This window comes from Zonotrichia leucophrys, chromosome 12 (assembly GCF_028769735.1).
Source record: "Zonotrichia leucophrys gambelii isolate GWCS_2022_RI chromosome 12, RI_Zleu_2.0, whole genome shotgun sequence".
Taxonomy (NCBI): Eukaryota; Metazoa; Chordata; class Aves; order Passeriformes; family Passerellidae; genus Zonotrichia; species Zonotrichia leucophrys.
In genome coordinates, this window is record NC_088182.1 from 19,852,894 (window position 1) to 19,923,738 (window position 70,845).

The following is a 70,845-nucleotide window of genomic DNA, read 5'->3' on the forward strand; positions in this document are numbered from 1 at the left end:
TGTGCCAGCAGGATAATGTGTCAGGCTTCCCTGCTGCTGTGAGTGCCAGAACCCCCTGATGCATGGTGTGAGAGAAGCAGCCCACAGCAGGCCCCAAAGGGACCTGGCACATCTCACCTGACCAAGAACATGCCACCTTAGGTGATGCAGCTTGGAAAGACTGTTAGAAATAATCCATAAGTGTAAAATGCCCCAAAATGCAGGATTAATGTAAAGCAGAATGCTAAAAATAAAAGTTGTTTGATACATGTTAGGTTGGTTAGGTTTGCAGCTAAGCTTTGTCTAAAGGTGGAGAAATTAAACAGATCGATTTCTAAGTTTATTGTAATCTTTACGTCTTTCAGACTTAATTTTGAAAGAAATGCAGAAGCATTGCCTTACATTTTGTAGAATTAAAACAGGTGTGTAACACCCATCCAGGTTTTCAACGTACTTTGAACATTTTCAGTACATCACAGAGCCATCACCTTCAGACACTGAATGTGGGGCTTCATTAACTCCTGGGGTCACTGTCCCACTGAAGGTGCAGAGTTGGTGCTGTGCAGTTCAGCTCCAGGCCAGGGTGCCTTCCCCCCTGAGGAATGGGAATTCACAGGCATTCTGCTCAGTTGCTGAGGAATGGGATACAGGAGCAGGGAGCTGAAAGCAGTGTCAGCTTCCCTGCTGAACACCAGCTTTGCCAGAACTGATTGAAAAGGGTGTGATGGGGGCCAGTGCTCTGGAAAGGTTTGACTGGCCCAGAGCTGCTGTTCTGATTTATTTCTGCTTTGGGCATCAGGACCAAGTACTTGTGTCCACACTGAAGTTTATTTTCTGGTGGATGTGTAAGTTAGCAAAAGCACATAATGGGATTTATACCAGTTACACATGAGATTTTAAGGTTGATTCACCCAAATTTGTCATTGCTGTTTGTATAAAGGATTTTGTAGTAAGGCACTGAGGGGGCTGGAAAGTAATTTGATTTTGTGTGTGTCCAAGGAATCACGTCATCCCTTTGTGTGAGCGCACGGGATCACGCGCTGTGCGCTTGGCAAGGACACCAGGGGCATGAGGGTGCTCTTGTTCTGTGCAGCCTTTGTTTGCAGAGTGGGCTGGAAGCTGCAGCCTGCAACTGGCATCAAGTACTAGTGAAATGTATTGAATGTTTTAAAAATGCTTTTCTCTAAACATTGTCAGCTGTTGTATAGATACCTGCACAAACAGTTGTTTTCCTTTCCAGCCCTGTCCTTGATACGAAGGGAATTCTGAGTCACACATCTGTCTGGCAAGTGTTTTCATTTCAGTATTCAAAGATGATGTTGTGAGCTGTGTTAATGTGGAAATTGGCTTAAAAGTTACATCAGAGGCAGTTGTAGAAACTCATCTGATGGGAAAACATGTATTTTCAGTCGTCTTTTGGTAAGGCAGTTTAACAACTAAATGTCAGGACAGAGGCCATAATCTTACTGAGTTTTGTTTCTAGTAAAAGAATTCCTGTGCACAAGGCTTAATGTAATTTAAGACTAGCAGAAAAAGCTCCAAGCAGCACTTTGGGCAATGCATGATTTATTTTTTTTTAGCTATTGGTCACTATGTAAATCTATGTAATAATATTTTTCAATCAGGATTATAAATATTAGGGCCTCATCCTCATCTGTATCAATCAGTCACATAGCTGTGGTCCTAGATTGCATTATTTTTAAGTTGTAAAGAGGAAGAAATGTGTGTCTGCTTACAGTGTTGCTGAGAGCCTTTTCTTCTGATTTCAGGTGAGAAGTGACACCTGTGGAACACCACTGGTAATTCAACAGAAGTTTAATGACTGTAGTTGCTATGCCTGCTACAGCTTGCTTACTCGAGACCAGGCAATTGGTAAAATTTTGAAATTAGGAAACCTTATTTTTGAAATAACTTCCTCCTTGACTAGGGAGAGCAAGGGGAAAGCTCTTTCTTTGGTGAGTATAAGTGCTGTCTGCAGCTAGCCTGACTTGTCTTGACCGAAGCAGCAATCCTGCCCCAGCTCTGAAGATGCCTGCACTGTGGGATGAGGTAGTAGGTTGTATAGTTTTAGGGTCATACCCACCACTGGGAGATAACTATACAATCTACTGTCTTTCCTAAAGCAGCAGATAATCAACAATGGAAGCTTCTCACTTCTAAGCTCAATGTCAGACTTGGCTGAACTTCTGTACTTGCAGTGCTTATGACAGGACAAAATACTTGTGTAATAGCTGTGGGAATTGTTTAGATTTTTCTAGTTCTTGGAAAAGCTAGGTTTTGTTCTGCATTAATTTTTCTGCCCTAATGAGTAAAAAGTGAAGAATAGATTATTCCTGTATGTGTATGGTGGGGTAATCAAATACAGATTTCTCGTGTTCCAGTTGTTGGGGTGTTGTATCAAACATCCTTCAGAATGAAACTGAGATTGGCTGCTGAGCTCTTGCTGAAGTCTGTGCTTCTCTGTCAGAGTGAGGTAGTAGATTGTATAGTTGTAGGGTAGTTATTTTACCCTGTTCAGGAGATAACTATACAATCTATTGCCTTCCCTGAGGAGTAAAACAAACTGCACTCCCTTGCAGCCAGTCCTGGGCTAAAAGCACTCCTGCAGTGAAAGCAGATGAATGAATTCAGGGTTGGAAAGCAGCCGTGCCAGAATCTGCAGGACTGACAGTCAGTGTGAATGGTGCAACCCCCACAGGATATCCTTGACTTAGCATAACTTTGCTCCCAAGGTGAGTGGCACAGTGATGGCTGGGGATGGAAAGTGCCCATGCTCTAGGTAGAGGGTGGAACACTGCACAGAGGGAAGTTACTGCAAGCCACTTAAGAGAACATAAAATACAGGGAGCTCAAGCTTGTGCATTGTGACTTAAACTCTTCCATAATGCATTGAAATTCTGTGATTCCCAACTGCTTGGTAGAAGTTGGAGGGAAGACTTAAAATTACCCTTTATTAATAAGTCTGCATGTTTTTCTGCAGCTTTCCCAAATCTAATGCAAAATTTATGTGTTGGCCCATTTTGGCCATAACTGACGTCTCACCTTTCTGGGGTGGTGGGAAGCTGTGGAGTCTGAGCATCCAAGAGCCAGAACTTTCCTCTGAGGTGGTAGTGTTTCTGTAAAAAGACTTTTAAAGTTGATTGCATTCTCTTTCCTCTTGGTGTACCCAGTCTGTAACTGGTTCTGTGCTAGCATGCCCTGCAAGCAGCTTGCTGTAGTTAACAAAAACCCCCAGAGAAATAAATGCTCTTTGGGGTGGGAAGTTCAGCTTAGGCAGAGTGAAAACGGGGCATTGGTGAGTGTTGCAGGCAGTGAGCAGTGTGTGTCAGTGTGACAGTGTCCCCTCGGAGTGTGTGCCCAGCCAGGGCAGAAGAGCAGAGCAGCTGGGGAGCTAAAGCCCTGCAGAGAGTGAAGAACTGCACAGAGGAAGCGTGGGGCTCCTAGGAAGAGGTAGTAGGTTGCATAGTTTTAGGGCAGGGATTTTGCTCACAAGGAGGTAACTATACAACCTGCTGCCTTTCTTAGGGCTTTGTTATAACACCAGGACCTTTTGGGCTCCAGCCTGCAAACCTCTGCAGCTTTGGGACGTGGAGAGAAAGCACAAGGTATTTCTGAGCGTGCTGAGGCTTAATGAAAATGATGTCTTGGCAGATTTGGTCCCCAGTGGAAGTGCAGGAATGCTGGCTGGAATGCAGCATGGTGACATTGGAGCTGCAGGTGCCACTCTGGGGACACTGGGCTGGGGTGAGTAAGAGGCTGTGTGGGAAGGCAGCTCCTTCCAGAGTAAGCTGGAGGTCCTGAGGTTAGGGTGGAGGTGCTGTGAGCTTCTGAACATCAAGGTACTGGTACAGTGTGCTCACAGGGAGCTGAAATACACCTTCCTTTGGTGTGGTGCATTTCAAATGGAAAAACTCCAGTTTTCCTTCCCCAAAAGTGTCAGATTGCAGCTGCCCTGAAAGCTGGTGCTTTCTCACCAGGCATGGGCACTCGGGGTGAAACAAGCTCTCAGTGGTGCCTTATTGACAGTGCTGCAGGAGGGAAGTTTCCAGTTAAAAATGGTGGTGTGGTTTCTCATGGAATTGTTAAAAGTCAGTCCTTGCTTTTTGATGTAATTGCAGTGCACCACAGCAATAGTTCTGGTAGGGCTCTGGCTGGGCACTGTTGTGTGGCATACTGTGGTGTCAGTTCTGAGCACCTTGCAGCATTAATGTGCTGGGCTTGCACCAGCCACTATTTAAATTGCAAATAAGATGCAGTCCTAGCTTATAAATATGTTGAATATTGCTTATGTTGAACATTTGGTGTGAATTTAACTGTACTTTCTTGATTTAGTTAATTAAAATATAGCATTTTGTGCAACTGATGGTGAATTGCCTTTACTTTCTCCTAAATGATGATGTAATTTTAGAAGAAGAAACAGTGCCCACATTGAAATAAACTCAAGGCCATGTTTGGTCTTCACTATAATTCCCAAGCTAATTATATGTTAATTATCCTAGTATTAACTTTTGTTAAAAATCTTTGGTACAAGACTTTACTGCTGCATGTGCGGGAACTCTGCTGATTCCAGACCTTGTTTCTGACCACATGTTTAAATTGCTGCATAAAAATCTTGACTAGTCCTAACATAATTGCAGCTGGTAAGGTATCTACAGGTAAGGCTCAGGCAGAGAAACACCAGTAAGTTTGATTTTGGCAATACCAAATGCCTTAAAAGCTTTGATATACCTAACATTTTACAGATATAAGTGGTATGCTTACAAAAGCTTTGAGTCATCTGCTCCCCACTGCAGCTGCTGGTTCAGCAGTCTTATCTCACCAGGTAATGTCTCACCTTGATGTGTCTGTGGGTTCCACCCAGTGGGCTCAGGGCTGGTTTGCCTTTCCCGTGTGTGTATTTCAAGGGATGAGGATGAGGTGACAGCATGCCAGAGCCCTTGTAGTACAGGCAGTGGTGAAAGAATGCTCAGCAAGCAGTGCAGGAAGGGCTGCAGCAGCAGTGGGAACTCGCTTACCACCCATAGTGCAGTGATTGTGTGTGGTGGTCTTGGAAACATTCCAGTATTGCTCCAAAAATAGAATGCACAGCCCCAGCCCAGGTCCACATCCCAGGAGGGTGATTTGTGTGCTGTGCTCTTCCATGCAGAAAGGTGTGCTCTGAATTCTTCCTGCAGTGTGAAACCTGAGACCTGCTGGGCTTTTTCTGGGGGAGAAACCACTGCTGAACATCCCTGTGCCTGCAGAGGGACTGTGGGTGCTTGTGCCATGGTCATGGTAGGGGAACTTGATGCATTAAAATTCAATCCTTTTGTTGAGAACTTGGGGTGTGGCAGCTCAGAGTTTCCCATGTAGGAGGGATGTGGAGCTGCTGGAGAGGGTCCAGAGGAGTCCCTGGAGCTGCTCCCAGGGCTGGATCCCTCTGCTCTGGAGCCAGGCTGGGAGATCTGGGAATGTTCACCTGGACAGGAGCAGCTCCAGGGAGAGCTCAGAGCCCCTGGCAGGGCCTGAAAGGGCTCCAGGAGAGCTGGAGAGGGACTGGGGACAAGGGATGGAGGGACAGGACACAGGGAATGGCTCCCACTGCCAGAGGGCAGGCATGGATGGGATAGTAGATACTGGCAGTGCTGGGTTAATGGTTGGATTCTATCAAAGGGCCTTTTCCTACCTGAAAGATTCTGTGACATCCTTATGCCTTGCTCTGTCCCTGGGTAAGCAGCAAGTGGGGCTTTCACAGGTGCAGACAGGTTTTTGCTTTACAAGACAAATGATGAAATAGCTGATCTATATGCAAAGGGAAAATAAAAACCATTGAAAGAGAGGAAGAAAAGTCTCAGCAGCTGAGATTATCGCTTTCACCTGAGCCTCCCAAAAGAACAGACATCCCTCAATTCTAGAGCCATCACAGCATGGTGTGGCCTTCAGCCCCCAAGCTGAAGCTGTGAATTTAATGTCATAGTTCTGTAAAGATGAGTCCTGGCAGGAGCTACTGGAGGCATCAGATGTCAGTGTGTGTGTTGTTGCAACACGAGAAATCAGATTTGTTCTTATTTTTTCTATTGGTTGTAGTGGAATTGGATTTTTAGGCTGGTTTGTTTCAGACACTTGAAACCACTCCAGTGAAGAGGCATTGGAAAATCAGACACTGTTCTCTTCCAGCCTGTTGCATTAAAACAATCTTCAAAATAAAGCTATTACAAGCCACATAATGCTACTGAGGACTGTATTTTTGGCAACTGAAATGGTCCTTTCTGAAATAGGAGAATGTTTCTGAAAAAATACTCCTTTGACATTAAAACTCTATACAGATGATGTTGAGCTGGTTAGTCAAACCCAGCACAGCATAAAAACAGGGAAAGGATCAAGTCATGGAAGTCCCAGGTCTATGAGAGAGTTTGCTGCTCCCTGTGTGCCTCACCTCATGTGTTACACAGCCTTTAGTACACTCCCAGCAACTCTGTGTGAATGAAGGGAAAGGAGCAGCCAGTGGTCCGTCCCAGTGTCCCCAGTGCTGTCACACATTGACCTTAATCTCAGCTGGAATTGCCTCTGCAGTAGCTCCCTGGAATGAGGAGGGATAGGGAAGAAAAGGAGAGGTGTAATTTGAATTTCCCAGCTCCCAGTGTGCTGCTGAAGCCCTCGGTCCTGTACAAAACACTGAAGGGCTTATGCTGAAAGAGCAGCCAGAGCCTTCCCTCCGTGTCTGTGCAGAGAGCAAGGCTAAGGCTGTTCTCAGAGCCTGATGGAATTAACTCCTGGTGGGTTCTTCATCAGCTGCCCAGCACTACTCCAGCTGCCTCTGTGCTGCAAGGAAAGGATGCACAGCCACCACTGCAGCTCTCCCTCAGCTTGGAGCAAACCTCATCAGAGCAGTGGAGAAACCTCCAGGTCAGTGACAGTGGAACAGGAGGCCTGAGAGTGACCGAGGAGTGTGAAATGAGCAGAGCAGAGTGTCTGAGGGCTGCAAAGGCAGGAAATAGGGTTCTGTTCAAAGGCTGGTACCAGTCCCAGCTGACTGTCACACAGAGGTGCAGGGAAACGTGCAGAGCTGGAGTGGGGCAGTGCCAGGGAGCAGCTCTGCTCATCTGGCCTTTGACAGGAACAAACGTGTTTGAACCTGGGTTCAGCTGAGCAAGGGAAATCCTTCATCTCAGGGCAGGATTTCATTTTGAACTCAGAATAATTCAGAGAAACTTGAATATCCCCAGCTGGAAAGGACCCCTGTGGATTATTGAGTCCTGCTCCTGGGCCTGCACAGGAGACCCCAAGAACCCTACCCTGTGCCTGAGGGTGTTGTCCAAACACTTGATTGAAATAAAGCATACAATTAACTCATTACATTAATTAACATATTAAGAGAAGACTTAGCTAAGATACTAATTATTAAGTATTCTTAATTATATTAACATACTATAAATTAAAATATTTTAAAATAAAATTATTAGAATAATTTTTAGCTTCTAATAGGTTATTAGGTATTGTTCTTGTTTTTTTTTTTTTTTTTAATCTACTCAGAGCTAGGAAAGGCTTCTTGTTGGCTGAGTGGGCAGCAGAAGGTGTGCATGTGGGAAATGCACTGGGCACTTGTCCAGGGGCGCTGGGCCAGCCTGGACCACTCAGGGCAGAGGCTGCTGGCCCTTGCTGGGGCACTGGTGGCAAACAGAATGCTTTGAGGAGCTTGGCCATGTCTGCTTAGCCCAGCCATGAAGAGAGAGATGCTATTAGCACACTGAGGGATACAGGAGTTAATTAATACCATATCACAGAATCCCAGAAATGTTTGGGTTGGAAAGGACCTTAAAGCTCATCTTGTTCCGCCCCTGCCATGGGCAGGGACACCTGCCATAAACCAGGCTGTTTGTTTATTCATTGTGAAGTGAATTAGACCACATGAAAATTTCTAAAGCATTTAAAGTATATTTCTGAGGTGCATGATAGAGTTTTTACTCTTTTAATACCTGTTTTCTGTTTCACATTTCAACCCTGGCAAAACCTGTGTTCCCACTGGATTGCTATGACTCAGTGACATTCCATTGTGTTGCAGAAAATCTGAAATGGAGCCAAGAAATTCCAATATTACCTTCTTAAAGAAAGAATACCCACTAAATTGCTTGTCCTTCAAATCCCATTCAGTGACCACAGTGTTGTATTTCAAGCAGGGCCAATACAGGAGTTTTCCTTTAAACTGCACTTAAAATGTAGGAACTAAACATCACAGAATATCCTGAGTTGGAAGGTAACCAGGAGGATCATTGAGCTCAGCTGCAGGCCCTGCCCAGGACAGCCCAGGAACCCTCCCCAGCTCCCCTCTGTGCTCCTGTGAAGCTCAGAGCCTGTGTCTGGGGAGGATGCAGCCTGGCATCCCTTCACTGCCCATTCCTGTCACTGCTGGCTCCCACAGGGATATCCCAGGGATCTTCAGGCTCCACTGAGCTGCAGCTCTGACAGCAGCCAAATCTGAGCTGCTCTGGAACTCTGGTTATTGATTTAGGGTCACTGGTGGGGAGTGCAAGTGCTCAGGAATTATCCTCCAGAAATCCAAGTCAGAAGTGCTGATCGGTGAATTCAATACTGAGCAGGGTGTTTCACTCAGTGGAGAGCAGCACTGAGCTGATCACTGTGCTGTCCCTCTCCAATCCAAACACTGCTCTCTCCATCAAAATTAGCAGTGGAAAATAGTCCAATGCTGCTCTTAGATTTACAACAAATTCTGTGACTGGATGACAGCAAAACATCTCCTGTGCACCTCTGCTCTGGAGCCAGGCTGGGAGATCTGGGAATGTTCACCCGGACAGGAGCAGCTCCAGGGAGAGCTCAGAGCCCCTGGCAGGGCCTGAAAGGGCTCCAGGAGAGCTGGAGAGGGACTGGGGACAAGGGATGGAGGGACAGGACACAGGGAATGTGCCAGAGGGCAGTCATGGATGGGATATTGGGAGGGAATTCCTCTCTGAGGGTGGTGAGGCCCTGGCACAGGTTTGCACGCTCATTTTTGAGCACCAAACACGTTCATTGTCAGATAAGGCACGAGAAGTGTTTTCCCTGCAATAAAATAAAACACAACATGAAATGGAGCTGGAAGGTGCCCACAGGCTCTCTTGGAAGGGTTTGAAGCTGTGCAGCTCTCCCAGGAGAGCAGCCCGTGCCCTTTGGCCAGGGAAGCTGTGAGCTGTGCTTGTGACTGCCTGAGGGAGGGTTCCTGTGGCACTGCTGCCTCTCAGGTGACAAGGGAGGGTTCCTGTGACACTGCTGCCTCACAGGTGATCAGGGAGGGTTCCTGTGGCACTGCTGCCTTACTGATCAACAGCTCTGTGTTACTGCAGCTCCCACTGACACGTTGGCACTGTTAAGGTAACAGGCTGCTGTGCAGATAATGCCCCAAACTGTTTTGTTGAGCTGGCTCATGCTCTGGGAAGATGGCAAAGGCACTTTAAAGGTGAAGTAATTTCTTGCCTACTGTGGATGACCTAATGAGACACAGTCATGAGATAAGGGTTTGCGTCACCATCTTTTATGTAAATTCTTTTTTAGGGCTGGTGAGGGAGTGTTACACTTGGCCACTTCATAAAGGAAAACAAACAGATGGAGCTCTATTTTTAGTCTTCTGAGATTATAACTCACAAATGCCATTTTTCCAGAGGTGATTCGTTGAGTTTCCACATTTCTGGTTATGGTGGGCAAAGCTTTTAACATGGATTTGCCCATTAAATTCATGTGACAGTACCATAGAAAGCTTTGGAAGTGTTGTTTTGATGTTTAACAGGAAGTACACAGGTGGCTTCCTCTAAGATGCATCTTTGGGAGCTTCATCAAAACTCAATAATTTCAACCTTGCAGTTTGGAAACTGTTACCTACAAATGAAGCAAGTAACCAAACCAAGCTCTGTATTCTCTCCTGCCTAAAGCATGGTGAATATAACCCTCTCTCATATTTTTAGATTATTCACTGGCCACATTTAGTGTATGTATTATGTAGTTTGAGTATTTTTCTTGTACAATAATAAAATCCCAAGCAAATCTTTATAAGGTGTACCTGTACAACATTGGTGTTTTAGCACTGTTTACCCAAATGAAAGAGATTTTTATACTTTAGGCACTGGGAAGCAGCCTTCCCTGCCCAGGTAGCTGCTCTCAGAAGTGTTGCTTCAGAACTCTTGTGCCAGGAAAAGAAAATTTTAAAAAATAGCATTTTTAGACATGGTGAATTCAAAGCATATAACAGTCAAGGGAGCAGCAGCAGATTGAATCTGCTGTTCCACTACAGTTCTCTGAGCTGTCGATGTTACACATCCAAAGCAACTGTAAATGTAAGTGTGGGCTGCTGGGAGAGTTTTCAAAACAAATCAGTGTGGTCACAGTTCATGTTAACTTCTTCAAAGTAAAGCCACTAGAATATTCCATTTTCTGGTTTTTCTCATGAAACAGGTCATAACTATGTAGCATGCAGGGAGGGGTTGTGAGACTACCATCATATATTAAATCAGTTTGGTGTTAAAAACAGTTACAGCAGGCAGGAGCATCCCCAGGAGCTGCTCCTGGCCCATGGAGAGCCCATGAGCTGCCTCTGGGGCTGCAGGAGAGCTGCTCACACTCTGCTCCCAGGCTGCTCTGGCTGCTGGCTGTGTAGTTTGTCAGCTCTGGGTGTGCTCAATGCCCAAAGTGACCTCCTGTGTCTGGGATGGGCGTTGTGCTCCACCTGTGTGGGACAGGGTCCCAGCAGAGCTGAGCCTGTGCTGCCCTGGGGGCTCCAAACACTGTCAGTCCACCAGGTGAAGGTGCTCAATCCAATCCAATCCAATCCAATCCAATCCAATCCAATCCAGCCTGGGCTTTTTCTGGCTCCCTGTGTCAGTGCTCCCTCTTTCATGCTGTGTCACCCCATCAGGGAGAGCCAAACAAGCTGAGAGCTGTGAGCCCTCCAGTGCAAACACCAAAGTGGGGGAAAAGTTCCCAAACAAACCCAAACCAAGCTTCTGGCCCAGCTTTTGGTGCCATTTCTGGGCTCCATGCTGTCTCTGTGTGCTGAGGTGGAGCCCAGGGCACGTGCCTGCTCCGAGCGGGGTGGGGAGCACAGGATGTACGGACAGACAGACCCGGACAGACAGAGCCAGGCAGGCAGGCTGGCAGGAGAGCAGAGCCCGGCTCTCCCAGGAGCTAATCCTGCCCGCTGGGCACATTCCCTTCCCCGTGGCCTCTGGGCCATGAAGGGATCATGCTGAAGCCTGCCCAGGTTATGTTTTTCATGCTCAGTAAAATTTGGGTGCCAAAAACTTTCAGGATTCTCCCTCCCCTGTCCTCCATGAGTTATGCTTCCTTGAAAAACCACAGCCCTCTCTAAGTACCTTAGAAATGCACCATAAGCACTAAGCCAACACGGGATGATAATAAATGAGGCCAAATTACATGCCAGGATGTGCTGGTGATAATGTTTTCCACTGAAGACAGGAGCGGGGAAACTTTCCAGCACAACAACAGAGGCCCTGTCCCCACCCCACAGGGGTGACCTTTACCTGAGCACCCCAAACCTGCCCGTGTGGCCGTGTCCCCACAGGTGACACCGGGGCAGTGCTGAGCGTGGCCAGCCCTGGCTGCCCTTTAAATCCATCTTGGCTTGTTTGCATGCCCAAGAGGAAATCACATGTGTGGCACGAGCCTGACCCAGAAATATTGCAGGGAGCAGGATATTTTGTGCGAATAAGGAAGGGCAGGGTCTGCAAGATGAATCACCAAAACAATAATTATCCTGAGGAAAAGCCTTGGAGGGTGGATTAGCCATGATAACTGCCCTTCCAAGGTAACAACAATGCGAACCGTCAGCTCTTCTCAGTGCGAGGGACACGGAACGCTATGGCACAAAGCTTAAAAATAAAAATGATGGGAGTTCATGAGAAGAGATTGCCCAAGGAGGCATCCTTCACTTCCCAACTGCTCTGACTTCAGCCTCTGATTGTTATACAATCTGCCACAAGAATTGCTCCAAAAATTATTTTTAGCACACCAGCAGCTTTCAGTGAAAATAAATAAAGGTCCAGACAGTTGCTATAAAGACAGGAAATAAACTTTAGAAACTCTTTAACTTTTGGCTAAGCAGGGCAACTGAATTACACAGTTCCTGAGCATGCATGATTGTCTCAGATAAGATGACCTCTGATAGTTTTCTCTTTTCTTTCTCATCAGCCCAGTTACAGCATTGTGGTCAGTGCTTTGTGCCTGGACACAGCACACCTGGAGGCAGCACCAGGGCCGGCAATCCCGGGGTGCTGCAGTCTCAGCCCACCCCTCTGGTGCGTGTTTGCCATGGCTGTGCCATGGGCTGGCACAGAGCTCCTGTGGGTGGCACCGTGCCCGCTCCCAGCCCTGCAGGGTTTGGCCACAGCACATTCCCAGAGCAGGGTCCTCTCCTGGCCAGCCCACCCTGCATGGCACGGGCACAGGGCAGGAGAGCTCTTCTTGCCCGGCTCTTGCACTGCTGCCAGGAGCTCCAGGCGCCCCAAGGATGAGCAGAGCCATGAGGGGATGGGGCCTGGGCCCGCAGAGCTGGGCAGGGGCAGCAGCACCTCGGGCCCTGCAGAGCCCAGCGTGGGCAGTGCCCCTGCCAGGCTGCCCACTGGGTGCTGCCCATCACACCTCTGCCCTGGAGCACAGCCAGGGAAGGCCCAGCTCTGGCCCCCAACAATCTCCTGGTTCTTGTGACTGAGCCAGCCTTGTGCCCAGCCTGGGCTGAACGCTCCCAGCTCCCACGCTGGCAGTGGGACAGGTGGTGGGAGGTGACAACATTTTGCTGCCTTTCAGTTTTACACCCAGTTATCTCCCTCAAGTGTGCTCTGAGCAACAGAGGTGCCACAGCCTTGGCTGTGCTCCTCCCCACCTGCCCACAAGGCTGGAGAAAGTGCTGGCATTCCCCTGGGAACGCTGCCTGGCACGGGGGATTCCTGGGGGAAAATCCCTCCTGGGGCCCTCAGGCTGTGCCCTGAGCTGGGCAGGAGAGTTGTGTGCAGTGCCAGCCGCTGGGGCGAGCGAGGCAGAGCTGGCACAGGGAGGGCAGCGGGGCAGGGGCAGAGCACAGAGTGGCTGTCCTGGGAGCAGCGGCACCGCCTGCCCTGGGCACGATGTGCTGGCAGCCGCTTTCCAAGGAAAGGCTCCTCCTGCTCCTCTCCCACACGGCTGAACCCCTGCCAGCAGCCGGGAAAGTGAAACCACAGCACGGCCACAGAGCAGCTGGAGAAGGCACTTCCCCGGTGCTGCTCCTTTCCAGGTGCTGCTCCCTCCCAAGTGCTGCTTCTTCCCAGGGGCTGCTCCTTCCCGGGGTCTGCTCCTTCCCAAGGACTGCTCTGTCCCAGAGGCTGTTCCCTCCCAGGTACTGATCCTTCCCGGGTACTGCTCCTTCCCATGTGCTGCTCCTTCCCGGGTGGTGCTCCTCTGCTCCTTCCCAGGTGCTCACAGTGACCACAGTGTCCTTGTGCCCTTTGCAACCTCTGCAGGAACTTTATTAACAACAAGAAAATGAATAAAATAATTTCCCTGCTCCAGTGGGACGTGTATTCCTTTCCATCTCGCAGCTCCTGAGTTATTAGAAGGAGTAAGTAGAACCATCTACTTCAGTTCACCATTACTGAGCCTGTTACAGCTTTATGTGCCTCTGCCAGTTCCACTGCATCCTGAGCTGTGCTGCCAGCACTCTGGTTTCTCCCCACCAGCTTGGCCTGAATGTCTCTGCCCTGGCCTGAGTGCTGGCTGGAGATGGGTTCCTCAGCCCTCAAAGGGTGGCCTGGGGCAGGATAAGGTCAAACCACTGAAACATCCTCCTACTGCTTGATTTGCGTGCTTAGCTGTGCACGGAGTTCCCGTCTGATCACACTAACATCCATCCCTTCTGGTTTTACTTTAAGGTTTAACAAAATTATTTTCATTTTTTTATGCCCCCAAAACGTAAAAAACCCCACCTTCAGCCACAGCCCTCCAGCTCGGACTCAGTCCTGCCTCCCTCAGTGACAGAACGGGAGTGAAACACCTTATCAATTTGGACAGATCAGTTTCCTTTATGGTGGAGTTGTTTTCAGCCTGCTCTGATGTGTAATACAGAAGGCAAAGATATAAATGATCAACTGGAAGCTTGAATTAATTTTTCCTTGTGTCTAAATTAGGAGAGTGAGTAATTGCAGCAGTAATCGCGGGCAGAGCCTGTTTATCAATGCCAGTGAATAATTGGCTATCAAACAATAGTGCACTTTGCCTTTGAAAATTCACAACCCCGCAGCAGGAAGCACACGGCCGGGCTGTGCTCGCCTGCTGATTGATGAGAGGAGTGGCAGCATTACAAACGCGCTTTGGGGAAAAGCTTCTGACGTGTCTCCCCCAAAGCATCCCTCTGCCTCAGGATTATCCTTGCTGCAAGGTTAACTCACGGCAGCCTCACATTACAGCATCTGAAGTCACAGGGCCAAAATAGCAGCAGCCTAATTCTGCAATCAATCACTGCTGTACCTGGGAGCCCCAGGCTGGAGCTGCTCCTGTTGTGTGGTTCGGTACCCGCGGCTTTGACCTCACCCTGTGCCTCCAGCTCGGGCACTCTTATCTTCCTTGGCCCTCCCATTTTCCGTGCCAAGCCCATCCTCTCCCCGCCGTGCTCCTCATCCCTTCCTCTGCCGCCTCTGGGTCGTGTCCCTGCCCTGCTGTCCCACCCTCTGCCAGCCCTGCAGTGCCACCACCCCTCCTGTTCCCTGTCCTCCAGCCCTTCATGTGCTCCATGGGCTCCTCTGGCTCCCGGGACCTCACCTGTGCTCTCCTCCTGTTCAGCACCTTCCTTTCCCTGAGCTCTTTGGCTCAGGAGCAGGCATGGTTTGGCGATTCCTGCCAGCCCCTTCCTTTCTCTGAGCCCTCTGGCATGGTTTGGGGATTCCTCCTGTTCCTGCTGATCCTGAGCCCTGCTCTTGCTCAGCCTCTCTCCATCCCTCTCCATGCTCCATCCAAGGCTCTTCCTTCTCCTCCCAGATTCCCACACACGCTCTTGATGCTCTCAGTTTCTGGAGTGTCAGCCCACCCAGTTCCTCACATTGGCATCTCCTCGCTCCCTCAGCTGAGCTCAGCTCCTGTGTCACTCTCTCAGGCCCCTGAAATGGTTAATCTGCAATATTCTGCTCTCAGCACCGCTCATCCTCACCTCTGCTGAGCAAATTGTGATGTGCAGTGTGTTCTGCTCACTGCTCATCCAGATAATTCAATTAGTTTTCCTCTCCTCCTCTGTTTGCAGACCTCTCCTCCCTGTCCTTTTCTCAAATTGAAAATTGCTCATTTGCTTTCAAGCTTCATTTCAGTCCAGTCTATCCTGTTCTCCCAGACTCTGGCCTACTGACTGAATTTCACTTCTTTTTATCTCCCTGGAGCTTTTAAAACAGCAGAAAATTCATTCTCTCTACCTCTGTACCATTACCTTTCCAACTATGCAGCTGTGAGATCCAGCTGAATCTGAAGAAATGTATCTGCAACTCCATCTGATGCAATTCCTCACTTGTGGCTCTCTCCTGGCTGCCTGTTCTCCCAGGAAATATGAGCTGACTGTTTTTCTCATGTCTCCAGGAGGACACTGCTCTGTTCTCCCTTCCAACAGCATCTCCCTGACACCTCACTGTCTTTCATCCTTCCTTCATCCCTTTTCATTCTAATTACGTTTAGCTGTTCTCATTTAACCTTGAATTCTGCGGTTTCCCCTTCACTTGCATACTTTAGCATCTCTTGTCTTTAAGATGAATCAAATGTATTGAAAAGCCCTTGATTCCTCTCTTGTGCTGCCACACCCTGCTCCATCCCAGAGCCCAGGGCTGCTCCGAACCTCTGTTTGGGAATGTGGGTCTGCATGGCTGAACACCCAGCCTGTGGCACCACACATGTGCAATGAGGGGGCACCAGGTGTGAGTGTCTCTGGGCCTGCATTGAAGGCACCTGAGACAGTAATTCCTCTTCAGACTCAAGTGTTTATTATTTCTTATCAGTAAAACAGTCTCACTACTGTGAGTTCGGCAGCTTTTCATTAGAAGGCACAAAATGGCCAACAAGCTCTTGTTACAAGGTCTTTTAAGACTAAACTATCCAATTAAGAACTGACACCTGGATTATTTTCCCTTTAACCCAATAACTGATCCCAAAGAGCCCACAATGGGGACTTTTCTGCCCAATTACAAAATGCCACCCAAACCCAAGGAGAAGGAGGAAGAAGAAGCATGGAGAAGAAACCCAGGACAGCTCCCTGTGCCCTCCATCTTGCTTCCATCCACAACACACTAAAAATCCCAAAACCTCAATTTCTCACCAAGTGACACACCCACACTGCTCTTTATAATCTATTTCACACTTTTGTGGGTTCCATTCTATCTTGCAGTCTGGGAAACTTTCTCCATGAATGAAGGTGAGAGTCAGAGCTTCCCTGGGGGTCAGGGCATCCCAGAGCAGACACTGAAATGTTCCCATTGTCCTGGGTTTGCACATGGGAGTGTCTGCACCGGCAACCCCTCCAAAACCAGGAATCAGCCCAGGCAAGTGCTTCCCATGAAGGCACTTTTAACAAATTGGTTAATGCTGTTTACATCCTTTAAAACGAAATGTTGAATGCAAGATTGTTTTGCCCTTCATCTGGACATAAATTTTATCTCTGCACAGGTGGATAGGGAAATGTTCCCAGCTTTGCAAGGAGATAAAGATTATCAATAAGAGCCCTGATATCTGCAATACAAACCACTTTCATAGGGTTCACAGAATTGCCCCAAAGCTCTCCTATTAGCAAACTGTTTGGACAAACTTGACTGGAAAACAAAACCCAGTTCAGTACTTTTCCCTTTTTATTTTTTTTTAACCAGCAGTGCTATTTTAAGATGAATTTTATGGTTCCAGTTTAGGCACTGGCCAAAACGGAAGGGAAAAAAATGACAATATTTCATAAAGTTTACGTGCTTTGCTCGTGACTCTCTCACACCATGATATCACCATGGCCTCGTGCATTTCTATTGACATTTGACATCAGCCTTGTAAAAGTGCATCCCAAATCTTTGAATAGATGTAAAAGGGAAGTTTTGTTTTGGAAAGAGACAGGGTTTGAGTTCTGTCATTTTAATTATAGTTATATAGAGATATTAATCTAGTCACAGTTTCAAAATGTCTCCTTCTGATTGTCAGATTTGTAAATATGCTTCAGCCCAAGGTCAGATTTCGTCACCACACAAAGTGGACCTGTGTCTTTTTGTGCCCTCCTCCCCATCATTCCACTTTCTCCACCCTTTCTCTCCTTCCTGCCATGAACATGAGTTTGCTTCCCCTCCTCTCCACATGATTTCCTCATGCTATTTGTTACCCCTTCCACACAGGGCTCTGGGACTCCTCCCTGCCATGGCCAGGGAATGGACACCACCCTTGTTGTGCAGGCCGGTCCCCACCCAGCCACACGTGCTGGGCACAACACCCGGGCAGCCAGGAGATCTCAGGGGGCTGCAGTGCCCAGTGCCCAGTGTTCCTGCAGTGCCCAGTGCCCAGCTGTGCAGTGCCCAGTGTCCCTGCAGTGCCCAGCTCTGCAGTGCCCAGTGTCCCTGCAGTGTCCAGTGTCCCTGCAGTGCCCAGCTCTGCAGTGCCCAGTGCCCAGGACAGCTCTGCCTCCTCCTCCCGCTGTCCCCGTGCTGGAGCAGCTGCCAGGGCTCAGCTTTTCCCAGCTTTTCCCATGGCCAGTCCCTGGTTCCCAGCAGGTTTTGTCTCCAGAAGGCTCCTGCAGGAGTTCAGGGCTGGGCACAGCAGCAGGGATGCCATCCACAGCCAGCTCTGCACTGCCCAGTGCCCAATGCTCCTGCAGTGCCCAGCTCTGCAGTGCCCAGTGCCCAGCTCTGCAGTGCCCAGCTCTGCAGTGCCCAGTGCCCAATGCTCCTGCAGTGCCCAGTGTTCCTGCAGTGCCCAGTGCCCAGCTCTGCAGTGCCCAGTGCTCCTGCAGGAGTTCAGGGCTGGGCACAGCTGGCACAGCAGCAGGGACCCCATCCACAGCCAGCTCTGCAGCCCAGCTCCCTTCCCTGCACACCTGCTCCTGTGCTCCACCTCCCTGCAGCCCTGGGGACACCCTGGTGGCATTGGAAACCCCTGACAGCATCCACAGCTCTTACCCTGCCTGCAAGGCTGTGCCATGTTTTCTGGATCAGACCCACGGTGTTCAGGACCTTTCTTTGGCAATGGACAGTCTGCTCTGACAGTTCATCTCTTCACCCTTGTGTCCATCAATAAAAATGTAAAGGAAATGTCATGTCTTAAAAAAAAAAAAAAAAAAAGAAAAAGCAAAAATAGTGTTTGTCTAAGTGCATGTTGTGAAAATGAAGGAATATTGTTTTTGTGCAAATTCCAGATATTCCCCAGTGTGTTTGCAACAAGTAGCACATTATGGGGTGGAATCAGGAAAATCTCCCAAAGCAGCTGTGCAGGAAATGAATGATTAAAAAAGGTCTGGACGAGCCTCATCCCTGTGAACAAATAGCTGTGCTTATGCCTGTCAGGGAATAAAGGGTGAACAAAAAGAAAGAAATGAGCCCCAGCGGATCTGGCAGTCACTGAGTGACGTGCAGTGGGCACCTGGTGACACTTGCACGTTGCTTGAGGGAGCAGACAGTGAAGACCAAATGAGTGGCAAAAAGTTTATTTCTCCAGTTCTGCTACTGATGTTGAGCATTCCTGTGGGAGAGAATTTTCTTCCCAAGCATTAATGATTAGCTCCTTGCCTGGTGTGTGCAGCAAGGCAGGGTCCAAACTCCAGTGGTACCAGGGGAGGGGGACACAGCCTGCAGGGCAGCAGGGCAAATCCCAATCCCAATGACAATTCCAATCCCAGTTTGGGATTCCAGCCCAGCCCAGAGTGAGCCTGGAGGTGCCCCAGGAGCCAGGGAAAGCAGGAGGTGCAGGCACAGCTGCTCAGAGGCAGCCCAGGGACAGAGAGAGGGACTGGCAGAGCAGCACAGCAACAACCTCCACGTTCTCCTGTGGGTCTGGCCACTGGTTTTAGAATGGATGCTCATGGCTTCATGCAGACATCCTCAGCTCTCAGACAGAACCATGGGATCCTTTCTGAGAAACCAGGCTGGATGGAGTTCAGCAGCTCAGGCGTGGAGCAGCTTCACAAGCCATTACTTTGGTTTGGATGTAAAGTATTCCTTTGTTGGTACTTGGATTAAAAAGTGTGGGAATCTATAAGATCAGAGAGTTTTAGGAACCATGTAATGAGACTGATGCTGAAAAATAAATAGCTCAAGACGCTTTTCACAGTAGCCCCGTCCTGCTTGTGTTTGTATATAAATTGCCAGCACACAAAAAATCTGAGCAAACTCAAACTCAGGGAAACTCTGGACTCACAGACCATGTTTGCAGGAGCTTCTGAGGCCATGTCCAGCTCCAAAAGCCACAAGGTATGTTGGAGGCTGTGGCAGAGGAAATTACCTGCCTTTGTGAATGCTATTTATTTATTTATTTTATTTTTTGTTCCATCCGCTTTTAGGATGCAGGAGATTCTTAGTACAGGGAGAGTTGGTATATTAACCTCACATTTCTGCTACTGAAAGAACTCTCTGGTCTGGCTTCTGCAGATGTTTTGACAACAAAACAGTGCAGCTATGATTAGCCTGATAAAAGGGAGTCAGAGTTGGAGTATTGATGGTATGTCCATCTAGGATCTAGTTACAAAATGGGCTTTTAACCACATTTTCCCTTGCGAATTCCTGTTATCAAAGGCCATCTTAAAAGAAAAAAAAAAAAAAGAGAAAAAGAAAAAGACAGGCAACCTTTCTTTTTCATTTTAGATGGGGATGTTTCTTGTATTTCTTTATGCTTATGAAAAATGAGCCATTAATAACCCTGCCCAGAAGGACACACAGAGCAGTGTGTGCTGTGCAGGTCTCCTCACCCAGAGCAGCCCTGAGAGCTCCTGGACCCGGCTGTGGCTTCATGAGGGAGCTCAGCACTCCCAAAGGATTGCATCCACACCAATGGACTTTCCAAGCTTTTCTTTCTTTTTTTTTTTTTTTTTTTTGGATCTAATTTATTTTGAGAATACATTTTCAGAGCTGATTAGCTGCTGTACTAAATCACTGCACTGTCTAACCCCAAAAAGCTGCCCTGACAAACAATTAACAATAGAAACACCATTGTGGCAACAAGTGATGGATGGCTCCAGGGTGCAGCTTGGGCCCAGGCTTTGTTCAGAAGAACGTTGCTGCTGCTAAATAAAGACACGGCCAGTAAAAGGTGAGAGCAGAGAGATTGTATCTGGAATAAAACTATTTGCCCTGCTTGGGTGTGTTTCCCAGAGCACTGAGCATCTCGGGAGAGCCCCATGGCTCTGGGCATGGTCACAAACTGCCAGGGCACCAGGGAGTCAGGGAATGGTTTGGGTGGGAAGGGACCTTAATGATCACCGTGTTCCACCCCCGGCATGGCAGGGACAGCTCCCACTGTCCCAGGTGCTGCCAGCCCTGTCCCACCAGCCTTGGGCACAGCCAGGGATGCAGGGGCAGCCACAGCTGCTCTGGGCACCTGTGCCAGGGCCTGCCCACCCTCACAGGGAGGAATTTCTGCCCAATATCCCATCTAACGCTGGGCTGCCCTTCTTCAGCTTAAACCCCTGCCCTGTCACCCCCAGCCCTCGTGGAAAGGCCCCTCCAGCCTCCCGCTTGGTCACTGGAGGAGCAGGAGAGCCAAACCTCCTCCTGCCACCAGCTCTGGGATTTCTCTTAAATCCCTTCAAGAGCATGGGTTTGAATTAATTTCTCTTGCCACAGGCAATTTCCGATTCCTACTGCTCTGTCATTAATCTCTAATTGTGATTCTAAGTTTTGTGTTAATTTACCAACTTGCCTGTAACTTATTGCTCTAAAGAGAAGTAGAATTAGTTATCACAATGCCTCATATTGATTTTTATTATGCAGATATTAGAATCTATTTATTAGAAGTAATAAATATGAAGACACAGTGTAAAAAAGGGAGCTGGATATGCAGACCCTGTAATGGTAGATAAGGATTAGTTACTACAGACCACTCAAAAGACATTGTGGTTGAGAGGATGATTTAAGGTCTACAGCATTTTAAAAATTATGAAAAAGCTTGAGAAACTTTGCCAAACAAGCCAAACTACCTCCTGTAATCTGCACAGGAATGTTATTTTATGTATGCTTCAAATGCATCTAGGTCACAACTTTTTTAGAAATAAACAGAGTAAAAGAAAGTCATTGATTAGTCCAGTAGGTTATTTTCTCAGGAAAGTTTGCCATTCTCCACTTTTCCTGAGCCCCAAGAAAACAGTTTGCTCATCCTTGACCTGTCCCATAGCAGTGTGCTGTGTTAAACACTGAGGTTGAATTATACTGATCATCATCAGCTTCCACATCAGAAATGAAGAAAAAAAATCAGAAAAATGAAGCATAAAAAGCTGTGGATGTGTTTGCTGGAGGAGCCTGCTGTGGGCAGGGCAGGTCTGGGATTCCCAAAGCTCTGGCTGTGGCTCACTGTGAGATTCCCAAAGCTCTGGCTGTGGCTCACCTGCCCCTGTCGCCCCCTGCTCGTGGCACCGGGGCGAGCGCAGCTCTCTCTGGCAGCGCCCGCAGCTGGGTGATGTTCCCTGCTGCCGACGAGGGGAGGGGGCACGGCCTTTCTGCTGCCTTCCAATGGCACTTCGATCTGCTGGGGGTTTCCCCACCCAAAGAGGACCTGCTCCAAGCCTTGAATTTGCTCTCATCAACACCTGCTGCCCCCTACTCACCCCTGTAGGCTCTGGCCCATCCCCTGTCCCTGGTGCTGGGTGCGCTCCAGGGCTGGGAGCCTTTATTACATCGGAGGCTGCAAAAGCCTTGGAGCAGCTGCTCCCACCGGCCCAAATGCCCTGGAGGTGCTGAGAGCTGCCCGCTGCTGCCCGCTTTGCCCTGTTCCCCCTTTCCCCTCCCTCCTTTCCCCTTTTTCCCTTTTCCCTTTCCCCCTCTCCCCTTTTCCTCCCTCCCCTCTCCTCTGCCTGCGCCTGCAGTTCCGGCTGTGCCCGCCAGGTGCCGCTCTGACAATGGGGTTGCGGCGGGCGCTGCCCGCGGGCTCGGGGCTCCCTCGCACCCGAACCGAACCGAACCGAACCCCGAATCCCCGCGCCCCACACTCTGCACCCCCCGAGCCCTGCACTCCCCGAACCCCGCACCTCTGCACTCCCACTCCGCACGCCCGCATGTCGCTCCGTGCCCCGTCCCGGGCCGCCCGCAGGCTCCGGTGGGAAGCGCGGCCCGGCTGCACGGAGAGGCTGCGGGCGCCAAGGTGCTGGGAATCATCCGCCGCACCGGGGAGCGCGGAGCCATGGAGAGCTGGACTGGGACACTCCTTCCGTGCCCCGGACAGCCGGTTGGGCAGGGACGGACCGGCCCGAGCCCCAGCCCCGGCTGCGCCCCGCTCGGGGTGGCTCGGGAGAGCGGGGGGTCCGTGCGGCCGCTGCCCCAGAGAGGGGCTCCAGCCCGGCTCCTCCGAGGGACGCTGAGGAATCCTGTCATCGTGTTTCTGTCATCAGAAAAACATTATCAGCAGAACAATTCCCGCACCACACCCCTGTTATCATTTAGGTAACCTCCCTGTTAGAAATATTTTAAGTGGATAATAAAATAGTCACCATATCCGTGTAAATTCCCGCAACGAGGAGCCGGGATCCTCTTCCCGGCCGGGCCGGCGCCCCCGCCCGCGGCAGGCGGGCGGCTCCGCGGAGCTCCCGGGCGGCCGCAGCCCCCGGGCCGCCCCCAGCGCGGGCTCGGACCGCGGGCACGGACGTGCGCCCATGGCCACGGGGACCGAGCCGTGCCCTGTCACTGAAGGATCGGCACAAAGCCGGCGGGAGGTCACTGCGGGCACACGGGGCTCCCTCCCGGCCCCCCCGGTGCGGGCGGGGCTGCGCTCCGGGGATGCTGCAGCCGCCCGGGGCTCACCTCGGCGCGGGGACCGGGAGGCTGCGGGACAGCCCGCGACGCGCGGGAGGCAGACCGGGGGGAGGAGCGTCGGGACAAACGCATAAAACCGGCCCCAGGTGCTCGGCGGCCCCGGCGAGCGGGCGGCGAGCGCGGAGTCAAAGCAGCGGCCCCGCAGCCGGCGCGGAGCAGCGCGGGGTGCGGGCCCCCGATGCCGCCCGGCGGGCCGGGGCCAGCCCCGGGGGCGTCCCCCGGTGACACCCCCCGGAGCCCCCGCCGCGTTCCCCCGGGCCGTGCCCGCGGCAGGAGGATCGCGCTGAGCCTGCCCGCAGGCAGGTGATCCGTCTGCCGCTCCTGTTCCCCTCCTGCCCACCTCCCCGCCTCGCTTCCCCCCCGGCTGGACAACTCCCTCCTTGGAGAACACGCCCAAGTAGCTGAAAAAGAGAGAAAGAGAGGAAAAAAAAAAGGGGGGGGTTGTTGTGTGAAGAAGAGAGAGAGCCAATTCACACCGAAGGTGGGCACGCGGCTCGCAGCACCCCGCAGCCCGTCCGGCCCCGCGCTCCCGGACAGCGCCCGCAGCGGGGCCATGCCCAGGGCCGCCGGCCGGGGCTCGGCGCGGAGCCGCGGGCGCTGCGGGGCGCGGAGGGGGCTGCCCCGCTCGGCCGGGCGGCCGTGAGCGCCAGCGACGGAGCGGCCCCGGCCCCGAGCGCGCCGGGCATCGTTTCGCGTGTTGGTCTGAGCCACGGCAAGCAAAGAATATGAACAGGAAAACAAGGCGCTGGATCTTCCACATCTTCCTGAGCCTGGGGATTGTGTATATCAAGATTGGGTAAGTAACTTTTTTTTTTTTCTTTTCCTTATAACAATCGCGCTCTCTTTCGCGCTCAGTCCAACCTGCCCAGACCTGTTACTATTTAACTCGAGAAGTCTCAAAAAAAAAAAAAAAAAGTGATGATGGTGGAGATCACGATTATTTCTCAAAGGACAGGTAAAGCGCACCTCGGAGCGACCCTCCAGGGGGGCGATGTGCGGGGCTGCGAGGGGCTGGGTCCCTGCCGGGAAGGGACGCCGGGGCGATTCCCGGGCAGCCGGCCCTGCCCCAGCCCGGTGCGGGGCGCTCCCTGGCCGGTACCTGCCCGCGCTCCCGCACGGACATCCCTCGGCCGCTCCGCCCGGGGGCACAACACCGCCGGCCCGGGAGGGGCGCAGGGAGGGCGGCGGCGCTCCGGACCCGCAGCATCCCCGGCCAGGTGCGCTGCGTGCGGGAGGAGGCGGCCCCGGGGCAGGGAGCGTGGCTTGTCCCCCTCCCTTCCTTCCCTCCCTCCCTCTCTCCTTCTCTCCCTCTCTCCTCCAACTGCTCGGCAGGTTTGGGAAAACCCTCCCAGCCCGCTGCCAGTGCCCGGCCCGGGCACACAATGCCGCTGCCCGCGCTTTAATTCTGGCAGGAGGAAGTTTGCTCCTGGTTTGGCAGGAGCCGCGCTCTGACCATCTGTGACCCGGCTCGGAGAGAGGGACGGGTAGAGAGAGGGCAGCGCGGGCAAAGGCGGGGGCTCCCCGGGGCACGGGGAGGCAGCGGTGCCGCTCTGTCCCCGGACCCGCCTGCCCTCAGCCTCCGCCGCCGTCTTGTCGTTGCAGGGGCTTCTCCTCTGTGGTGGCCCTGGGAGCCAGCATCATCTGCAACAAGATCCCGGGGCTCGCCCCCCGGCAGCGGGCGATCTGCCAGAGCAGGCCCGACGCGATCATTGTCATCGGGGAAGGGTCCCAGATGGGCATCAACGAGTGCCAGTTCCAGTTCCGCAACGGGCGCTGGAACTGCTCGGCCCTGGGCGAGCGGACGGTCTTCGGCAAGGAGCTCAAAGTGGGTACGTGCTCTGGGCTCTGCCCCGCCCGCCCGAGGGCACGGGATGGTGGCACGGGCACCGGGGGTGGCACCGCGGGCACTGCGGGCACTGTGCGCACCTGGGCGCTCTGCTGGCACTGCCGACCTGCTCCCTCCCGGCAGGGCACCTGCCTGTGCTTCACTCCCGTGTGTGCCCGCTCCCACCTGGGCGCTATTTCACAGCCCTGCTCTCAGAAATCATCTCCAAAAAGCTTCCCGTGTGTGCACAGGACCCAATTCACGTTCTCAGGGATGGCAGAAAAGGGGACTGGCTCTTGCTGAAGGCAGCAGTGAGAGCCAGGGTGCTGAGCAGAGCTGGAACTGCACCTGTGGGCTGCAGGCACCCCCAGGGACACTGGGCTGATGTGGGATCCAGGCACAGCCATCAGTCTCGCTGTGAGAGATCCCCAGCACACAGAATCCTTGCACAGCAGCTGTGCCCCTGTGCCACGAGGAAGAGTGGGTGTGTTCTGCTTTGGGATGTCAGGGCATTCACAAAAGCTGCTCCAGTCAACTGACAGAAGATCTCATTTTCCATGTTTTCAGTTATTGCAGCAGCACAAAATATATGCAAATTCTGAACTAAAGCAGCTTTAATAATAACTAATGTAAATACCTGAAGAAATGGAGCTGAGATTAAAACTCTCATGCCCTCATTCTGCAAAACATTGTAGTGAAATTTACCCAACGTTTCTTTGATTCCACTTAAAATGCAAAGACCAAGGAATGTGTTTTCTAAATACAGGTTAGGCTTTTTTAGAGACAGCATTGAAAGCTCACAGCACTGCATTCCACGCCCAGAAGGATCTGTGGTTTCCAGTCTCTTCCCCGTGTAAAATGAAGTTGCAAAAACCCAGAAACCCCATCAAGCAATACTTAGCATGGTAGGAAATGTGGATGTTTCATGAGGAGAGCAGGCAGCCCAGAGAAAGGGGCCAGGGCAGCCCTGGATGGGCTGGCCCCAGGCACTGCTCAGGCCCAGGGCAGGATCTGTGCCAGGCCCTCACTGCTGGCACTGCCATGGAACACTGAGGTGCAGCCTTGCCATGGTGCTCTGGAGCCCCTGAGAGCACTGGGTGTGTGTTTTACCACAGCAGGGCACACTGGCAGGTGTTCTAGGTAAGGAAAGAGCAGGAAGACAGGAACTTCTCTCAGTTTGGAAACCCTGCCTTTGAAAACCTTTGATAATCAGAGTGGCTCAGGTAGACAAGGGAAAAAGCTCTCTGCACAACACTGGGGAAATCTGAAAATGGAGCATTTATCCAGGTTAGCTCATGTTTCTATTCCTTGAGCTGAGCCCTTCCTGTCAGCGATGCAGGCGAGTGTTTGCCACTTCCGTCAGTGAAGAGTCCATTTGGATGGCTGGCAGATTTGGGTTCTTTTAGTCCAAAAGTAACATTTCCTTAAACAGAAAATGTGAGAAGGAGTTTTCTTCTCCCAGAAATTAGAAAATTGCGGAGTTGTTGTGGTCTGTTGTGTAAACATGCTCTCAGTTCCTTCCCTCCCTCCGAAAATTGAATTATTTAGCTAGCGGGTTATATTTAGGTCCTTTTAAAGAAAGTCAATATCAAAGGAAGTAGACTTTGATCTGGCTTTGAGGTGATAACTCTTAATATGTTCTATCTATCCATTATGAGGCTAAGATGGATAGGGCAAATTCTTCCTTGGTTTCAGAACACAGTCAAGAGTTGAATGGCATCCAAATTACAAAACTCCATAAAAATCATTTAAAGAATAACAAACCCCTCAAATTTAAACAGGTTACACATGTTATTTTTAAAGTAGACTTTGGTAAAAATCACAGGGGGTTGAAATCCAAAGGTGATTTTTTCTTTTGCACAGACATTCCTGTGGTCTCAAGGATAAAACTACTTAGGCTCTCAAACACCACAAGATATTTATAACTGTTCCTGTTCAGGTGGTCTCCTTGTTCTTCTGCTTCTTCCCTTCAGCAGGTATAGAAACTCTGGACATCTGACACAGCTCATCTTTCTATGGCTATGGGGAAAAGGCATCTCTTGCTCTTTCCCAAGGATCTCTGCCAGGATGTGTTCCAGGTTAAATAATATTTTCCTTGGTTAAAAAGGGTGCAATCTATGTGCTGTAAAGCCATAAGTCAAATTTGGTGCCCACAAACAGGAGATCAGGTCTGAGTGCCTTACCCTGAATTCTATGAATGTTGTGCAAATATACTGCAATTATTTAAATTCTCTTATTGCCACTCGAGGCAATTCCCTCCTGACCCTGCTGTTGTGTAGCTAAGGGTCATGGCACACTCTTCTGTGTTTCTCTTTTCCAATCTTTAAAATGGCAACAGGAATATTAACCTTATTGAAACACTTGGAATTCTCTAGAAGGAAAGCATCAAACAATATTTCCCTGTTCAACCTGTAGCATGTGAGTATTTTTAAAAATTCACATACAACCCATCATCCAGTGAAGTGATAGTTTATTTGTGGAGTTTATCTGTAGAGGTACAGTGAGAACCCTTTGAATTCATCCTAGAGCATTTTTGTGCTCACGGGCTTGAGTTTCCCACTGGTGGCAGTGAGCTCCCACCAGTGCCCAGCGCTGACTCCATTTCCTGGGTCATTTTATCTGCTTTGCCCTTGCAAAGAGAGGTGTTCTGTGTCCCCTCCCGACACCCTGTGGATGTGACCCCGTGCCAGCTGGGGACAGCAGTGCCAGGACACGCAGAGAAGTCACAAAGTGCCACCAGACTGCTCTGCTGCGGTCCCAGAGGGAGCAATGGAGCCCAGACCAACACAGGGATGATTTTTCTAGACCATTCCACAGACACCTTATTAATAATGTAGAGTGGCAGAGAGAATTTCTAAAATAACCATGGAGATGATGCAACGCTGCATTATGGACACACTTAAAACCAAATATATTTGCCACAGTGGTCAGCAGTTCTGTTCCTGAGGACGGCCACAATCAAAACCAACGTTTTTAAAGCAGGATAGGCCAAAACCCTCCTGCCTGTCTGTCTTCAGGTGAAACGTGGTTCAAGCCTGAGGATCTGAGATGCCTTTGATGGAGTCTGAAAATCAGATTTGGGCTCTGCTGGATCACGGGAAGAGTGAGAGCTGTGGCCAAGGCTTTCTTTCCATCAGGTGCCTCAGGGGCTCGTTCTGCAGGGTGTAACCTTGTGAGCAGGTGGCCAGCAGTGACTCTGCTGCTGTCCCAAAGGACTGCCTTGGGACACAACCACATTTCATGGGATCTGGAGGACACCACCACATTGGCATCAGAGGGGGAAAAAATCCCGTCTCCTTTTGCCACAAGTGAGCAGCACTGGCACTGTTGAACAAGAAAGTGAAGTGGTACAAAGCAGAGGGACATGGCCAAGTGGAGACCCCTCAGGACGGAGCTGAGAGAAGAGAGGCACAAGAGCCCTGCAAAGGCTTCAAGGACCCAGCAGGGGCAGGATGGAGGGAGCCCTGAGGTGTGAGTGGTGGTCTGCAAGGAGAATTTCATCAAAACCTTTCAGCCAGCTCTTCATCGTGGCCTTACTAAAATGCATCAATTCCTCGCTCTCTTCTACCCTGGAAAATGCTTCAGTGAAATCCCATTGATACTTCTCCCCCCTGACATTACTCTTGGGAATAAGGAATGCTGAAATGAGAAGAAGTGTCCCCACAGACAGGCTGGTCCCACAGCTGATGAGCAGAGCAGGGGCTCAGCCCAGCACGCTGTGCCGATGCCTTTGGCTCAGGGATCACCCCGGGCTGCCCTGAGGCACACCCTAAACCAGGAGAGCCTGCTGCCTTTCCTCTGTCCACTGCACTGCACTGAATTAGCACTCATTCATTTGCCAGGTGCTGAAATCAACTTTTCTTCTATGGCTTCAAACAACGTAAGGGAAGAGGGACATTCCCACTCCTGCCTATTGAAGCAAATGGCAACTGTACTACAAGGCAAAGCCTTCCCTAACCTGTTCAGAGCTGGCAGATCTCCTGCTGGTATGGAAGAGAGAAGAAGACCTAGGAACATTTTCCTCTCCAGCTGGGTAGATTTAGCACAAAATTTTAACAGGAAAGTTATGAGTAAATCTTCATATTGTCACTGTGTTATAGACAAACACATGTGAAAACATCCCAGTACAGGTGTGCTGAAGAACAGATTTAATCTTCAGTCATTTCAGGGAGCAGTTTGATTTTAAACACTGCTGTAGTCTCTCATGCCAGGTTTTAAAGTCTGATAGTTTGAATTCCAGAATAACAGACCAAGTGAGCAACCACTGGTGGAATCCCAGAATCCCAGAACCTCCTGGGCTGGAAGAGACCCTGAGGGATCATGGAGTCCCTGCACAGACACCCCAACAATCCCTTTGAGAGTAGTATCCAAATGCTCCTGGAGCTCTGGCAGGAAAATCCTTCTTGTTTTTGTTTTGCATGGAAGATCACCTGCCCAGCTCTGTGGGAAACAAAGTTCTGAGTGCTGCTGCACGATGTGGTCCGGTCAATATTTAGAGGAAAGTTTGAGAAGTACTCTGTTTTCTCAACCACTGCTGTTAGGAAGCCCCCAAGATGCACAGAAAAAAAATGTAATTAACTGGAATCTTTCTATCTAGTCAGGTGAGGTCAGACTTTGAATTTCTGTGCTAGGTTTCCAGCCCCTACAACCAGTTTTTACTGTCAGTGTCTTGCGGGAGAACAGTTATTTGCAGGCAAAACAGAGGCCAGGCTGAAATATGGCCTGATTATCCAAAGCAGCTTTGTGCCAAAAAGTCAATCTTTCTCAGCAAGGACTGTCACTGCAAGATAAAACATTGCCCCAAGGTCACTGCAGTTGGAATTCCCATCACAAGGTTTTCATACCTGCCTTCAGAAGTGTCTTGTGAGTACTTGTTCCAGAGGAACAGAGAGATTGCATCTGGCTGGGGAGGTGGGAGTTCTGTGGCAGGGCAGGGTTCCCCAGGAGTGCTGGGGTCTGGGGGCTCAGAGCCCCCTCAAAAGGGGAGACTTATCTGAACTCCAAAATAGTGGCTCTGAGCTTTGCAGTGCACATGTCTTGAGTAGTAACTTTATGAATTTAAAGGGGGTATTTTCAGAAATAATCACTTTAGCTGGAGTGTTTCCTCTTCAAGAGTTTAATGTGTTGATGAAAGGAACTTTAGCTCATGAAAATGGGCAGGGCATAAACCCCCTGAGTCTTGAATGCCTCTTAAAGCCCCTTTGTACTTTATTTACTTGTACTAATCTTTGTAATGCCACAGTGCTGTTTTATAGGGAACCATCCTTTTCATTCCAACTGAATACAATATTTTAAGGCACCAACCCCCCAAACTTTGTAGAGAAGGGGAAGAAAAAATTAGGAAGAGAATATTTCTTTTTTTTTTTAAAGCTACCATTCTTATTAATCACTTGTGCTAGATTAAAGAAAAATGAAAATAAGAAATCCTGGCAGATCATTTGTATCTACCAAAGAAAGAGGAGGCAAAGCCTGAAGTAGGCAGGGGATGGGTTCTGCTCTGCGTTTTTCCAGGCTGTGAATTATGGCCCCTATAGAGAGATGAGGAGTAATGTTTGCTGTGGCACATAATTGGCAAGGTATGCTGTGTTTTCCATCTTTATATTTTCCCAATCATATTTCAGCTCATGTCACTGCAGATAACTCCCTCTCTGACCCTTTGGCTTTAAATAGCAGAAAATACAACCCATGTTTTCCAGTGAGATAAACAGAAATTTGTCTCTCTTTTATTTCACAGCTTAGTCAATTTATGAGGGGGACTGATAGGGCAGGACAGGCTGTTTGGAAGCACCCTTAGATCCCAAACTGCTGAGCACCTACTGACTTCCTGCAAGTTAATCCACTCTGCATTTTGCAGGCTCAGGCTTTGTTTCCCAAACAACATCAAGGTATTGCACTCCTTTTAAAAAATAAGTTCCCATTTCTAATCTGCGTGAATGAAGTTTTTACAAAGTTTTCAAATGTAAAGATTAAACTTAAACCCAAGTGTTGTTAGCTAAATTAAAAGCAGAATGCAGAGCAGTCAGTGCTGCTGGCAGACAGGCTGCTCAGCCCAAACCCAGCCCAGCAAACACTCACATCCAAACTCAGAGGCATGCAGTGAGTGTTTGCAGAATTAGGGCTCTGAGGTGTGCATGGGGTGTGTGTAACTGTGCTCAGCGTGAGGAGAGAAGCTGCCCTGCCAATCCCTGTGTCTGCACCCACCTGGGACCCTCTCAGTGCTTCCCCTTGAGACTGTGGCACTCCAGGGTGCTGCCTGACCCTGCAGAGCTCAGACACAGGCACAGAGAGCATGGGAAGGTGCCCTGCCCAGGGCAGGGGCTGCAGACAGGACCCCAGTGCTTTGGGAGAGGATCTGCATCAGCAGGTGGAGCTGCAGAAATTTTGGGAGCCATCAGTGCCAAGCTCTCTGCCATCAGATCGAATGGAGCTGCAGTGTGCTGCACACCTCACTGCAGTCCAGAAAAACACAGGAAAAGCAGGAGGATGTTTCTGTCCAACACCTGGAGAGAAGCCCCTGAGGTCCCACAGCACTGACTGGGGCTGGGGAGAGCCCCAGGTGAGGGTTGAGGGAGCAGAGCCGTGGCTGGAGCCTGTCAGGCCATCGGCCCTGTGAATGGCCAGAGCGAGCTCTGACTGCTGCCAGATCCTTCTCTGGAAGCTCCAGTGCTTGGAGTTGAGCTCTGGAGTGTTTACCATGGTTTGTCTGAGATAAGGAGAAGAATGTGTGATTTGGGAGCTGAAAGGAGGGCTTGCAATTCTTGTACATGTCCAGGGCAGGTTGGATGGGGCTTGGAGCACCCTGGAGTGCTGGAAATGCCCTGCCCATGGCAGGGGTGGAATGAGAGGAGCTTTAGGGTCTCTTCCGACCCAAATCCTCTGGGATTCCATGGTTCTGTGACAGGTGACTCCACCTTTGCCCAACATCTGCAGGAGCAGCTGCCTGGCCTTACCTTGGTAAAGCCACGTTTCCCCCTCAGATCCTCCAGGAATTTCAGCTCTGCTGAAATCCAAAGGAGAGGAGTAGAAATTCTGCCTAAAAGTGGCAGGAGCACCCCCGTGCTCAGGTTACCCTGTCTGGGCACAAACCCCTGGGATCTCAAGCACTGTCACAGAAGACACTCAGGCTGCTCTGAGCTTCCCTCCCATGCTGGCATTTCTGTGAGCCAGGCCAGGGTAATGAGACTTGAAAAGTCAATCATTTATGGAAAAACAGGAACAGTTGGATGCAGACGTGACGAACCCACATCACTTTATCACCACTGCACAAGTGCCAAGGCACTTCCTACTTGGGCCAATCCTTCTAGGCACTTGCTTTGTTTACCTTGTAATCTCCAAAATTTGAGTTTTTAAAAGCTGCTAAGATTTTCTCCCAAATAAGACAAATGTATAAAATAATTTATGTAATGTAATTTATGATCAAGCTTGACAATGGTTTCTGACTCTGCTTGCACTAATTTTGTATTTTCTACATTGTATTTCTCCCCTCTAAAAAGCAAAAGAGGTGCTCAGCCTCTACAAGGCTGAGTGTGTCACATTCAAGTGATCTTCCAGTTGTTTTTGTTCTAGAACTTGAAAATAACTTGTGCTGAACAAAAGTGATCTGATCAAAATCAAAGGGAGAAAAGAACCACATGTAAATTCAACTCAGAAATATTTCTTTGACAGTGTCCGATTTGCTGCTTTGTGGAGCAGAAATCTGGTGTGATGCAGTGCTGCCCTCTGAGAGATAAAGTGGGACTTCTTATTGTACACTGTTTACCAGTGCCTTTTTCATGGTGTTGTGCTTAAAATAGTGAGGGTGTTGATGAGTGTAAACTGGAGGAGGAGCTCAACACCAAATACACCTAAAGCCTGGCATTCAGATTTTTATAAAAAGTCAAGAGTTCTAGAAAGCTTCATCTCCAATTTCCATGGTCAAAACCAGATAATTTTATGGGGGTTTTTTTTTAAGTAAGGAGAAACAAGGAATCCTTTGAGAAAGTCAGATAATTGACTGTTCCTTAATATTTATTAAGTTCCTTAATAAATGCAGCACGTTGCAGCATTAGGGAATACTGCCTTTGCAAATAGAGGGCACGAAGTTGACTATTAACAGATTGTGATAATGTCATCTTGTTTTCCATTTTACTTCCTCGATATAAGGAAGTGAACATTTATCATTGAAAGAGACAAGCAGAGAAATCCAGATCATATTACACAAAAGGGATGCAGCCAAGGCTGAAGTATTGTAAGGTTTCTTTCCCAAATGATGATTTTTTTTTTTTTTTTTTTTGAAATGCAATGAGCAGCAGAAATGGGCTTGTTTCATGGGCAACAGACTCTTGCCAGCAGCTGAGGTCTGCCAGAACTCAGCTGAGGAGCACTTGGAGAAGGGAAGCAGAACTTCCCATCTGCACTCCCCTAATTAAGAGCCTGATTCTGATCCTATTGCACAAGGGTGCATTTTGTCATTGGAGAAATAAGAGTAGGACAAGTTCTTGGTCTGGGAGATCCAAAGAATTGTAAGGGCTGTTTGACATACATGGGCAACCTCTGCAAACCTCCTCAGGCTGTGAAGGGCCTTCTCTCAGCTGAACTGGCCCCCAAAGCCTCACAGATACCTTAGGGTCCATGTGTGGGAAATACACACACCAGCATGCAACAAAACTTCAAAAAGAGAAATTAAGTCTTAGATTTAAAGTGAGAACCCCCCCTCAGGAAGCAGAAGCCTGTCATTATGGCCTTGTTGCACAAAGTAATATTGACCCAACCTCTGTCTCACAGCCTCTGGTGAGGCTGTTACTTCACCTTGCTCTGGTCACAGTGCCTACAACAGGTCAGGATTTTTTCTTCATTTTATGAGAAATTTTGAAATTAAACCAAGACTTATTTCATTGAGTCAGCGTAGATGTCAGTGTTGAAAACGTTTGACCTACCATGTGAAATAATCATCCCAGCTGAGCTAAAATGTTTTCAGAACACAAGTCAAACAGAAGTGGTCGTTCTGTAAAAATACAATTTAGTGTAGAATTAAATTTTTAAATAAAATCCTATTTCTGAGCTGAATTTTTAAAAGGTTGAATATGGGTGCTTTCAAAATTTAATCCCCAAGCCCACTTATTTTGTTTTCCTTTCTTTCTTTTTTTTTGAGCTCCAAAATTTTCCACCCCATCCTTTTGGTTTAAGTTTAGTTTGCCTACTTCTAATAGCATCTGGAAATACAGAGACGAAGCTGTCTTGATGCCTTGGAGTGGCCCCTAGAACAGAGGCTAGGCAAGGTAAAGAGAATAAAGTGGGTATTTATTGAAGGTCTTTAACAGGGACACCTTGGGCAGCCAGAGGCCTCCCAGAGGTTGCACCCAGAATGGACAGTGGTCACGAGTTTTTCAGACAATTATAAGTTTGGTCCTTTTATATATCAGGGGTTAATTCTTCAATTACAGCTGCAGATATTGCAGTCATTTACCCCCAGTTTCCTCCTCCCCATTCACTTCTGTTTATACTTTTCGGGCTCTGAGGCTGTAGGATGTCCTTGAGTTTCAGGCTTAAAGGGATTTTTTGTCTGACCAAAATGTGGAGACAGTAGCTAACACTCTGTATGGCATTTAGAGTTATACATTGATCAGTACAGGATTTGAAACAAAGCTAAACTCCAAAGGCATCAGCCTGAACAACACTTGATCTCCCCGTGCCTCACAGAGAGCCATGGCTTTAGGGATGAGCACGCAGCAGGTCAGTCCCAGGGAGCAGAGCAGGCGGTGGAGCAGGCGGTGCCGTGTGCCCACAGCACTGCCAATAATGGAGCAGGTTTCCAGTGCTGTGTGCCCCCAGCCATTCATGGAGCAGGCGGTGCTGTGTGCCCACAGGCCCTACCATTCATAGAGCAGGTTTCCAGTGCTGTGTGCCCACAGCTGTTCATGGAACAGGTTTCCAGCATTTCCAGTGTGCCGTGTGCCCACAGGCCTTGCCATTCATAGAGCAGGTTTCCAGCATTTCCAGGGTGCCATGTGCCCACAGCACTGCTGTTCATGGAGCAGGCAGTGCCTTGTGCCCACAGCACTGCCCTTCATGGAGAAGGTTTCCAGTGCTGTGCCCACAGGCCCTGCTGTTCATGGAGCAGGTTTCCAGTGCTGTGCGCCCACAGGCCCTGCTGTTCATGGAGCAGTTTCCAGTGCTGTGTGCCCACAGGCCCTGCTGTTCATGGAGCAGTTTCCAGCATGTCCAGGGTGCTGTGTGCCCGCAGGCCTTGCCATTCCCTGCCATCCCCTGCCGTTCCCCTGCCGCTCCCCCACCATGCCCCTGCCCGCCGCTCACGGCCGTTCTGCTTTGCAGGGAGCAGGGAGGCCGCCTTCACCTACGCCATCATTGCGGCCGGCGTAGCGCATGCCATCACGGCGGCCTGCACGCAGGGCAACCTCAGCGATTGCGGCTGCGACAAGGAGAAGCAGGGCCAGTACCACAAGGAGGAGGGCTGGAAATGGGGCGGCTGCTCCGCCGACATCCGCTACGGCATCGGCTTCGCCAAGGTCTTCGTGGACGCCCGGGAGATCAAGCAGAATGCCAGGACGCTCATGAACCTGCACAACAACGAGGCTGGGCGCAAGGTGAGTGCCTGCTGTCCCCATGCCCGCCCCGGGGCAGGGCTGGCGTTGGTGCCCTGTGCAGTGCTGCCGTGATGCCATTGTTCACAGCACACGAGCAGGCACCTTGGCAGGTTGTTGGACCGTCTGCTTGTCAAGCATTTGTCTAAATGTTACTCTTTGCAGCAGTAAGAAAGGGAAAAAAAAAATCAAACAAGTGTTTTATCTGGGGAGTCAAACGGTACTTCTGGTAACAAGCTGCCTGCTGCTGTGTGGGTGAGCAGGAGTCTTGTCAGGTTCAGACATGAATGTCTCACTCAGCTGAAAAGGGATCATTTTCAACCCTGCTGTTCAAACGTTGCTCTTTGTGTGAGAGCCGCCCCTGTGAGGAGGGAAAGGCTGAGCTCTTGTCACTCCGTGTGCCACAGTGGCTCGGGTTTGGGCTCAGCACCGCAGCATTGCCACCCACCCCATCCTTTGGGACTGAGAGCAGCATTGGGGAAGGCAGGGCCCCAGCAGCTCCCACAGCCAGGATTCCTGGGGATCCCCGGCACTGAACCCCGGGATTTGCTGCCTTGGCCCTGTGTCCCATCTCCAGTGGCAGCTGGGCCAGGCACAGGAGCCTGCTCTGAGCCCTGCTCCCTGCAGGCCAGGCATTCCCAGGCTGTCCCGGCGGGGCTGTGGCTCCATTCCAGCAGCTGGAATAGCCAGGGCTGTCTGTGTGCTCCCCACAGCCCAGCAGGGCTCTCCCTGCACGAGTTCTGCTGATCCCATCTCAGGGAAGTCAGTCCTTGCTTCCTCAGCTCTCCTTTACCTCCTCTTATGCAATAGTCCTGATTCCAGCATCATGTGAGTGTGACTTAGAGGCAAATAGGAGAAGGAAGTTGGGAGCAGCAGTTAATTTGTGGATGCTATTTTTGTTGTGGTAATTACCTGTAGGCTCTGAGACATCTCCAGTTATGCTGGAGCCAGGCAGATTGTATTGAAGAAAAGCCATTTCCACCCCTAACAAAAGCCTAACCCTTCTTTAATTTAATGCTACTGTAGGAGTTTTATAGGTGAGATTCTGGGTTTTACTCTGTGTAGTATCCCAAATGCCTGTGTCTGGCTCTGTGGTGCCAAAACTTGTGCTTCAACCCCCGCAAAATGAACCCTGAATTCTGAGAATAGCTCAAGAATTGAGCGTTAATATTTGCAAAATGAATGGTTCTGAGATCTTTATTACTTAGCTTCTGGTAGCATGAAGGCACATTCTGAAAAGCTTGGTGAAGCACCAACACCCACAGTCTGCTCTGCTGTACAAGCATAGACCCAGTGAAACAAAAAATAGCAGAGGAGTTTTGTGGCACAGCTACTTCCTTGAAAGGTCTGCTTGTATTTGATGGGTGCTGGCAGTAAAAGATTCCCAGGAAATGACACAGCAGCCTACACCAGACTGCAAACATGGCTGGAACTGCCTGCTGGCCAGAAATTTTTCCCCAAAGCAAAGCTTAAAAATGCAGAGAAATAGAAAAGATGCATTTTTTACCTCGGTTATCCCCTAGTATGGAGTGTGGGCAGAGCAGGGCCATTGGTGCTGGAGGTGGCTGTGGGAAGGCCGGCTCCAGGAGCCTCCCCAGCCTCCCTGCCAGGCTCCTCGTGTTTCTCACCTTTCTGTGCACAATTTGCTGTCCTGGAAGCTTGTGCCTGGAAGGTTCAGCTCTCCTCATTGTAATCTGGGAAAGCAGTGGTTTGTGCTATCTCTGGCCATCTGCCATTTCTCCAGCAGGCTCAGGAACTGCTCTGATCTGGAGATAGCTCTGCACTTCTTCCTGCATCCTCACAGAGCAAAATTACCCATCTTTGTTCGAACACATCTCTGCTTGAAATCTGAAGGGGAGAGAAAGAGTAAGGACTGAGGGGAGGCTTGTTGCTCCGCTGTCCCATAGAGAAAGAACAAATGATGTTTTTGCGAGAGAGATTTCTTTCAGGCTTTGCTCCTGTGTGAAAGATCACAGTATTTAAAGACAATTGGCAGGGGAGGCCATTACAGGTATTTGGCATGCCAAGACTCTCACAACCTGACTCTTCCACAACAAAGACAGCCTTGTTGTGAGGTGGAACTCCATTTTGGAGCAGTATGGATCTTATCAGCCTCCAAACAATCTATTCATGGTGGCTTTCCTCTGGGCTACAAATTCTTGTCTTGTTTCACTTGCCCATGGCTAGGTTTTGATGATATTTATGCACTTGGGAGACAGACTGGCACCTACCAGGCTTCCAAAAATAAATCAATTCTTATTGATTTCTTACCAGCACCTGTAGGCATTGCTATGCTGTTCAAAAGCCTCTCTCCTTCTTTGGCTTGCAATGTGAAACTGTACTGTGCCCACTCACCTGGTGCTCACCTGTGACAGACTCCTTCTTCAAGGTGACACCTGCTGCAGGTGGTTCAGGATGCACTCTAGAAATCACAGATCCATCAATATTGAGTTGTCTTCTTGAGAACCACTGACAAAATCATCCATTCCATCTTGGTGGGTAAGAATGTTCTGCTGGGCTTGCTGCGAGCACTGGGCACAGAAGGGACTGCAGGGTGGGAACCCACAGAGAGCCACCAGGAAAAGCCTGATCCAGGATTTGGGGAGACCTCAGGTCAAGGCTTTGCAGCCTCTCACAGTCCTGTTTTACCTAGGCAATGTCTCAGTGCTCCCTGGGTGCCAGCAGCAGCCTCTGAACATCCTGAGCACAGCTCTGTCAGAGCAGGGGTACAGCTATCCAGGGAACGGGCACAGCTCCAGGGCTGCCAGAGCTCCAGGAGCCTTGGGACAAGGCTCTCAGGGATGCCCAGGGTGGGATTGTTGGGTGTCTCTGCAGGGTCAGGATTGGCTGGGTGATCCCTGAGGGTCCCTTCCAGCTCAGGATACTCTGCAATTCCTCAATCTGTCAGCTCTTGCTGGAAATGAGACAAGCGAGGGTGTCAGATGTGGAGGATTTCAGAGGTCAGAGGTGGAGAACATCCCTGTTCCTCTGCTGAACAGCTCTGGTCGTGCCGTGCTGGAAACCCCCGGGGCACGCCCAGGATGCAGCAGGAGCAGCCCTGGGAGCAGAGGGGCACAGGAGCCATTCCCAGCTGCTCCCACCACAAATGCAGCCAGGCCAGCTTTCCCCACGCTGAGGGACAGGCTCTGACTCTGCCTGTCTGTCTGGGGGACAACCCAGCAGGACTCACTGGTACAGCACAAGTTCCTCGGGCTGCTGGAAGGGCAGGGGCAGAGTTCTGAGCTGGGGTCACCAACACCCCCCCAGACTGGCCCTGAGCAGCCCCAGAGCCTCACCTCATTTGTCAAACCTGCTGGAGAGCAGCGATTCCTGACCTTCAGAAGCAGAGTTTAGGGTGTCTTTCCTCTTTGAATTAGTGTTTCCTGAAGTGCTGATTCACTGCAGGAAGGAGCAAGCAGTACAGTGAGAACAGGAGGAGAATTCATAACAGTTGGGTCAGAAAAGGGAGATAAAGCTTCAATTAATTTAAAGGCATAATCCTTATTTGCCCTGCAAACTTCCATGTGAGGGGGTATAATTGCAAGACTGAATTGTCTGTTAGCAAATTTGTCTTCTCAAATATGAAGTTGATTAAATTACTGTAAGTAACACAATAATGTATATCTGAAAGATATTTATACTCCAGGAAACAGAAATGTTATTCTCCAAGTTATCCTGCTAAAAAATAACGAAGTAGATACTGAAAGGCTCAACACATTGTGGCTGTGAGCATTTCATTCTGACAGCATGGCAAGGTACATGACCAGACTGCTCTCTCCTCTCTTTTTCCCTGTGACATTGAAATTCCACAAATGGCATCTTGCATCAGCGTTACATCATATTAAGTATAATGCAATATTATGAGTCATTGTTATAAATCATGGGCACAGGCTGCATTTAGAAGGCTTTTGCCTTCAAGAGCACATCAAGGTGGATTTTTATTCAGCATTTCTCTTTGGAGGCATGTGTAGGTGCACAACTTTGCAATGTCTCTCCATGCTCTGCATCAGGAGTGTTTCAGATTTCCCCTTCAGCTCCGAGGCTCGTGGGGATGTGGAGGATGTGCCTGACAGAGCTGCTGCGGAGAGCAAGCAAAGCTGGGAGCACCCAGGAGGTGTTCCCGGCATGGGTCATGCAGGGATCACAACAGACTGGCGTGTGTAATGTTTTATCCTGTAGAAAACTGCAGCAAGGCTTAAGTGACACAGTGGCATTAGGAAAGCAGGAGCTCAGGGCTTCTCCCAAGTGTCCTGGGAAGCCACACTTGTGGGACTCTTTACTTGCTGCTCCTCTGACCTCAGGAGGACATTGCTGCCATGAGGCTTCCTGAACATGTTCCTCTTCTTGTGGGGTGTGCAATCAGCACTGCAATTAACTCTCTCTGGAGGGGACAGCTATTTCTACCTCTCTCGAAATACCTTTTTGTTTAACTACCCTTTCACCTGACTACCAGCAGCAGCACAGAGCACAGCCTCCAGCAGATGAACAATTTAAAAACTGTGAGCATCATGTTAGGAAAGAGACAGGGCTGATAAAAGAGGCTGCCAAACAACATCATATTTCTATTTTTCTGAATATAGGCCTGAAATTCTGGAGATTTAATAGTTCTGACTGAGCTAAATCTTAAAGCACACGAAAAGATGCAGTGAAAGGGGAGTGCAGCTTGTGGGCTTGCAGCCCCACTGGAGTGGCCTGCTTGGGGAAGAGCAGTCTTGCAGAGGAACCCCAGCATTCCAGCAGCTCCTGGCAGGAGCTCTGCTCCCAAGAGATGGCCAGGGATGCTGCTCTGCTTGGCAGGCACAGCTGGGGGCCACAGAGGAGGCAGGAGATTCCTTCCACAGGGATGTGGCTGCTGTAAGGCAGCCCTGCAGTGCCTGCACAGCCCAGCTGGCTGAGACAACCACACCTGCCCTGCTGCCCTTCCACCTGCAGGAACTGCTCTCATGGACCCACTAGAATAAAGCTCCAGTGCCTGGAGCTGCTCACAGCTGCTGAAGACTCCAGAGAGTCTCAGAGAGCCCAGCAGGACTGGGAGAGGCTGCCCTGATCCTCCTGGCACCAGCAAGCAAGGGATATTGGAGTACCAGCAGCACAGCCACATTCCCTGGAGTTCAGGATTTAGCAGTGTCTTTTCAATTGCACTTCACATTTTTCAATTTATTTCTCTTTGTTGTAGGATTTTTTGGTTTGGTGTGGTTTTTATGGCATGGGCACAGAAATGTTCCTCATTTTCCTTTTCAGAAACTCCCATTCTTGATGTTAGGGATGCTCCTCCAACACCCAGCTGAATGGTGCCCCTTGTTGATAGTGGCAGTGACGGTTCTGCCAGACTCACTGTCACTGTCAGGGCTGTGCCAGGACAGCTTGGCAGACCCTGACCTGCAGCCTGGCCTGGGCACCCCTGTGCTGGAGAGAGCCATGCCCAAAGCATCCTGCAAGGAATGCTCAGCCAGGACAGCACACGGCACTGCCACTCAGAGCAGGAGCATTAACAGAGAAATATTGGCTCTACAAGGCCAGGAAACCTGGTGCTGGGTGCACCAGATGTGCCTAGAGGGGCTCCTAGGAGCTCTCCTGGTACGATATCTGGCCCAGATTAAAACCAGGCACACAGAGAATGTTGAGGAGAAGATTCACACACAGGGCTTGTGCCTCACTGTGGCCAGACAATGTGTAAAATATCTTCTGGCTAACCTCTGATGAGGCTGTGGGGGCAAAGAGGAGTGTGCACCCAAGGACCCAGGCCCAGTTCCATCCATCCAAAGTACACCCAGTGCTCAGGCCCTGCCTTCCCTCCAAGGGCCTGGCACCCAGCTGTACTTCAGTGCAGTTAGAAAAGGAGCCTTAAATGCCACAGAGTCTGTCCTGGCAGCTTCGTTGGCTGGGGCAGCAGGATTCCCAGAAAGGCCAAGCTCTGAGTTTGGAATGAATCCAGTTCACTGAATGGGAAAGCTCCCATTGAGGCTGGTGGGAGCACAGGGTGCAGCTGAGTGCTTCCAAAATCCCATCCAGCTCCATCCCAAGGCTCTGCTGGGCAGCCTCCTAGGTGTGAAAAGAAATACACGTCCCTTGCAGCCTTAGAGCATTTTGTTTGTGTTTGAAAGGATCAAAGCAGTATTTATGGCTTTCCTACTTTTTAGATAATAGTCTTAACGCAGGTCCGAGCTTGACAGACAAGCTCTGCATCTTCTCAACAGCCCAGAGTAAGATAAAGGAAGCATTAATGTTGGTCTAAATTATGAGAGGGAATTGGACTGCACAAGAACTGTAATCCACAAAAATGAATTTTCATTCCACTTGTCCTCCACTTTCAGCTAATCAGAAATGGTGATACATGGTCCTACTTGTATTTTGGCTTTCAGCTCCCTCCTATATCTCATGTGGTTGAAAACTGAATTCCTGATTTACACTGGAGATTATGGAATGATAAATGCTATCGCTTGCCTGGAGTCGCAGTTTTAGAGGATTCTGGCATTATGAGCAAAACATGCATTTCATGTGTGTGATTGCTGGAGCTGCCAGTCTGTCATGCTGCTGACAGAGAGCTGGGACTGAGGGCCAGCCTCTCTCCATAAATAACAGATCTCAAATTCCAAATTTAATAGGGGGCACCTTTTAACAATGGCAATAATCAGATGCTTGCTTTGGTGATTAATTTGCTCAGCAAAGCCACTGGTTAGGTCACAGGTTTCTGGACAATTTCTGATTTAATCTGGCCTTTCTCTTTGGACAGTTAGCAACACTTCCCATAGGACCACACCTGTTATTCAGTGCTCAGAGGGGAATATCACCTAGACAAAAATAGGTGCTGTGTAGATTATTCACTTCTCCCAGGGTTTTCAGCACCTTTGGAGCCTTGACAGAGTCCTTGGTGTCTCTCCTGTTGCAGAACAACATTAATGATTTGAAGCATATGCAGCTTTCACACAGCACAATCTTGCCACAGCAGATACCTGCTGTGTTTGGGGGTTGTAAAACTTATCCTGGTCATGGGAAAAAAAAACAGACCTGAGAGGCTGGAACAGGATGGGCTTCAAGGTCCCTTCCAGCCATTCTGTAACTCTATGAAGAGTTGCAAGAAAAAAATCAGCACCTGTTAACCTTAACTGTGACCTATGAGCTTGGCTGTCCTGTCTTGTCATGTTTTTATTAACCTGTGCTCTTTGATGTTGTGTTGAGATCAGAATCTAAGATTTTTGAGCTTCATACCTGAATTTTGGCCCAAGTTTTTGAAAAAAAATTCAGAAGCAGCAGTTGAGAACTGTTCTGTTTCTTCCAGTTGGCATTTGTCACACTGGAAATTCAGCTTTCCAAGCTCAAGACTGATTTCCTTGCCTGATACTGGGATCTTCCATATCCACACTTTAGCAAAACTCAAAGAACATTGGTGTTGGGCAAGTCAGCAGGAAACCAATGGTTAGGCCAGTTCACTGAGACCACTTTTAATGCAGAATCAGGCTGTGTTTATACATGAAGTGTTCTTCTGGTGGAGATCTCCCAGTGTGCAGCCTCATTCACTAAATCTCTGACAAATCCAATGCAGGACTCGGATGTGGGGCAGGATCTGTGCCCCATGCTGTGTGAAACTGGAATCCTCTGCAGTTACAGCCCAGACCTCTTGAGCCTGAGCTGAAAGTATCTCCAGGAATATTTCCAAGAGCCTCAGTGATGAGTCAGGAGCATGAACTCAGTTACCTGAGCTGAGCCTGTAACTCAGCAGAGGTTTTGGTAAAACTGAAAGTTAAACCAGGGTTTGGTTCAAACCTTGTCATTAACACGTGATGGCAAAAAACTCTGAGCTCATGAAGCCCTGAATGCTCACCAAGAGAAATAATTGCCAGCATGTGCTGTACAAATGGAACAGACTTTTGCTTTAATGGAAAGAGTTTCCAGGTATTTTGAAGTAAACAATTAAAAAATCAATGAATGAAGAACAGCCTTTTAGTCCAAGGATACAGACAAGGCCTGTTGGTACTGGCAGGATGCAGAACTGAGCTATGGAAGGGCAGAAAGGTTTCAGGGAACTGCAGGGAGGATGCTTGGCTCTCATGCCCAGTCAGTGCCAGAATGCACCAGGATTAGTTTGAATTAGTGCTGGTTATTGAAACCAGCCCAAGCCTTCTGGTGCTTGAAAGGGAGCTGCACCTGAAGGGTGTCCCTGGGCCCAGCAGCAGGAATGCCATGGCATGGCCTGGACCCCAGATGTGAGGCTGCTCCATCCTGGAGCTCCAGCCAGGCTCTCCTGGGAGCAGGCTGCTGGGCACCAGCCTTGCCTGCAGCATTCCAGATCCTGTCCTAGAAATGAGCCCACCCACAGCGAGGGGACAGAGCTGCTCCCCCAGGAGATGTTCCTGAGCCCCAGAACACACTCTTGTGTTTGGCTGGATAAACCCTGCAGGCATAGAACGATTCACCATCCAGAGGGCACAATAGCCTGTAAATAAAGAAGTGCAACAAGGAGTCAAGAGAATGTGTCCAAAAAACACGGGTTAAGACTTCACAGAAGTTTCTTTCAATATATCTACACTTTGTCATATTTAGCTGAATTTACTTTGAAATTTCCAGTGGGAAATGAGAAGGCAGAAGGAAGCCAGACACCAAGTGAGTGCTTAGGCTTTGCTTTTTTGCTTTCCCAGGGAATCGACCTGAGAAGTATGCCTTGCTGTACTTAGTGCAAATTTAGATTGAAAGGTGTAGTCAAAGTCCTAAAATATTTTCTAGAAAACTGTAGATTTGAATAACTATGCTAAGGAATACCTTAGCATTGAGATATTTGTTTCATTTGATGCAACAGACTTCTGCTTTATATTAAGCTACCTTAATGAGGGATTTATAAAATTGAGACCAGATTAATACACTGAAGGTGCACTATGGACATGCATGGTTTCTTCAGCTGGTGCTTCATGTACTGGTGGGACTGGTGTTCAGCTCTGTTCCAGGCATCTTGTGGCCTTCTGAACTGGAGAGCTGGAGCAACTGGTTAACCCTTTGTTAAAAACATCCATCTCAAGGTGAAGACTCACTTGTGCATGGCTTGTAAAGAGGAACCATCAATGGCATTGCAGACTGCTGCTGCTGCTGCTGAGCTCGTGTGTGAATGGTGAGCAGGTAGATCAGTCCAGGAGAAGCAGCAGCACTGGGTGAGCTGGCTCAGGGAACCCATCCAACCACCCAGCACACCCCAAGTGAATTCTGTTAGCATCTGATTCCTTTGTAAGACAAAAGCTTCAACTGTTGCTCAAAATGGTGCAATCACAGAATCACAGGGTGGTTGGGGTTGGAAAGGACCTTAAACCCACCCAGTCCCAGCCTGGCTTTGGACACTGCCAGGGATGCAGGGGCAGCCACAGCTTCCCTGGGCACCCTGTGCTCAGGTTGCACTCAGCATTACACAGACATTTAGGAAATTCCACTTTCTTCTGCATAGGAGCAAATTTTCATGGAGAACAGGCCAGAAGATCCCTGTTAAAATACTTGGCTGGGTCTGGGCGTGCTGCTCTTGGCAGCTGTGGGGCTGCAGAGAGAGGCTCTGCTGGTAGGATCTTATCTCTGAGAAATGGGAGCTATCTGAAAACGTGAAAGTGTGAACCCATTGCCCCAGCTGCAGAAGGAGGGGGAAAGCACGTATGGATTAAACTTAATTAGAAAGTCATCTTTGTAATATTACAATTAGCACCAAAATTACGACTTGATGACAACACGAGTATTTTGAATTGCAAACACAAAATGTGTGGAACTCTGTGCACAATATACACTCTGTCATTGTGATCCAACTCCTGCTTTCCAATAACTAACATCATTGCATGGAGATTATTTGGAGGAATAATGAGACATTTCTTTTAAACTAACAGGAATGGCTCTCACTTCCCTGAGCAGCTGTGGCTGATGTGCCAATCTGTGAGATCCCAGCCAGGGTACAACCACCCCTGGCACTGGGATTGGAGCCTGTGCCACAGCCCAGGCTATCCCTGTTATCTCCAGGTGTTATCCCTGGGGAGCAGTGGGGCTGGGGGAAGGAGGGGAATGGGAGTGGGGGTGAGGTAGCTCAGGTGCTCTTCCCAGATCAGCAAATGGCAGGCAGGCAGAGCAGGCCATGGGTGCCTCTCCGGTGCCATTTACTGAGCTGTGAACAGTGTTAGGGCTGAAGTTTAAATATGTCTCTCTGTATCAAATACAAGCATGGCTCATGTTTTTTTCTAGACTGAAGGAGTTAATGGAGAAGTTGAGGTAAGAAACTTGGTGTTTTTATAAAGGCAGTACTGCAGAATTGATGGGGAATTACTTTGAAATTACCTAAAAAGGCCAATAGAAAGGAAAAACATCCCTTTCAACTAAAACTACTGTCTTGGAGAACTAAAATTTATAGACATTTTTCAGCATGATGAATAATGTCCTCTGTAGCATCATCTCTAGGGTTAACTCTCACAGTTTGGTATGCAACCAAATGAACCTGTAATTAACTGTGTGTGGCTATTGGTTGGGAATGTTTGGAAGCAACATGAAGTGATAATATTGTGCAGCTCATGCTCCTGCCAGTACCTGGCTTTGTTAGTTTAGCACAAGAGGTGTTTCCTGATTACTTGTCTGGAACCAGCCAGGCTGCTCTCTTGGTTTCCATCACTCTTTGCAAACTTTCCTCTCGACAGCTTCAGCATTTGTCAAAATGCTCTACCTGGTGGCTCCCAGCTCTTTATACAGAATCCTTTACTGGCAGCACCATCGCTGGAGAGCTTCCCCTCCACTGGGGAGGGTCCCACAGAGGGTGACTTTCAGGAGATGAGTCAGGCCTGGGTCATTCCTCTCCCTGTGAATCCGCTGTGATGAGGACAAATTCCACTTGTGTCATTTTTTGTTTTCCCTGCATGGTTTTTATGTGCAGAATGACTCAGGCTCCATGACAAAACCCAAAGCAAGGGGCAGAAGTGACGTCCTTGTCTGAATAACCCCAAGAGTTTAACTCACTGTGTACCCAAACTGAGGAACATAATTCAATTCAGTTCCTCTTACTGGGGCTGTTTCCCCTTTCTTCAGAAATATCATGCTAAAACATAAACTACAAGCACAATTACCTTCTTACTGCCATCTTAGTTGAGAAGCCCAGAGAATGAGTGAGGATCACTTTCCCAAGATCAAACCCTAGAGCAGAAACTCAGGTTGGGTTTCACTGCCTCCACTGCTCTGATCCATCCATTGGCTGCAGGGATGAGCTTGTGGGTAAAGCAGGGATTAAGGAAAGTGATGTTTTTAACAATGGACATCCATGACATTTTTAATACATAGCAAAATACCACACAGATCACTATTTTAGAGAATCCTGATTGGAAGTATCAGTGTTTTAGGGTGATTTTTATTTGGTGACCAGAATGTAAGGGGGGAAGATATGACCTAAGAAGAAATGTTATGTGAGTAGCATGTCAAAAGGCAGAAAAATTGTTGCCTCATTTTCTTTCTAAACTTAGTGTCTTAGTGTCAGTGAGCACCATGCTGTTTCTTCATTTCCAAAACTCCTCAATCATCATCTTTTATTCACTTCTGGCATGAACCTTCTCTCCAGTATCTTTTTGGAAAGGAAGATATGTACTGTGGAAAACTTATGTAGTGATGGGAAGGAAAGCTAGATAACAGAACCAACAACTCTATCTGTAATTCTGTGCTACCACCCCCATCCCCAGCCTATTTCAGCTTCATCCTACAAAGTGCTCAGGTGGGCCAGACAACGAGACTGTTCAGTATTTCACAAGCTGAAATCCATCATGTCCACAGTGTCAGTTTTGCTTGGACAGCAGCAAGTAATGATCCCAGATAAATTTTCCCTTAATCTCACAATCCCATTTCAGTAAGGGGCTAGGAAATCCCATTTTCATTTAATTATAGAATATAAAATCAGATGTTGAATCTCTTTAAGACAATTCAGCTATATTATAATAATAATAAGAGAAAGCACATTAAAAGAAATCAGATTTTTTTCGGAACTATTTTTTCCAAGTTCCTTTTTATGACAGATCTTCAAACTTCCTACACGATGACACTTACTTGGCACTGCATTGATCCAGTCTAATCTAGGTGATAACGTGTCTCACAAGAGTTACTTTTCAAAAACAAGTAGTTTATCAAACCCATTGAGAGTTATGTTTTCAAATTATTTCCATTTTTTTTTCCTGTTAAAATATTTGCCTTTCTTTTAAATAGAAAACCCCTCAGAACCAAAAGGCAAATGGTGCTTCAGGCAGCTGTACCCAGGATCCAGAACAGCAGTGACCCCTCAATAAACTGAGGGGTCTCACCTTTCAGATAGAGAGCCTTTGTCATCAGAAGCTGAGAAACACAAAGTTGCCACACCAGGATCCCTCATTTCCCAGCTACATCCAACAGATACTGGGAAAATGCTGCTGTCTGACTCTGTCTTGATGTAAAACCTACCTAAGCATTAATTTGGGAATTTGCAGCTGAAATTTGTAGTTTTCTAACAGCATTTCCTGTGAAAGGGTGGGTGAGGAGGTTTTGCACTGAATGCACCACTGAAAACACAGAAAATGGAGAGGAGAGGAGAGGAGAGGAGAGGAGAGGAGAGGAGAGGAGAGGGAGCACCTGGGGACAGCTGAGGCAGGAGGGCGTGGCCCCAGGGGCACAGTTACTTTTGTGGAACCAAGAGGGCTTGGGTGGAAGTGCATCCCCAGAGCAGATAAGGTGCTCTCCTAGAAGGACCCCTCAGTGCCAAAAGCTGAGGAAGAATTGAATTCTCAGGAGGAATTATTCCATTGAAGGCATTGTTAAACACCAGCAGGGGCTGCCTAGGGAGGGTTGGAGTCCCCATCCCTGGAGGTGCCCAAGGACACTCTGGATGTGGCACTCAGGCTCTGGCTGGGGACAAGATGAGGGTCAGACACAGCTGGGGCTGGATGATGTGAGAGGGCTTTCCCCCTGAATGTTTCTGTGGCCCTGAGGCATTGTGACACCTTGTTTTATTGCACAGAGCAATCCTACAGCTTGAGAAAAGGCAACAAGGGCCAGGCCTTATGTTTGAGAAGAGCATTAATTAGGTGGTGTGAGAATCCATCTCATTAAATCTCACCTTTTGAAACCAGTTATGTTGTTTGTGTCCCAAGTTCAGCTATTCTTCAAAAATAACAACTATAAAAGCATTCAGTGAAATTTACTTTCTGCACCCAGAAGTGGTGATAAATTGATTTAGTCTACAGCAAGTCATGGAGGTTATCAGAAGTATAAGAAAAATATGCAGGAGAAAATATTTTTTGCTGCATTCCTCTCAGCTTTTACTGGTCCTGCTCTTGTTCATTTGCTATTCTGCTCAGTGTTAGGCAGAGCCTGGAGGGCTCCAGCTCTGTGATTTAAACAACACAACCTGCCCAGGGAGAGAGGATCACATCTCATTCTGTTTGCACGTGCTGGCAGCATTGTGTGAGCACTGGGACCATGCAGAAATTCTCACTAATACTTGTTCTTTGCTTCTTTGACACACTGGGGAGACAGAAGCTGCATTTCAAAGATAATTCCACCTTATGATCATTTTTTTATAAAGATGAAGTAAAGGGCAACTAATATTTCAGGCAGAAAGTATAAAATAAATATGAAATCCTGTAAAGGGCACACAAGAAATGAAAGGAATCTCCTGCTTTGGGTGGCATAGAGAAAGGTCAGAAATAGGACAAAAAAAGATTGAACTTATGAGAGTATAAAATTTCTGAGGCCTTCATTTTTCAGGGTGTCATGACTTCAAACCTGGAAAAAGTTTTTCTGCTCTTTAAAAGAGGATATCCCTTAGTGAAGGTGGCTGGTGGTGAAATCCCAGCCAGCTGTGGTGTTTGCAGCATTTATCAGAATGCTCCTGGCTCATGCATAACCAGCGCTCTGACCAGCAGGTTCCCCAATTTTCCTGAGACACCAATTCCAAGGAAAGTGCAAAGGTGGTTTGATTGATGTGCTGTGGTGATTCCCTGCTCATTTGTTATGTAAAACACAAAAATTCTTGTCATGAGAAGAAGGGTTCAGCCTGCCTGGGGTAGCAGGATTTCTGGTAGAGTCACAGCTCGTGGTGTTCCGGAGCAAAGTTATTTGATACTGACTTCAGATATTCTTTTGCACGGATTTACTTATCAAAAACATGAGAAAAAAAAAACATCTTTTGGCTGTGCTTAATAAGATCTTCATGAGATGAGGTATCAAAGGCTGTCTGGAATGAGTCACTCTGTGGGACACAGTCCTTCCCAAGCTCACCCCAGTCAGTTTGCAGAGGAGTCAGTGTAAAATGTGCTCCTACAGAAGAGATCTGACAGCAGCCCAGTTCTTGTAACCAGTGCCCATCCACTGATGGGAATAGTTTCCATCTTTCCTGTTTAACTATGCCTTTGCTAATTTTAAACTTGCATTTGAGTGGCTTTTATGCAGTTTCTAAATTTATTTAAGATTCCATAGGATTTGTCTCTGACAGCAGGGTTTTTTTTTTGTTTTTTTTTTTTTTTTTTTTTTTTTTTGTGGTCTCTCTTGTTCTTTCCTTTTCTCAATCAAAAAGCGTTAGGTGTCACTTGTATTGCCCTCAGAGCTTTGGGGCTAGAACAGTCCTGCAAGTTACCTAAACAGTAGCATCCTTTTGAGATGAATCTCACACTTGGATAAACCAAGTGGCAGAGACATTTCCCAATAGCTTTAAGAGACATGGTCCTTTTGCTGTCTGTCCAGTCAGTGCTACACATCCACCCAGTGCCCTTGCCATTTCCTGGGCTCACGCTACACATGATTTGGTTCTCACCTTATTTTGGTGAAAGACTAAATAAGGCATGGCTTTATTTTATTAGCTTAAAACATCCTTTTTATTTAATGAATCTTTCCAATAGCAAAACAAATGTATCTCAACATTATTCCCAAAGTTTGAGGAGCTTTGTCTTATTTAAGGAGCTACAGTTGCCTCTGTAATAGTATCAATCAGCAATCCTCACCTTCCACCAGCTCAAAGGGGCAGCTCCCCATGGCCCTCTCCAAGCCCTGCCATGTTCTTCTCTGGAGCAAAAATCTCACTAATTTTCCAATACTTACACCTTCCTTGACCTTTAGTGAAGGTGCAGGCATTAGCAGGAGACAGTAATTGCCTGACCCAGGCAGGCTGATGTCAGGCAAAATTAGGCAAGACCATGGCCTTGGTGGGCAGGAGTCAGTGTCCCACTAATTGCTAATTAATTACCTGGGCTGCAGATGCAGCCTGGGGCTGGGGTTATTCTGGTGCCTGGCCCTGCAGTGATCCCATGGGAATCCTGCTGCAGGTGGGATGATCTCCAGATGTGAGATTTAGGTCCTTGAGCACAGCTTTGGCATCAAGGGCTGCAGAGCTGGGGCTGAGCTGGGGCTGGGCAGTCCTGACCCCACGAGTGGGGTCCTTGGGGAGCTCAGCTGCTTTGGTGCTGGGAGCCCAGGACTGGGGACAGACTGAAGCCACTGAGGGACTGGGGACAGACTGACACCACTGAGGGACTGGGGACAGGCTCTGGGCTGGGAGAAGCCCTGTGTGGGTGTGAGTGCTGTGTCTGAGCATGCCAGGCACAGAGCCAGCTCTCCATGGGCCCCCCAGCAGGGTGGGACAGCCCTGGCTGAGCCTGCAACAGCTGGAACAGCCCCACCAGGCTGCAGGGCCATGAAGCTGGAACAGCCCCATCAGGCTGAAGAACAACATGGAGCTGAAACAGACCCTGCAGCTCCTGGGCTGCTGCTGCCACCCTGCCATGGCCATCCCACACATTCCCTGCAAAGCTAAAGGGGGAGAGCAAGCAATAGCAGTGCCCAGAAGTGGTGCATCTGGAGATAACATCAGCAGGGAGAGCCAGCCCAGCTCTCCCCACACAAACTATTTCCCAGAGGCAAATGGCAAAGGGAGACAGAGGGAGAAACAAGTACTGACAGTTTTCTGTAGGAGCTCAAAGAAAAAGTGGACAAAGCTAAAAGAACTGCAGCTCCTTGTCTGCATTTCATCCAGTTCAGAGCACCCACTGGTGCATACAGATTTACTTCCCATGGCTGGTGCAGCTGGAGATGGTCATTTGGTAAGAAACATGGGATCTGAAATTTTGTGCTCGCCATGCTCTTACATTTTAGGAAAAGTCAGTCTGTAACACACCTAAAGTTTAAATCTGATATAAGAAGTATGAGCTGCTGCATAATTCCTTCAAAGAAACAAATCCTAAAATAAAAGGTGAAGAATGCTTTAACACAGACAGAGTTTTAAGGGAAGGGTGCTGCTTTTGGCTCACAGAAACCAAGGAAAAGACTGGTCTGTGTCCCTACCCAGAGAATCCCGTATTACAGGCACTAATTCATCAGAGGGTACTGGAATAATGTAATAGTATTAAAATGCCATCATCCACATATTTTAATGTAAAACAAATAGTCCAAGCACCTCTATCAGAGTACAACCATCAAATCACCCCTGCAGGTTTGCTTTTGCTGAGGCCAGGCAGTTCCAGTCCCATGCAGCCTCATTTCTGCAGGCTGTGGAGCCAGTTCAGCCCTGCTGGATTTGCAGGACATGGCCCTGAAAGCCCAGAGAGAAGGATGGGTTTGTGTGCAAGGACAGAAGCAACAAGAGGGGTGTGAGCCTCAGGTGGAGAGGGTGGGTTAGAGGAGGCAGGTCTGGAGGGGACACAGGTGAGGCAGATGTGCCAGGGAGATTCCAGCAGAGAGTTTGGAACCTCTGGCACCTCTGGCAAGAGCAGAGAGAAAGGGAGAGGGGGCCAGTAAACCTTAAAAAATTCAGAAACAATGAACGGGAGAGAGAACAATAAGGCAGAACTTTCTCACCCATCTGCTCCTTCCCATCCCCTTCCAGGTGTTTTTTGACCTCTAGGAAGGGCCCCTGGCACTGGAGCTCAGCTGGTGTTGCTCAAACTTCTGTTCAAAAGACTTTTTAGCCCTGAGTGCCTGTGGCCAGGCTGGGCTGAGAGCTGCAGAGGAGGGCCTGGCTGGGGCTGGGGCTGGGGCAGGAGCCCAGCCCAGGGCATGAGGCCGCCCTGAGGCGCCCCCATCCCTTCCCAAGGATTCCCATCCCTTCCCAAGGAGCTCCATCCCTTCCCAAGCCCCCATCCCTTCCCAAGGAGCCCCCATCCCTTCCCAAGGAGCCCCCATCCCTTCCCTAGGATCCCCATCCCTTCCCAAGGAGCCCCCATCCCTTCCCAAGCCCCCATCCCTTCCCAAGGAGCTCCATCCCTTCCCAAGGAGCCCCATCCCTTCCCAAGGAGCCCCATCCCTTCCCGAGCCCCCATCCCTTCCCAAGGAGCCCCATCCGTTCCCGAGGATCCCCATCCCTTCCCAAGGAGCCCCCATCTCTTCCTGAACCCCCATCCCTTCCCAAGGAGCCCCATCCCTCAGACCCTGCTGGCTCTAGATGGGATGGTAATGAAACAAACCAAAAGGCAATTTTAGGCTACTTTTTACTCCAGGGCACAGCCCTGCCCAGGTAGGTGGCACACCATGTGTTGTGTGTTCATGTTCCAAGCCAATTTGGCGCATCCTCGTGGCAGATTGGAAATACTCTGTTGCAAGTTTGAACATCTTACTGGGATGTCAGGCCTTCTACAAGAGCAGTGATTGAATCAGGGTTGAGAAATGTATCCCTGGCTAGTTTCAATTTCAAAAAAGAGAGCTTTTAAAAAGGTACAAATGAGGCTAAAGGAATTTATGTTATTTTTCCGGTTTCTGTGCTATAACTCCTTTTCCATCTCCTCATCTATCTTCCAAGTGTCCTGCCTTATGAATGAGTGAGCAATAAAAGAAGTATGCAGTGGCTGAGAGAGAAACTCAAGATAACAAGATAAAGCCAAAGCTTGAGCAGAAGTTAAGATGTAGATCAGAATATGGAATTTTCTCACATCTGAGTTTTAGGGCAGTCATTAGATTGTTTGCATGAAAAGCTGATTTAAAATCAGTAGCACAAAATGTGACCTAGCATGTGCTGAGTTCACTTGTGTCAAAGGCTTGGACCTGTGCTTTTGGGGGTTGTGATCCTGTCTTCAGACCATATGTGCTGACAATCTGCTCCTAGACTAAAACAAAAATAAAGCTATTTCATAGAACCAAAAAATTACAGAACCACGGAATGATTTGCATAGGAAGAGATCTTAAAGTTCATCTAATTCTGTCCCTCCTTCCACGGGCAGGGACCTTCCTCTGGGTCAGTGCTCTGTCCTTGCTCCCCCAGCTCACAGTGAGGATTTAGGCTCGAGGAGCTGGACCTGGCTCCTTCAGTGCAGGCTGCTGTTGTCTGCTGAAAATGGCCAGTGAGAGTGTCTGCTGTTTCCAAACACCCCAAGCTGAAGGGAGAGGCTGTAACAAAGGGTTAATTCCAATTTCCATATCACTGACCGGCTGCCCAGGTTTGGAGCTGCATGGATCAGCTGGGTTTTCTCAGGGAAAAAATGATGTGACCACTCCCTGAGCCCTGATAATCCCTCTGCCTGGGCTTTCCAGTGCTGGGCTCTGCCAGGCTAGGCAGAGTTTCATCATCAAAATTATTGTGGCCTCTTTCAAGTACAAGACAGTGGGAAATTAATTGCTGGAATTAGGTGTGTTTGCTTGCATTATCCCAACGTCACTGCTGCTTGGGGTCAGCTGCAGGGCCCAGGACTCAGAGCTGGAACTAAGCTGGACTCCAGTTTTATTTGGCAAAGACTGGGCTGGTAAACAGCAGGAGAAGATAGAGGGACAGAGTTTCAGGGGATGTGAAGGTGGAAGAGAAGATGAGGATTGATAACTTCCAAAGGAAAGTGTCGGGCACTGGGCAATCCTCTTGGAGAAAAGCTGTGCCTGAGGAGGGTCCCATTCCAGCTTTGGTCCCTTGGCTGTGGAGTTAGGCAGAGTTATCCTCCCTGCTGAACTCACAGGGTAGGCAGGGAATCAGCTCTGCAGGCAGAACTGGGTCACACTGATGAGCATTTGCTGCCTGGGACAGCAGCGTGCCCCGTGTGTGGTGGCAGCACACCCATCCCTGAGCGTCACCCAGCCAGTGTCCCTCTGACAGCCCTGCTATTAATGCATCCTTCTTTGTTCTTCTGACCACAGATCCTGGAGGAAAACATGAAGTTGGAGTGCAAGTGCCACGGGGTCTCGGGGTCCTGCACCACTAAAACCTGCTGGACAACGCTGCCCAAGTTCCGGGAGCTGGGCTACATCCTCAAGGACAAGTACAACGAGGCCGTGCAGGTGGAGCCCGTCAGGGCCAGCCGCAACAAGCGCCCCACCTTCCTCAAGATCAAGAAGCCGCTTTCGTACCGCAAGCCCATGGACACAGACCTGGTGTACATCGAGAAATCGCCCAACTACTGCGAGGAGGACCCGGTGACGGGCAGCGTGGGCACGCAGGGCCGCATGTGCAACAAGACGGCGCAGCAGTCCAACGGCTGCGACCTCATGTGCTGCGGCCGCGGCTACAACACCCACCAGTACTCCCGTGTGTGGCAGTGCAACTGCAAGTTCCACTGGTGCTGCTACGTGAAATGCAACACGTGCAGCGAGAGGACAGAGGTGTACACCTGTAAGTGAGCCTGCCCGGCCGCTCCTGGCCTGGATACATTTGCACATGCACTGATGGAACTGCGGGAAGAGCTGCTCTCCCCCCGGGATGCTCACCCACGGAGCCCTCTCTTCTCTCCTCACCTTTGGTTGCTTATGTGGATACACAGTTCAGACTCTTATAAAGTCAGCCAAGAAACAAAACCAAGCAAACCCCTCCCCGGGCTGCCAGAGACATGAAAGAGAGAGGAAAGGATCACCTCAGTGAGGAGGGAGCGCTGGCTGCCTTGCAGAGACACCGGCCAGGGAGGCATCTCTGGGGCTGGCAACAGCTCTTGTTTGGGAAAGAGGTGCTCAAACACCTCTGTGTACGAGGAGCAGGGAGGGGTAGGGGGGAAATCCCTACAGAAGGGCTTTGCACAGGATGGGATGGACAGAGCCTCGCCGTGAATTGCCCTGGCAGTGTGTGGATAACACAGATTTATCCACACTCGTGAAAAGCTTCTGCTGGTCTTGCCCATCTTTCCACGTCACAGCACTTGCTGCAGCAAGAGGAACTGTGGAAGGGTTCTGTAGACACTGCTTTATCTGCCTTTCTCGTGTGTGTGTGAGCTGCAGATTTTAGCACAGGGATTTGGGACACTTGGGCATAATAATAACAATATTTAACAATTTATTCAGATAAAACTAATATTAATTTATTTAATTAAAAGAAGAACTTTACCGACCTTTCTGGAACTATTCTGCAATTAAAGTAGATAGCTGGCTTTCTTTGTGGAATAATTTTGTAGGATCAGCAAGGAAACACTGGAGCTGTACATATTATTCTTGACTAGGATATTTCTATTAGTTGGACTTGCAGGATATGTTCTACAGTACTGGATGTTTAAGGACAAAAGCTGATGTCTTTATATATATGTACATACACAAACACACTGTATTTGGGGGTTTTTGTTTGTTTGTTTCCTCCTGTTTGCTGCTAGTTGTCTGGAACAAAAGTGGAGTGGTAGGGGTTACAGATCTTTACCAGTTTTGCCTTTTGTTTTTTTTTTTTTTCTTCAATTAAAGAAAGAAACATTAATAAAATCCTGTTTGGAATATGTCTAAAAATAAGAAAATCCAGACAAAATTCCATCTTTTGGAAAAATCAACCATAGGATAAGAGAGTATATTTTGTAAGAGACTATTTTTATATAAATATTTTATTTATACTACGTCTGCTTGTTCAACCTGTACTTTTTCTCAAAACAGGCATACAATTTGTAATTCTTAGGCTATTTAACAGAGAAAGGGTAATTAGTTTGTGAACACAACAGCAGCAAGCTGGATGCATTCAGCTGCAATTGGTGGATGTGTCAGAAAGCAGGATGAACTTTCTCTCCTGGCTCTTTTCCTGCAGCTCAGTTTGCAGAATATGCAAAACAAGAACAGGGTATGTAGCATCAATTTTGTCACATGGCTTGAATTCATGATTGGTATTAACTGGATGCTCATTTATCCCATTCAAGAAAAAAAAATCCGAATTAGCTTCCCACATGCGTCAGTCATTAAACTGTGGCGTTATGACTCGCAAATGTGCTGTGTGTGCTGTCAGTTAAACCTCTGCTTTGTGCTGCTGTCAAAGCTGATTCCCATCAGGGCAGGACTGTAGACTGGGACTGTAATAACTTGCATGACACACATCGTCTGATTCTCATAGATAGGATACAAAGCTTACTTTTTGTCCAGCTCCTTTTGGCATTTACATTATTCTTTCCCCCCCCTCTCCAAAGGCCAGAGCCCAAAAATACAGAAAAACATTTGGACGAGTTTAAAGAGGCAAATTTAAAGACTACTCACTTGTTTTTCAGAGCCCAACTAAGCTGTTTTGCATTCCCTTTGTGGTATTTCCTTTTTATCACTGCTGATTTCTTCAGACACTGGAGTAGTAAATATTTCTCTGCATTTAGAATTGTTCTGTTCCTATTCTTTAACTCATTTGTGGCTGATAAAAAAACATGTCTAATTCTAACGTTGTTTTTCACTGGGTAAGAAATGTGGCCCAGCATTACAGATGATATTGCACATTGTCTGGGACAGATCATGTTCTCTGCTCCTTCCAGGCTGCAGGATCTCCCCAGTTAATGAGGCATCATGATGGGAATGTGTCACTGACTCCCTGCACAGCAGCAAGTGCCACCAGGGCTGGGTGAGACACCTCTGTCCTGTGTGCTGGTCCTTCTCAGGCCAAACTCCCACCCAGCACTGTGAATACTTAAAATTTCTGAGAAGGGAAACAGAAGCATCACAAAAGATGCTGCAAAGTTTGACAACCTACCTGTTAGGACTTGGGTTTTAACTCATTCCTTGTATATATATTATTTAAGAACACAAGCCCATGCAGTACCTAATCCTAGCATTGTATATCAGGGGTTAATGCACAGTTTCTTTGCAGACCTGCCACTTAACACAAAATAGATTTTTTATTCAATTCAGGCACCAGAATGGGGTATCAAAATAAAGTTATTAATGTAATTTACTTTCAATCTTATGACTTGTCAATTTTCATTGAGTTACTGCTCTTAGTCCTCCGCAATTCCACACAACTAGATTTAAAATGTAGCCACATACCACAGGGATGTTCATTATAACTCTGTATTATGGTTAACAGATCTAACATTTAATATTGGAATCTTCCCCCCCAGTTTGTAGTGGGCTTTGATTTAGTGAATACCATATAGTTAAAATTGTGTTTTCCTCACTAATAAGAGTTACTTTACAAGTTATTACTTTTGCAGCATGTTTTTACCATAGAAAAGTAATGTGCAAAACTCCTGCTTCCTGTAAATTTCCATATGCAGTGACGTGCCACGTACAGCTAGCAGAATAATTATTGAAAGACAAATATCTTTAAACAGCTTTACTCACAATAATAAAAAACTGGGTGCACAAGGAATTCAATTTAGTACACATTTTCCCTCTATTTTACAATATTGCTGATGAGAAAATGGAGAGAAGAAAAGGAAAAAAAGCTGTCAATTTGTTTAATAACTGGAATAACAGAGCAGGGAATTAAAGAGCAAGGAAAACCAAATGCTGCATTCAACTAGAAAGTATTTAGAAATTCGGCTGTGTCACCTTAGACAGGAGAAATCGGGCCCATCATGATGTGCCATGGGCTTGAATGGCCTGGAGAACAAACAGGAGAAGGGGGAAGATTTACGGGTGTGTGGAGATTCCTCCCCCACACCAGCTTGGGCTTTGTGCTTGGGGATAGAGGAGCTCTGTTTTTACTTGGGGAGGGAGCTGCAAAGGCACTGAAACACACACAAGTGCAGGACAATGCAGCCCTCAAAGGGAAATCCATCCTGTCATGTGTGCTGCCAGGGCAGGGCTGGGCACAGGGACAGCCTGGATGGGCACGGGAAACACAGGGGCAGGGTTAGGGACAGCAGGGGAGGCAAAAGGGGAAAAGCCTGGCTGCAAGCTGGGAACCTGTTTATTGCGGCATCTCCCTTCCCCATCCCTAGTGGAACCCCAGCTTGTGGAAGTGAAGATGCTCTGCCTCAGGATTCCCAAGTAAGTTTTCAGCGTTTTACCTCTCAGCCTTTCTAAAAGGATAGTTAACCTGAATTGACTCAGTTTGGTACTAGAAGCACTTACATAAAACATGAATCAGGCCATGATTAAGTTTTCTTTGCCACGTATGCACAAAGCTAATGGAGATATGTCTTTCAACAGTGATAATTAAACTGAAAACATCCTTAAAGTATACTCTTAAGTGGTTCATTTGATAAAGTTATTGTAAGGGGACACAGTAAATTAGAAAAGGCAAATAATGGCTACTAATCCACATAGCACAAGGCTCTCAATGAACTGTCCTGTGGATTACAAAACTCTTTTTAACTGACCACACTTCAAAATCAATTTGTTAAACAGAGGAATTCCACAGACTGCCGTCAGGATGCACAAATTCAAATTAGGATGCTGCATAACTATTTCTGACAATATTTTCACATTTGTCATTATAATAGACAAGGAAATATGCACTGTGAATGTCCCAAATGTGCATATTAACCAATACTGTCCCTTGTCCCCAACCTGTAACCAAAGGAGTCCTCGGAGCAAGAAGGTCCCCAAGTCTGAGCTGCAGGGTGGATGGAAAGTCGGATATGAGTCAGCAGTGCCCTGGCAGCCAGTGCCCCTGTTCTGGGGGCACCAGGCCCAGCATGGCCAGTTGGGCCAGGGAGGGGATTGTCCCTCTCTGCTCTGCGCTGGGGCAGCCTCACCTCAAATATTGGTTTTGGTCACTACAATATAAAAAAGTGTGTTCAAAGGAGGGACACAGCATGGGGAAGGGTCTGGAGGGGCCCTACAAAGAGTGTCTGAGGGCACTTGGTTTGCTCAGCTGGAGAAGGGAAGATTGAGGTCACAGCTCCAGGGGCTGCAGCTCCTCCCGAGGGGCAGCTCCAACCTCTGCTCTGGGACAGGGACAGCACCCAGGGAACAGCTGGAGCTGGGCCAGGGCAGGGTCGGGGGGACATCAGGGAAAGGTTCTTCCCCCAGAGGCTGCTGGGGCCCTGAACAGACTCCCCTGGGTTTGGTCATGTCCCCAAGGCTGCCAGAGCTCCAGGAGCATTTGGACAACACTCTGAGGGACAGCCGGGGTGGGATTGTTGGGGTGTCTGTGCAGGGCCAGGGGCTGGACTCGATGGCCCTTGCAGGTCCCTTCCCATTTAGGACGTTCCAGGATTCTAACTAGGAGACAGAAGCAGACATTTGTAAGATAAAGAAGCTAAAGGTCTGTAACAGACAGGGTGCACTCCAGAAATGCTTTGGAGTACAGAGGAAAAGCCTCAGGAGGAAAAGGCCTGGACAAATCAATGCATGGAAGGCACAGGAGAGAACAGGATGGGCTCAGCAGCACAGGCAGAGTGCAGCAAAGCTGAGATTGCCTGCTGCTGCACAGCCCATAGAGCAACTTCATTCACAGCAAGCCAAATCCAAAGTATCTGTTCCTGGGAACCAGCAAGAAACCTGTTTTGTGAGTTGTGTCTCACACAAAACTTTTTACCTTACAACTTTTCTTGTACACATGGAAATATGCACTATGGACATCGCATACAGTGTATTTTTTATCATCAAATCCCACAGAGGATGTTAAATGCCCATCACCTTGAGAAAGAAGTCAATGGAGAACCAGTAAAGGCAGTCATGTTAGACCATAATGTCATCACACAGGACTGGAAGATAGGTAATTTATTAAAAAAAAAAAAGTATTTTCCACATATTAAAAAAACCTCAGGATAATTCCTCTTGGCTTTCTCTAATGCTGTGATGTCAAGTTGTACAAAAGTTCTGAGCTGAGCCTGGTCCCAGGCAGCCACTATTGTCCCTACAAACAGACAGGAAATCAGGAGACAGAGCCCCAGAGGGCTGGCCAGTGGGCACAAAGGCAGCCTGTGAGGGAATCAGCACTATGGCCCAGATTTCTCAGCTTCTGCCATCCCTTTTTAAAGGAACTCGTGCAATGACTGATTTGTCTCCTTGTATAAAATACATCTCCAGATTTGAGGGTTTGGGGAATGTATTCGCTCATGCAGTGATTTCCCTGTGTGTTCTGGGGAGCTGAGGAGAGCAGACTCCTTCCCAGGCTCATTAAATGCTGAGCACACAGTAATTAATATAACCTCCACATTAAGTATGAGTCATGCACCAGGGAAATGGAAGGAACCTGCTCTCTTGTTTTGTCTCCTCGAGTCAAGAGATCAGCAAAGCTGGGAGATAGCAAAGGGGATGGCAGAGCAGGCTTTGGGAGGGAGGGGATGTGGACAGCAGCTCCACAGAGGGAACAAACAGCCTCTGGCAAGCTGAAACTCAGCCCAAAGTCTCCACAAAGCAGGGGCACATTGCTCTGGTGCCTCAACACTGGAGGCATAGAAAAAGTTAGGGAATATTCTGCTGGAAAGTGTTTAACAGGACAGCATTAAAGCACATGGTGTTTGCTGGCACCAAAAGAGGGGATGCGAGATGACTCACTGGGGTCAATGGTTGTACCAACTAAGTACAAATTATGAGAATTAGAAAAGAAGCTAAAACAAAAAATAAATTGATTAAAGCCTTTCTGAGAAGTTAGAAAGGCAATTTATCTGCTGCTGTCTCTCCTTTTGTGCTCAGCTCGGGCACCTGTCAGAATATTTTGATGCCTGCCCATTTTTAGTAGTGAGCCACATGAGCTGAATTCAGATTAAACAGTAAAGAAAAAAAGCATCCCAGAATATATATTGTGTTTATTTAGGCCAGAGCATCTTGGACAACAGTGCAAAATCAATCAGAGCCCAAAAGGAAGCTGGCAAACCATCAGTGCCTCGGCACATCCAGGCTGCACTGGCTCACAAAGACAAGGGACAGGGCTGGGAAACTCCTGGTGTTTGTAACATACCCTTGGTTGATATAATAACGAGATGAGATGAGGGGATACACAGACCTGAATTCATGGCTACACATCAAAGTTGTCATTTTGATGACTTGTTTGGGCAGGAGTGGCAGTGGCCGGGTGATAGATTATTCTCCCTTTATCCTGTCACAATGACATCTGCTTTATTCACAGATCAGCCACCAGTTGCTACAACAACGCCAGTGTGCTTTAGAAAATGTTGTTGAGCTGCTGAGAGAATCTTGGCTACCCATTAGCAAAATGTTAACTATGCAAAACCAAAGAGCGTTTGGTTTTGTTGTAGGAAAGAAGTCAATGCTCTGCAATAACGAAGAATGTCAAAAAGAATTTACATTCAAAAAGTAGAGAAGGGGTTTAACCCATGATATCACCATGATTCAAAAATCCCCCTGGAATTCATTAGTGAGACATTAGGTCTGAAGAATAGAGAAAATAAATAATGAGTTTTAAAAAGAAAGAACAAATACACTTTCCTCCGAGCAGCATTTTAACACGTCTGCTGCCCTTCACTTTTTCCTGTTCATTGTCTTGGAGTTTTACACAGTAAACCTTCACTAATAGGGGTTTATTTATTTTTATTTATTTCTTTCCTGCCTGCTTAGCACTTGGAGGCGCCCCTGGGTGCTGGTGACCCATGCCAGGGCACGGGGCTGGCTCCAGCACAGCCCCTCAGCCCCAGCGCAGGACAGGCTGGAGAGCCTCAGCCCCCTACTCCTTAGCCAGGCAATTCCAGGGAGCATTTGCAGCAGGAATGGCTCTGTCCTGCCCGCAGACAGGGCAGCCCCGTGCTGGAGGGAGTGCTGGGGGCAGCTGAGCATCCCTGGAAAGAGCCCTGGAGGGATCAGTGCAGAGCTGTGCCCTGAGGCTGCCGGAGGGGCTGCCTGCAGGGAGAGGAGCCTGAGCTGCACCATTTGGAGTAAAATTCCTCCAGTTTCTAGGAAAGCTCAGCCTGCCACGGCCCAGTGATTGATGGGGGCTGCCTGCCACGCAGGGGGCTGCTAATCTGTGTCAGGAGCATCCTCCTGTGAGAGAGGATCCCTGCTCCAGCCCTCGCTGCCTTTGGAGCACAATGCCTCTATCCATCTTGGCCATAATTTTTCATCCACTTCAAAGTTAAGTGAATGTAATTCTTAATTTGTTTTCCAAATGACTCAAACAATTTTCTTCCCTTTGTCTCCCCAACAAGATCAGATCGATTTTACAATGTGTTGTACTTCAAATTTAACTTCATTAAATGTTTATAACATTAAGAGGCTAATGACATAAGCCTTGTCTGTGGTATTTATAGGCTTTACCAAGAGACCTGAGAGGGCTGAAGTTCAGGTTAATTCTTTGAGAATGAAATTCAACACCTGGTTGGAGCTGTAATACACAAACTACTAGTACTATGTCAAGACTATCACGTTAATTTAATTTATCAACCATATTTACTGGTGAAGTTGGAAATCTCAACCCAGCCCACAATAGATCATAGGTGTATTGTTTTCCTGTCACAGTAAATAGGTCTCAAATGCTGATCTAATGATCTTGCTACATCACCAAGCTCAAGATTTGTTAAGCTACTTATTACTGGAAGAATATACGTGAAAAATTGCCAGGATCCATTTTTTGCTACACTCTGAACAAATGTTGGGGTCGCCTCCCCACAGTGACGTCCTGGGTTCTATCTGCCCCAGTTTCATGTTATAACTGCAAAGCCATGGGGTTTAATGAAGGATTCAGCCCCGTTTTGCTGCTCACCACTGCCCTGTCCAGCTGCCATCAGTCTGGTTTCCACCTTGGGTCTGAGCCTGTTTCTCCCAGAGATTCTTCCTGGAGCTGGTGACCTTCAGTGCATGGGAATTCCAGGGACATCAGACAAACTAGGGTCAAACTAGCAGCATTAGTTGAATCACATTCCAATAATTTTCAATTATTTTCAATTATATTCAATTTCCAATAATTTTCAAGGCAGTGCAGGTGAGGAGTAGTTTTGGGGTCTTTTGTGGACATTTTTAGTGGGGTTTTTTTTGCTTTGTTGTAGCTGCTGCTACAAGCACTCAAGGCAGTGAGGAGCAGGGGAACAGGGCTATAACAGGGGATTAATGGCTGCCTGAAGCTTTTGAATATGTTGGATCATACAACTTCACCCAGGAGCTCTATTTCTGTGCAGATATTTCTGTGTAACCCTGAACTGGGATTCCAGCTGCTCTCAGGTCCACCTGAAGTGAGCTTTTGGGACTGGGTGCTGTCTTTGAGGCTTGGTGCAGTTCAGGACCGGGCTCAGAGCTCAGCACAGCCACCCAGGGCACATTTCCCCAGGGCCAGAACTCACTCCCAGCTTTAAAGGACGAGCACAGCACAAGGGGTAATTTTTAAAAGGCCCCTTGTGTCTCAGGTACAGCCAGCAGGGAACAGCAGCCCTGCCAGCATGGTTGTCATGGCTACAAATGGCAATCTCTGTCTTCTACATGCATGGAATGGAGTTGGGAAGAGTTCAAAGAGCATCCTTAAAAATCACTGCCACGAGAAGGCAGCGTGTCCTGAGCCCCAGCAGGCCACCAGCAGCCACCCTGTCACTGTCCCCAGGGCTCTGTGCAGCACTGGCAGAGGGCAGCTCCCTTCCAGCCATCCAGTTAAACCCACCAGGGACCCCCACTGCCCTAATGGCAGCCAATTTCAGCTAATTATACACTAGGAACTTTATTTCCTGAAAATGGATATTGCCTGAGAAAGAGGTATGGATAACATCTTCATCTGCCAGAAACAGGATTAGTTTTGACAGAGTTATGTTTACAAACATAAAATTTATCACCTTTTTTTTTGTTTTAAATAGCACCTGTGTACACCTGGAACAAGACAGTGGCTGGTGATTTATGTTGGATGGGAACAAGGGCTGGCTCTGCTGGAGCTCTGCCACAGCTGAGTGTCTGTCACTCTGCCCTGCTGGGTCAAGACAACACATCAGTCAAGTAAATCACTTAGGTAAATTATTGAGGACTTAAATTGACTTTTTCTACATAATATGTAATTACTTCCTTGAACCAACATTCCCTTACATCACCGATCTAAAAAGCTTTCTATTTGTTTTTTAACTGAATATTGATCGAATTGAAATGGCAGCCAGCGCGCGCTGTGTATGTGAAGTTCAGGTTCTGGGGAGCGAGCTCCCAGCAGCTGTGAGCCCTGCAGACCCTCAGGCACACCCCAGGGCCCAGCTCAGCCCTGCCCAGGGCAGCAGCAGCTCCTGCAGGGCCAGGCAGGGCTGGCCAGGGATGTGGAACAGAGCAGCAGCACAGGCAGTGACGAGAGACAGCTCTGCAACACCCAGCTCCCACCCCGATGTGCTGCAACAATGAGGATTTCTGCTGCAGCCAGCAAAGCTGTTCCAGCCAGAAGTGAGAATTACAAGTGTAAAATCTCCATGGGGACTGCAGGGATTTAGAGCCCCACAAGGCTGCATCTGCTGCTGGCTGTGCCTGTGCTCCTGTCACAGCTCTAGAGGAAAAGCCAAATATGCAAAGATTCCTCATGTCATCACAGAAAGATGAGAGCTTTTGGCAGATCACATTCTGCCGCTGAGCTCTGTCCCTCCCTCACACCCAGGGTGCTGCAGGCAGTCAGAGCTCAGCATCCTGAGCCACAGGAACCTGCCCAGGCTCTGTGACACAGCCCACTCAGAGCACGGGGATCTGTACCACTGCAATCCTCGGACTGCAAATATCCTTCCTGTCAGACAGTTTGTATGTCCTGTCCTCAATCATCCTCCCCAAACCACCCTTCCAAACCCTATTAAACCCCTCCAGTCTGAGCAGTAATTTTCCTGCTTTAGGAAACAAATACCGATCATTGTCAGAAGTGTCTGCATGCAAGGTTGGTGGAGGGCAGGAGCGGCAGGAAGGAGACACTGGGCTCAAAGAAGGAAGCTTTCAAGTTGGAGGAGTCTTATACCCACAGGGATCACACACCCCCTCCTCCTTTGGGCATAAACTAAAAGCCCTTTAATTTGAGTTTGAAACCGTTCAAGTGACCCTGGGCTGCAAAGTAAGCCTGGCTTTGAGAAAAGGCTGAGGAGAGGCTGCTGACCCCAGCAGTGATGAGCAGAGATCAGATTTGTCAATGTGCAACATTTAATATTCCTTAGTCAGAATCGTTTCCGGTTAAAATTGGCAGAAGAGGTGAATATCATTCTCTCAGTATTTTATTAGTGAGATGGGAACGTAATGGGAAAGGGCAGCTAAAAGTAGTTTAGCTAAGGCTAGAAAATACATTAAAGTCAGCATTGTCATGGATTACACCCAAGGTCACAGGATTCAGTCACAGGAATTGATTGGTATTTACAACTCAACAAATTGCTTTAAGCAGGAGTAACATCATGGCCCACACTATTTACCACAGGAGCTGCACACAGGGAGCTGCAGAGCAGCACAGCAGCTCTGGCTGGGTTAATGCACCTGCTGTGGGCTCGGCTACAATCAGGAGAGCTCTGCCCTCCCAGCCTCCTGCTCTGCACAAAGCTGCACCCTGTGAACCCAGCAAAGTGAGAGGCTGCTGTTGGGTGAGCACCTGAGCACTGCTGACCAACCATAGCATCACCACAGCATTCCTGTTTATTCACATGGGAGATGGGAGAAAGCCACTTGCTGCTCCATGCAGCTAATTGCATTTGAATGAAGAATAACTTCAGCAAGCAAGGTCCTCCTTGCATCTGTTGCAGGGGCAGGATGCTCCCAGCAGCCCAGCAGGAAAGGAGCAGCGCTGGGCCCTGAGAAGGCCTCCTCAGGCCTCACAGGCCCTTAGGCTCTTGTGCTTGGCTCTGTGCTGGAGAGTGGAACAGGAGCTGTGGGGATGTGCATTAAGAGTTGGCTCAGTGATCCGTGCAGGTCCTCCCAGCTCAGGACAGCCCTGATTCTGTGATTCCACAGCAGCCCAGACAGAGCCCAGGGAATCCCAGACCAGGAGCCATTTCACAGGTCTGTGAAGTGTAGGAGCTGCAGGAGAAAATCCTCCAGAGCTGCCCTGCAGGGGTTATGCAGTGCTGATTTCTCTCGACATGATTAAATGTGGAAGAAGGAGTGCTACCAAACCCCATGGACAGCAGGGACATGGATCTCGCTTTGGCTCAGTACATGGCCAAGGGCCCTGCTCCTCCCACGGGCTGTGTGACCCCCTCACCCTGTGGTGTCACAGCCCCAGGCCCAGAGCAGCTCATGCCCTCCCTGCCTCACTCATCAGGGCACATTTGCACTGTAAAGTCCATTTTCTTCCATCCCCAAAGGAGGCAAATCCCCTTTCATGTAATTGCATGTGCTTCAAGGTGCTTGTGGACTTTGACCAACTGGTTTGTACAATCAGACTTCCCCCCTCCCTGCTGGAACCTGTCATTCCCTAATGCATTGCTTTACACAGCAAATTGAACGTGGGTTTGTGGGTATTTTTGCCAACCTTTATGAATCCTCTTGAGTGATCTGTGGATGGGATCAGCAAACAAATTTTGTTCTAGCTCTCCAAACCCTGACACATGAATTGATTTCAGCAGGACATGTTAAGTGAATGATGGATCTCTGCCAAAAGGGCATGTAGGATTTTGCAGGGGGAGGAGGAGAGAAGAAGACTTTGCTTTCTCCCTTTTTTCTTCTTCTTAGCCAGTCTTGTTAAGAAAGGGCAAAAGCACTTAAATTCATTGCTCTCAAATAAATTGGTTCTCTTTTCCACCCGCTCAGGAGTGTTTTTCCTCCCAGGCTCAGCCAGTTGTGTGTTCCTGGAAGCAGGAACAGGTGAGATCCTGCTCAGTCCTGTCCATGGGATCCTGCTCAGTCCTGCCCGCCCTGGGGCTCAGCTGCCCCTTGGCACCAGCATCCCTCTGTCCCTGCCCGAGGCTCCACTGGCACCACCATCCCTCTGTCCCTGCCCCTCCTGTCCCTGCCGAGGCTCCTCTGACACTTTCTCAAGCCCATTGAGGCTGGCAACAAGAGCAGGGCTGTTTTGGCTGTTTCAGCAGCGCCAGTGGGCTCAGGAGCAGAGGGAGCCTGTTCCCCTGGCTCCCGGGCCGCTCTCACAGGCTGCTCTGTATGCCTGGCCAGGGCTCTGATGCTAATGTGTTGGCACTGCAGAGTCCCACTGCAAACGAGAGATCCCATGACCTTCTTCAGTTACAGATAACACAAACTGCAGTTCTGTTTAAGTGGCAGATTGGTTAACCTCAGGACTCCGTTTCTGTCATTAATAAAGGGTCACGTTACAAAGGCACCTTGGAGCTGTCCCAGGGAAATGTGGCCAACCTGCCCTTTCTTGTGAGCCCTTTTCTGCACTGAGCTCCTGCTTTGGGCAGGCTGTGCATTGCAAATGCTCTGAAACTCCAGCAGCAATGAGGGCACTGCTTTAGGACAGGTGCTGTGGCAAAACACACTTTCTAAATCAGATGTGCTCTGTGGTAACTGTTATTGCTGCTGTGATTTCCAAACCCTCCTAAAGGGTTTGTGCACAGAATCATCCTGTGAAATCTCACCTGGGCTTTCAGTCATCTCTGGAGGAAGGCTGGTTTCAACCAAAAAGTCAAAATAGAGTTATAGAGATTTTTCTGTTTCTCAAAAAGACATTCAATACCTGAACAAAATACTCATTACCTCCTATATTATACTTCATATAGCTGTATCATATTTATAGCTACTTTTACCTGTAACTACGTAAAAATCTACATAGGATTTCAGAAGACAGTGTAATTTTTGTCTTATTACAAGAGGTGACGTGCAGCCATTGTAAATTTAGCCTTGTCTGTTGTACACCCTTTATCTTGGGCATTAAGAATGTCATCATGTCCATCACAGAAACCTTATTCCACATCAGAGATGAATCCATGGCTCCAGATCTTGGGAAGTTGCTGCTTTTCTGTGCCTAGCAGGACCTGCAGTGTGTTTCCATCACAGCATGCCAACCCTCAGGCTCCATCAATGTCTCAGGTACCACCAACCTGTGTGAGCAAAAAGTGGTGGTGACAGGAGCCCAGAACTGGAAAAACTGGAGAGTTCCACACTTGGACAAGTTTCTTTAAGCAAGGCTGTTCTCGTGCAGCTGCTCAGGGTAAAGTTCTAGGTCCCTGTTTGTGGACAGCCAGAGGAGTGCAATGCTCAGCTGCACAGACCCAGGTGATTCAGCCCAGGGAGGCAAATCTGCTCCTTGCTGCTCATTTATCACCGCTGGGTCAGGTCTGTGCCAGAACTGTCTCAGACCTTCTAAGAGCTGATGTAGTTACACAAACACAAAGTCATTATTGCCTTGGCTCCACATCTGCTCATTCATCTCACTCCTCAAGAGCTGGTTCAAGAATGCTAATTAATAGTAGTTTATCATTAACGAGCTGGCTTTATTTACCAAGATTTGCCTTTAGTTTGCCAGGGACAAGACTGTTGGGGTTCTGTTCTGTTGTCTGACTTGCATCTTGTTGAACATTATAAACTGGATTTATATGGTAAGAAATGATGAATGAGGGCTGAGTCATTTCATGGATTAGCATTTCACACTGCCTGCAATGAGACAATTTGTTAAGTTCTACAACCTGTGTAATTATTGCTCCACATCTCAGGTAAGGAAACGACACAGCTCCACTCAGCCATAGTGAGTCTGAACATCCAAATGTCTTTTAAAGCATCCAGTGAGATTTATGATCATCTTTCTTTATTGCTAAAATGAGACTCTAGCATATGATGGAGGTGCACCTAGAACAGCACTGCACCCACACTGCAGCACATGCACTCTCACACAAGTGATCCTTACAGAAACCATTTTTCTCCTTTTTGTAGTTCCTGGAAATATTTATCATCAACTCAATAAAGCAAAGGAGAGCATCCTGCCTTTAAACCTGCTGGGTCAGATGGTGCTGCCAGTAAAGGGGGGCAGTGCTTGGGGCCAGTAAGACCCAGAAAGGGTGAGTTCTGTCTGTTCCTGTGCCATGGGACAGGGTAGTGCAGATTGAGGGGTGCATGTGTGAGGGAGCATGCACTGGGAATGAGCCCTCCCACCCGCTTTGCCTTTCCTCCCAGCTGCTAAAGGTGATGAGCAGCATACCAGTGAGATAGAGAGGTAAAAAACCTGAAATTAATAGAGAATGAGAGGCTGCTCCCAAAAGCTCAGTGCCAAGTGCTCCATTTCCAGCCTGCAGCACTGGGGATGGTGCTCGCTCCCAGGAGTGGCACAGGGACAGGGATGGCTCCCAGGAGAGGCACAGGGACAGAGATAGCCCCAAGGAGGGGCACAGGGACAGGGATGGCTCCCAGGAATGGCACAGGGACAGGGATGGCTCCCAGAAATGGCACAGGGACGGGGATGGCTCCCAGGAGGGGCACAGGGATGGTGCTGGCCCCAAGGAGGGGCACAGGGACAGAGATGGCCCCAAGGAGGGGCACAGGAACAGGGATGGCTCCCAGAAATGGCACAGTGACAGGGATGGCTCCCAGGAGTGGCACAGGGACAGGGATGGCTCCCAGGAGTGGCACAGGGACAGGGGTGGCTCCCAGGAATGGCACAGGGACAGGGATGGCTCCCAGCAGTGGCACAGGGACAGGGATGGCCCCAAGGAGGGGCACAGGCACAGGGATGGCTCCGAGGAATGGCACAGGGACAGGGATGGCTCCCAGGAATGGCACAGGGACAGGGATGGCTCCCAGGAGTGCACAGGCACAGGGATGGCCCCAAGGAGGGCACAGGGACAGGGATGGCTCCCAGATGTCCCACACAGTGCCAGAGGCACTCGAGGCCTGCTCAGCTGAGAGGTCAGTGCTGTCACCTCCCCAAGTAGGGCTCCAGCTGCTCCTGCTCTGGAGCAGCCCTCGAGCCCTTGCCTGGCATTCAGAATTCCTGGCACACCCCAACAGCTCCTTCCCTTGCACACATTATTTCCCTTCCCCACCTGATCCACAAAGCACCTTGCATTCCTCCTGGCTGACTCCATCTCTCTCCACAGCCCCAGCAGCAGTGGGACCCCTGGGATTGATATTCCTAGCACAGTATTTGAGGTAATTACATTAGATTGGTGCTCTCCTTCCTCACTTATTGCTTTGGCAATTAAAAAGCATTAACCAACAAAGTTAGAGATAGGTAGACTTACTGAGTGACTGAATATTTACAAGTATACTTTACTTCAAATTATTCCTCAGCTTTCAAGAGAAACTATTACAATGTACATTAATTTATTACATTGAGCACTTCCTCCTATTAGATTTTAATTAATGAGAATTTTTTTCCTTCAAGCGTAGAATTCCTATCAGCAGAGGATAGAAAAACACTAATTCCTTTCTCCTGTGCGTTATTTGGGATAACTCTGCAGTCCATTCTTGCAATTGGTTATTAAAGCAGTTGGAAGTTTAACCCAGTTGGCTGGACTGAAATCACACAAGTTTGAACAACTTTGATCAAGTGATGCTCTGCTACATTTAATGATGTAAAAAAGGGAGAACAAACAAATAAATAAACAAACAAATAAATAAAAGAAATCCCCAGACTCCAAATCCCTACAAAACACATGGTGTGAAAAATTACATTACAGTATGAGATTTTAAGGCATGTATTATTCAGGGCAGCTGA

The 70,845-nt window shown here is 48.6% G+C and overlaps 1 protein-coding gene and 1 long non-coding RNA gene across 2 annotated transcripts; one reads left to right on the top strand and one right to left on the bottom strand.

Annotated features, from left to right (window-relative positions):
* Positions 1–20,886: 20,886 nt before the first annotated feature.
* LOC135453152 (uncharacterized) lies at positions 20,887–23,044 on the bottom strand. The gene is made up of 2 exons (XR_010441783.1): positions 22,616–23,044; positions 20,887–22,506 (listed from the first exon to the last, which is right to left on the bottom strand). It is a non-coding gene; the product is annotated as an uncharacterized LOC135453152 (long non-coding RNA).
* Positions 23,030–57,381, top strand: WNT7A (Wnt family member 7A). Its single transcript, XM_064723884.1, has 4 exons — positions 23,030–23,733; positions 24,540–24,766; positions 35,074–35,345; positions 54,402–57,381. The coding sequence occupies exons 1-4, from the start codon at positions 23,663–23,665 to the stop codon at positions 54,879–54,881; spliced, it is 1,050 nt and encodes a 349-aa protein (XP_064579954.1). The 5' UTR covers positions 23,030–23,662; the 3' UTR covers positions 54,882–57,381.
* Positions 57,382–70,845: the final 13,464 nt, after the last annotated feature.

Bases quoted from the DNA above. Each gene is read 5' to 3' on its own strand.
- WNT7A (XM_064723884.1), top strand. From the start codon at position 23,663: ATGAACAGGAAAACAAGGCGCTGGATCTTCCACATCTTCCTGAGCCTG. The intron at 24,767-35,073 runs GTACGTGCTCTG...TCTGCTTTGCAG, and splicing joins CGGCAAGGAGCTCAAAGTGG to GGAGCAGGGAGGCCGCCTTC. The intron at 35,346-54,401 runs GTGAGTGCCTGC...TTCTGACCACAG, and splicing joins ACAACGAGGCTGGGCGCAAG to ATCCTGGAGGAAAACATGAA.